This window comes from Pararge aegeria, chromosome 27 (assembly GCF_905163445.1).
Source record: "Pararge aegeria chromosome 27, ilParAegt1.1, whole genome shotgun sequence".
Classification (NCBI taxonomy): domain Eukaryota; kingdom Metazoa; phylum Arthropoda; class Insecta; order Lepidoptera; family Nymphalidae; genus Pararge; species Pararge aegeria.
Window position 1 is genome coordinate 3,017,860 of NC_053206.1, and position 55,189 is coordinate 3,073,048.

The window sequence follows — 55,189 nt, forward strand, 5'->3', positions numbered from 1 at the left end:
TTATGTATATTATTCATAAAAATATTCATCAGTCATCTTAGTACCCATAACACAAGCTACGCTTACTTTGGGGCTAGATGGCGATGAGTGTATTGTCGTAGTATATTTATTTATTTATTTATATTATATCTATGTCGTATGATGGTGTCCTAATAATTCAAAAAAACAAATATGCCGGAAATAAACTAAATTGGAAGTAAACTTTTGTATGATTTTAAAAACCAGATTGCTCCTATTTTTTTTTTCCTAAGACATGCTATGTCCAAAACAGGCTAGCTTGTTACCATCTTAGACTGCATCTCTTACCATTTATATGCATAAGTATATTTCATAAGGAATCGCCCTGTAAAAATATTAAATCAAAATATAGAGATAAGTATATTTATTTTTCCATACAAACTACCAGTAGAGTAGAGGTACCCTCTCTCACCTAAGTTTAAGGCGCACTATTTAAAAAATTTACTTTGCAAAATATGTTTTGTACCTATTTTTTATACTTCTTCCACAAGTCTATAACTATACATAGGTACTAATATATAAAGCGGAAGAGTTTGTTTACTTAAACGCGATGATCGCAGGAACTGGTCCGATTTTGTTGGATTTTTTTTTTAAATATATTTTGCAATTTTTTCAATGAAACCTTTTATTTCTGCAAAGAAAATATATTTTTTGGATATATTAGATAGGTACTTCCGAACATCATAGGGCAGTTTTCCAAAATAAGTCATCATGCTTTATTACTCCAGGTTACATGTATAGACTTCCACATTCTTAATTGGGTAACCTTATTAACAGAAATCGAGTTATCTTCGTTTTTTCGTAAAGATGTATAATTCAGAAAGCCAATGCTGTTTTCAAAATCTTGAATGATAGAATTCATTTTTATTGTAAACAACATGAATATGTAAAAAACGCAAATACAATAGAAGGTATGATAGAATAAAATTTGGCGGCCTTATCGCTAAATAACAATCTCTTCCAGGCAACCAAAGGTAACAAGTAGAAGAAACCCCTTATTCATGTCTTAGTGTTTAATTTTCCTTACTCTTTGATCTGGGTTCCTGTCATTTTGAATTACCACTTAAAATTCCACACCAACTTATATCAACCAAAGATTATGGATAGTTTGGCCAGTCTGAATGAGGATAACTTTCTTTTTATAAACTTACAGGCTGAAGCAGTTTTGCTAGCAAAAGTAAATGCTATAAGTAGATGCAAGGCTGGTGGTGCAATATTTAATATACATACACATAATATAATTTAAAATATAAAATATTTTATCATATTATATGTACATATAAATACATTACTAAATTAGAAATAAACTAACATCAGCTAGGGAGCAATTAATCAATCAAAAATACTTTATTGGACAAAAGAACAAAACAAATAAATAAAAAGGAACAAAGTTAAAAGTAATTTAAATTTGTGTAACAAAGACTAATAGTGAGCAATGTTCGCGGATCTTACATAACATAAATAAAAACCCTTTTTATTCTCTCCTTTCATATAGAAAGTTATTACACAATTATATCCTTAAAACTACGTTGTTAGTTTGGTCAGTTAGTAATTTTTGTTTCAATTATCATAGGAAATATGAGCCCCTTCTCAGGTAAAGGCCTCTCCCAACCTTTTCCGTGTTTCTCTTTCCTTGCCTTGGTTCATCCAATCGTTCCCAGCAGCTTGTTTGATGACATCATCCCACCATTTGCTCGGTCCCTTTTACCATTGGGTCCTTTCCACCGTGTGGTGTCTACGTATATTACTAAATATAGGTAGACAATTTTACACATTTTCTAGATAAAAGTTTAACCTTCTTGTAGTTAAGTACGTAGGCGAGATATGACGTACCGAAAGGTAAATAAAAGAGCCAGCCCGGTTACGGCGTAAAGAATTATGGGTATTTTTGATTTTCGGTATTCCCGAGGTTCACGATTAATATATATATCACTATCATAATCATAAGAACTTTCTATCATATCATCATAACTATAACAAAGTATTAATTTCTCACAATGGCGCCTTCCACGTATATGCTCTTGTATACAATACTCACTATTTGGTACATTTACATTACAGATATTGCAGTAATAGAGATTTATCTTATCACCAACCCTGGTGTGTCTTAAATTCTCATTATGACGCCGTCCATTTACGTGCTGTTGTATACAATTCTCATTGTTTGGTATATCTACATCACACATGTCGCAGTAATAGTGTGATATCTTATATCTTATATCTTCAACATTATCACCATTATAATCACCACCAGCACTCTTTAAATTTATACCATGACGCCTACCGTTTAAGTGCTGTTGTATACTAATTATGTAATTTGGTACAATAACATCACAAATATCACAGTAAAAATACATCACAATTCATAAAAAATACAGTGTGACATGTTAAGTTATAGGTAACAATTTAAAAAACAAACAATATGCCAAGGTTATGCCAAGGTTATGGCAAGGTATGAAGCGATTAGTCACAACAACAACAGATGAAAAAATTTATGTTTCTGTTATGGAGGGTAGAGGTAAGGAGGATCATCTGTGTATATGAAAAAGTGTCGTCAAAATGTATTAAATTAGGATGGCGCCACATTTGCATCAAGGTAACTCTTAAAAGAAGCGCCAAATATAAATATTGTTAAAGTAGGCTTGAAAAATAAACAAGGAAGTAAGGTTATATTTACCACAATATTTTGTACAACGTAAGTTGTTGAAATTCTCAATAATTAACTACTTTAGTCGATAATGACATTAAATTTTTTAACTCGGCATACTTCAATTCATCTACGATTGCTACATTCATACCATACCCTGTGCTTCCACCAGCGCCATTGTGGAGGATTTTTGAACTGTTATTTAGCGCATAAACTGGACACTTTTTCAACTTTTCTCCCATATAAGATGACTCTCCTTACCTCTACCCTCCATAGTTTCTGTCTGTGATTTCGGAATAACTGACTCCGTCAACTTATATCAAAGATAATAAATAACACACGTATTTTAAAATGTTGTCAGTCTTCCTGTTTATTGCCAAGCGCCGGCCACAAGGTTTTTACCAGGGAATACATAATGTAGCAAGATAGCACGAAATGGAAGAACCCTGTACATAATGGAATTAAATCAAAAAAATAAGGTAAGCAGTGTGTTTGTAGTTGAATGAATTGCACGCTATTGGTTGAACTGGTTGCGACGCAAGCAGGTGGAAAATTAAACAGAACTGACAATCTTGGAGTTATTGTAGAAAATATTACGGTTAAAATTTAATGAATTTAGTTCTATTTTTCAAAGATCGATCGGCAACAGAAATACATTATCTGTAATAATTGCAACTGTCAACTATCACGGTTCATGACATACAGCCTGGTGACAGACGGACAGACAGACAGAACGATGGTCCCGGTTTATCCTTTGAGTACGGAAACCTAAAAACCGTGCGAGTAGAATGGCCCAGTTAAATTTTCAATTAGTTGCCTCTATCTTTGCAATAACTTGCGAGAGTAAGGAAGGCCAGTTTCGCATGTAAACGCTGTAGGAATAACGCGGTAGGAGTTATGAGAGAAAAATCCTATTATAATGTTAAGGATTACTTAAACGATAAAAAAGCTTGGGTGTGAATTGCTCTCACTTCATAGCTTAATATAAGTTAACTTTGAGATGGTGATAACAAAAATAAAATTAACCCGACTAAGTTTGTTGTGGGCTCTTCTTAGATCAGGGCGCGTTTGGAACCCTCGTAGCTTTAGTTTTAAGTTGGATAACGAAGTTACCACCATCCCCTTACTATTATGTAAACATATATGTATGAACGCTTCATAAGCGCCTGTGATAGGCTTACATGAATAAAGAAATTTTGAATTTGTTCGCCTAGTGCTAAAAGCTTCGGCATCCCTTTCGGAAAGACAGAGTTTGTTCCTCGCCACGCACCTCCAACTATTCGGAGTTTCGTTTTTCACTTGTTTTAACAGTGAAGGAAAACGTCATGGGTTCTCCATAATGTATTCAAAGGTCTGGGTTCGGCGGGAAACTTCGTACATGGCGGACGCGGTTTTTTCAAATTTTTCTTTGATTTTATTGTAAACTCGTCTTGAAAAGGATTTGGTGTTGTTTATATTGAACTGTAACTTGGCCTGTCAATTTGTGCACACGTGTTAGTGAGATTCCGGTGTAATTTCGGTGTTTTATGTGAATTTACACAGCAGCAGAAATAGTTGTCATTGGTGATATTCGTATAAATCTAACCGTATTTAGTGTTGGTTAAATATTTATTATGTGTCTGTAGTTATAGTGTTTCCAGTAAAATGGATCTAGATACACCTCCTGAGCCGCCCGACCCGGGGGCATCAGCCTCGTCTCGCAAACGACAAGGAGAGGATACCAACGTATATGCGGCCAAAAAAACTATAACTGATCCTACTCAGGTAAACCCATCCGTTCAAAGCCTTTACATACATCCTTCCTTCACCGAAGGCGCCAAGTCATACTCTGACGATGATAATGGGCCTTTTATTGTCCAAGTCTCACGGGAAGTGGAGGACCCATCCTCTGGAGCGTCATTACAGGCTATAAATTTCGGTCAATTCTTGCACAAACACAAAATTGGTTCAATTATCCACGACGGCGTCAAAAATATAGGCCGCAACAAAATTACTGTAGAGTTTACTTCTGCCCAAGCTGCCAACAACTTTCTGGTTAGTCCAGTTTTGAAGTTATGCAAATATAGAGCTATAATTCCCACATACAACATAACCAGAATGGGGCTGGTGAAAGGAGTTCCCGTGGACTGGTCGATGGACGAGCTTGTTGATTCGCTAGAGCTCCCGCCTGGCTGTGGTGAGGTTCTGAAATCAAGGCGACTGAACAGAAAATCTGTCACAGAGGGTGTCATCACTTGGGTGCCTACCCAATCTGTTGTCCTAACCTTCAGGGGGCAAATGCTTCCTGCTAAGGTATATTCATACCACACCTCACTGCCAGTTGAAACATATAAACTTCCAACAATACAGTGCCAGAACTGCTGCCGTTTTGGCCACATTAAAACAATCTGCAGATCTAAGCCCAGATGCTACAGATGTGCTCAGCCCCATACAGGTGACTCATGTTTGGTCATCAAGGAATTATCTACATGTTTACACTGCTCTGGTAGTCATTTTGCTACTGATAAAGACTGCCCAGAATTCTCCAGGCAGCAATCTATTAAAATGGTCATGTCTCAGAATAATAAATCTTACATTGAAGCATCATCTCAGTTTCCTCCTGTCCGCAGGTCCTATGCTGAGATAACAAAAGAAATGTTTACTCCTACTAATGTAACTTCCACCAAAACCTCTTACCGGCAAACAGTTTTCCGCTCTCCTCGTCCCCGAGCTCCTCTAGCAAAGGGCTACGATAAAAAAGCTGTTCAGACTATTGTCGGTGATTACTCCTCATCCCTTCCTAATGGATGCGCTCTCAACAACAATGTTGAGAACCCTCCCTCCCAAGGTAAAATGCTTGAGTTTATCTCCGAATTTCTACTTAGTATTGTCGCTCCATGTAGTGAAATTCCCTTACCGCCCAACGTTGCCAAAAACTTAAGCCAACTTTTTAAACTACTCCAAAATGGGCCCAATAACCCTGCTACAGTGGAACTGTAAAAGTTTACGTCCCAAGAAACATGAGTTAATCTCTCTGATTAACCTTCATAATCCCACCATTCTTGCCATCTCGGAGACATGGTTGAGGCCTGGTTCACGATTACGGGTGCCGGGCTTCTCCTGTTTGAGGGATGACAGGAGTGATGGGTATGCAGGCAGTGCTGTATTTCTACGGCACTCCCTCCCCTACACCCAAATCGCTCTTCCTTCCCACAGTCAACAGATCAATGCTGTTGCTGTCCGTACCCTAGACATATCTTTTGTATCTCTGTATATTCCTCATCCCTCATCTTCTATTATTCCCGAATTACAAGCAATCTTGTCGTCCCTTCCCAGCCCTATCATAGCCATGGGTGATTTTAACACCCACCACACGATGTGGGGGTGCCATGCTAGTGACGGGTTTTCTCCATTGCTGATTGATTTACTTGATGATGTCAGTCTTTGCATCCTCAATGACGGTTCTCCTACTCGAAGGGTATACCCCAATCAGAACCCTAAATCAGCGGTTGATCTCACCCTATGTTCGGCTAACCTAGCATCGCGCCTGACTTGGAACGTGCTACAGTCAACCTGTGGCAGTGATCATTTTCCTATAATTGTTACATTAAATAATAAATCCTTACCTACCCCTAACTATGATCCCCTTTTAAAGTATAAACTTAAAAAAGCAAATTGGGAAGATTATGCCCTATCCGTTGATTGCATTGTAGACACTCTGCCCGATTTGGAAAGTGATGGAAACATTCTGGTATGCTATGATCTCTTTTTAAAAAAATCTCTTATATCTTCGGCCGATTCCCATATTCCAAAAAAACACCCTGTGAAAAATCCGCTGCTTTCCTCTCCTTGGTGGGATGATGAATGCAGCGATTTATTTGGTAAAAGATCTGCTGCAGAAGAATTATACTCAGCCTGCATGACTCAGGATAACTTTAATAGTTACCAAAAACTAGATGCTAAAATTAAAAGATTAGTCTTCAAAAAGAAAAGAGCAAGTTGGACGCAGTTCTGTGAATCGCTTAGCCCTCGTTCACCCTCCACCATTGTGTGGGAAAATATGAGGAGATTCCGTCGCTCCCTGAGCCACGTTGATCCTTCCTCAAATAATCCTTCTGACTGGCTTAACAACTTTGCAGACAAATTAGCTCCACCTTATGTTCCCTATGTGGACTCATTTCTAACTACTACGCCAGCTCCAGCTACGGATGAAATGGATGCCCCCTTTTCCTTTTCTGAGCTTCAAATTGCTCTCAATGGTCTAAAAGATACAGCTCCAGGGGAAGATGGCGTTCCATATTCTTTCCTGGCTAACTTAAATGACAAAGCTAAAATTTATTACCTTAAAATAATCAATAAATGTTTGGAAACTGGTTCTATCCCAAACTCCTGGAAATCTCAAATTGTTATTCCTATCCTTAAACCTTATAAAAATCCCCTTAATTCAAATTCATATAGACCCATAGCTTTGTCATCTACTTTAGCTAAAGTTACAGAACATCTCCTTAAAAACCGACTGGAATGGTTAATGGAAAGTAGAAATATTCTCCCCTCCTCCCAATTTGGGTTTCGGAAGGGTATGAGTACAACAGACAGTCTCAGTGTATTAACAACAGATATTAGATTAGCCTTTACAAAAGGAGAGTACCTTGTGGGTGCTTTTCTTGATATTGCTTCTGCATATGATAATGTCCTACTTCCGGTGCTCAGGCAGAAACTACTTAAGCTGAGTGTTCCCTCGAGGATGGTTCATTTCATATGTAATCTGCTGTTTTGCAGATATGTTCTGGTAAAGCATAAGAATAATTCTCTTCCCCCCAGATTAATCTGGAAAGGCCTCCCTCAAGGCTCTGTTCTCAGTCCTCTGCTCTATAGCATATATACCCACGACCTCGAATTGTCTGTTTCTAGTTTTTGTACCATTTTACAATATGCTGATGATATTGTCCTCTATCACAGCTCAGGCAGTATAGAGGAAGTATCCTGTCGTATCAATTCTGCTTTGTATTATCTAGGCCAGTGGCTGTCTGACCATGGCTTGTCCCTATCAGTGGGCAAATGTCAGGCAGTGGTATTTACAAGGAAGAGATAACTCCCGAACCTCAACATCTCATTTGAAGGTCAAGCAATCAATCTTGCAGTTAAAGCTAAATTTTTAGGTGTTTATTTAGACACACGACTGAATGGAATTGCTCATTCTGAACACATTATCAAAAAATGTGAAAAAGGCATCAATGTACTACGAGCAATAGCGGGAGTTTGGTGGGGTGCTCACCCCTATACTTTAAAATTATTATATAATGCCTTAGTACGTAGCCACATGGATTACTGTATGTTTGTTTTAGAGCCTTTTAATAAATCAGCTGCTGAAAAGTTAAATAAAATTCAGTATAGATGCCTTAGAATTATTCTAGGTGCAATGAAATCCTCCCCCACTAATGCTTTGCAGGTAGAATGCGTTGACCCTCCTCTATCCATCCGTCGACAATATCTATGTGACCGCTTTATCAGCAAGATGTTACAGCTGTCATCCCATCCTCTTTGGCACCGACTAAGCCAACTATCACACGCACCTTGCTCCCGTAACTCGTCTTCCTACTTGCTAGATAGTTTCCTAAAGTATACCAGCCTTCCTAATCCCCTGACATCTTTCACAATCAACCCACTATATTCAACCCCATTTAAAGCATTAATATACAACCCTTCCATCATCACAGATCTAGGTCTGAGTAAAGGATCCCCAGATACCAATATCAAACTACAAAAGCATATTAGTCAAAATTGGTCAAATCATCTTATTATATATACTGATGCTTCAAAGCTGTCTCCAGAAGGTTGTGTTGGTGCTGCATGTTGGGTTCCTGTTTACAGAATTGTTTTAAAATTTAAATGCCCTCCCGAGTCTTCTGTGTTTACCGGAGAGGCCATTGCTCTTTTGGAAGCAATCCTGTTTGCACTGTCCCATAACGTACAACAGATGGTTATTCTGACTGACTCTTTAAGCTGTTTAATGTGTATTAAAGAAAACCCCTTTCGCAGCAAATCACGATTTCCCATTATCTTAAAAATCCGGAAGGCTCTGCTCTCTTGCAATCAAAAAGGACTATTCATCTTACTGGTTTGGATTCCAAGCCACTCAGGTATTCCAGGAAACGAGACTGCTGACTCATGTGCCAAAACAGCTGTTGAGTCAGGTTCTCTAGATCATTTTAAAAATTCATCGCAGGACCTATGTACTCTTGCCAAAACATATATGGAAACAGCCTGGAATTTTTTTTGGAATGATTCCAAATTGGTTAAGGGTAAGTTTTACGCTACCATCCAACAAAACATACCAAGACAACCCTGGTTTTGTCACTCTCGGAGTACAAATCGCTGTACTTCATCCACAATTTCCCGATTGCGTCTTGGTCATGCTAGCACACCTGTACATCTGGCCAAACTCCGGATAAGGGACAACTCCATCTGTGAGTGTGGCTTGGATGAGGGCACTATAACTCATATTATTTTTAACTGTCCCAAACTTACCTATCCCCTCTATGACGTTCTTCCTCCCAAAGTCCCCCGTCCTTTGAGTGTTAAATGTTTTTTAATGTTTGTTTTCAGTCCTTATTGTAGATTTTTATGTAAATATATAGTAAGTAATATAATTAAAGTATAATGTACAAAAAATATCCGTGTTAGATATATATGCATGTGTTGTCTGTGCTGCCTTAGGTTAAAGAGCTAACTAGCTAATAACAACTATTTCTTGGTACAAATTCAAAATTAACTTTTCATTAGTTTCACCGATCAATCTCCTTCGTGCCTTCTTCATCTACAAGACATTGGCGAAGTACCTTGTGCCCAGTTGGCACAGACAAAAGCCATAAACAAGAATTGAATTGAATTCAAAGGTCTGTCAAGACTACCCCTTGTCCTGTAGTGGGCCGGAAATGAGTTGTCAATGATGATAGGAATAACTGCACGAGTTCGCACGACACAAACGTGTGTGAGCGATCGTTGCATTTCCACCTGCAAGATGGAGACACGACATATTGTATGATTTGGGTCGATAAACATACAGTTATATCTCGAAAATTAAATTTTAAATTTACTACGACAATACACACATCGCCATCCAGCCCCAAAGTAAGCGTAGCTTGTCTTATGGGTACCAAGATGACTGATGAATATTTTATAATGATGAATATACATATAAACACCCAGACACTGAAAAACATGAATGCTCATCGCACAAACATTTTCCAGTATTCGGGACCCACGGGCTTGGGCTCAGAAAGCAGGGTCGCTGCAAACTGCGCCAATCGGCCGTCGTCGAATTGGGACCTATAAACATCTGCTAGGATGTTTTACTAAATGTAACCTACGCAGGTGAAGCCGCGAGAAAACCTAGTTAACTATATTATCTACAGTTAGAGTTTAAATACTTTGATATTATTAGAATTTTTGATAATGATAAGATATCGAGTAGATAAAAGCTCTTTGGCAGTGGTGACGCTATCTCCTTACTAATAAGCGCATCAAAATCGTGTTCTAGGTATTAGGTACTTCAAATTAAGTAGGAGATCTAGGATTTGGTTCCCGGCCAGAGCCTATTTCCCGAATTATAATACTCAAACCAGCTCTTTATGCATAACATTGACTTAATACTGATGTGTAAAGTTTGGACCTAGGTATTATTATGTGTCTATATATATAAAAGGCAAAGGTGACAGACTGACTGACTGATCTATCAACTCAAAACTCTAACCACACGGGCACGGATCGGGCTGAAATTTTGCACACAGATTACACAGTTATTACAACGATGGCATACGCTAAGAAAGGTTTTTTGAAAATTCCAACCCTCAGATGGTAAAATGGTGGATGAAAGTTTGTATAAAATCTATTTATTTTTCAAGTTAAATCCATGAAACTTTGTTTTTAGGTTTTCGAATAAAAATAAAGAACGATATACGAGTATCACAAACTTTAAAAATTCCACCTCTAAATAGTGGATCAAAATTTATATGAAAGTATCCTTCAATGAAGTACAACCACTGGACACAGCAAAACTCTGCCAGCATAGTAAAAATCATTAACTTTTGGCACTGAGTACTCTATATCTTTTTGCGCTACTTCTTTAGCTATCTAGTTTTATAAGACCGGAGCTCGGAGACCGGGGGACGATCGGCAGCTCGCGTCCGTAGGAGCCACCACCTCATCCTGAGGCCCACCCTACACGTGTCCCCTGGGTGGTGCTAAACGAGCAGCCAAGCTACGGGCCTCGCCTGTAGGAGGAGTAAACCTCAACGCTCAAAAATCCCTGCCCAGTGATCACTCCCAACACTGGCCAGGATCCAAAACCTTGCTCCCATGATCCACTCTATTTCCCAAACACCTAAAACCTTATTCCTCGTACCACTCTATCCCCATCACAAGCAAACACTCACTCAACACAATCACACACAAACACCTCACAAACAACACAAATCGTAGAAAACCATGGAAGCGGATCCGAAAGATACACTACCCCAGGAGGGTACCGGACCCAGAGATGGGACCGGAGAATCCCTCTCTGCAACTCGAGCTCCTGTCGCGGACGGAACTCGGGCTGCAGGCTGCCCCTCGTATTCTGGGGGGGGCACAGACCCGCCCTGTGCTATGCACAACATCAAACGACCAAACGCTTTCCCATTACGGACAACGACCCCACACGACACAAGACAGACCCCCAGCCATGTCAACCGGACCCCGATACCCGCGCCCACCCGAACCACCCAACCGACCGCTTCCAAAGAGATCAATATGGCCTCTCTTGCTGCTGCGATACCTCATCCACCTGCTCCCGAGAGCGTTTGGACAGAGGTAGTCCGCAGACAAAAGCGAAAGAGGCCTAAGAAAAAGAAAACAGACAGACGGACTGACACACCCCAAACCCAAACCACGCAGACTGACGAGCAGACGATGGAACCCGGTAGGAACACGCACGCGGAAGTCCATCACCAGACTAGAGGCTTGTACGGACAAAGTGGGGAAGGGAGACAGCCACATCAAGGCCGTCAACCACCCGCGGCGACTGTCGTCTCTGGACAGGGCACGGACGCATCTGCGGGCGTGTCCCGACCGGAATCCAATCGTGACTTGCCCCAAAAACCAACATCGACCAACACTCCTGCTCAACGCCGGACACACCCTGTCGCCCACCGGTCGAATGCGTACTGGAGAGGGCGGAGCAGTGGTGAGACCGGTGACATGAGTGGGAACCCCGGAACGTCAACAAGCCAGTCCCTGAAAAGGGATAGGCTTGACGACACCATCTCGCCCCGGGGAGAATACAAAAGACCACGGACAGACAGACAAACGCGCACAAGGGACTCTTACGCGAGAGTGACCCAACCACACCTAAGTGTGGCCGTCACCCTAGTGCCCAGAAGCGACATGACCCAACCAGAGGCAAATAGCGTCCAGGGTCAAATCCAAAAAGAGATCCTCGCTATCTGCCTCAGAAAACCAGCGCCAGGAACGACACCATATGCCCCATCCTTTGTAGGGAAAGCTTTTCTCAACGAAGGAGTGCTGAAACTGTGGTGTTACGACGACAAAGCCCTCTCTTGGCTCCAAGAAATCGTACCTCGATTGAAGTCGCCAAGGGAGGGCACGGGGCTCACGCTCATAAGGCAGGCCGACATACCAGTGCGGATTAGGTCAGCACTATACGTGCCTGACTTCACGGAGGAGATAGCAATACTCCAACAAATGCTGTCCCTCCAAAACCCCTGGTACAAGGTCTCGTCGTGGACCCTGTACACATATAAAAGAACAAACAGCAACCCTCCGGGAGTGTTTCTAGTCCTAGGAATACCCACGGAGCAGGTCGAAGACATCCTGGCCAAGGGAAGGAGAGTCTCTTACTCCACCGGATCTATCTATATCCGGTTCTTCGACGGCGAAGGACTCAGCGACGTACCGCCTAAGAAGACCCCGGAGCCAGAAACGAAAAATGACACAGCGACAACAAACCTCAAAGCCACTGCGCCCGGACCCTCCGTTGAAAACGCCTCCGAGGATATCGACGCGATAGAAATGGAGACCGGGACAAACCACCCATCAAACATGACACCATGGGAGGGGGTGGCCGAGACTGAGACTGACGATGACGAGAACGCAAACGAGGCGAGGATACAAGAGTTGCTAAAAGGATGGGCCCCTGAGGCCGACCTTTAAACAACAACTCCAATCCATTATAATACACCACGTACGACAACATAAAGATAATACAAACCAACCTCCAGCACAAACAACTAGCAACGGCCACACTACGAGGACAGCTGGAGGTTGAGACCGATACCATCGCCCTAATCCAAGAGCCGTGGGTAAGGGCCCAAAACATATGCGGTTTCGGCAGCTGTAATGGTAAGTTGTACTACAACAGCCCGCAGGAACAACCTAGAACATGTATATACATACCTCGCTGTTTAACAGCGACACTACTAACACATTACTGTTACAGAGATCTAACGGCAGTAAGAATACAGAACGGAACAAAACAAGGGACAGTTGCAGCGGCCAGACCACTTGTCCTGGCTTCGCTGTACCTACCCATAGAAGGCGAAATACCTACAAAAGAGGTGATGGACCTTATAAAACAATGTGAAGAAGACGACACCGATCTGATTATCTCGGTCGACAGCAACGCACACCACATCCTATGGGGAAGTAAAACAAACAACAAAAGAGGTGAGCAACTAGTTTCATACTTGCTAACCACTAACCTAAACATTCTTAACAAAGGTTCAGAACCGACTTTTGTTTCAAGTAGATACCAGACGATTATTGATCTTACTCTAGCGTCAAACAACATATCAGACCAAATAAAAAACTGGCACGTGTGCGAAGAGCTCACACTCTCCGACCATAGGCGAATAAGTTTTGAACTGGATCTGATTAAACCGCAAGAAACTCCTGGAAGAAATCCCAGAAAAACAAACAGAGAGAAATACAAAACTCTTATAAAAGGAGACACAATGTACAACAACAAACCCAAAATAAAGGGAACGATGCAAATAGACCAAAATGTAGAACAAATAACAAAACACATAACAACATGCTACGAAAAAGCATGCCCACTAAGAATACAAAAAACAAAACATGCACCAAAACACAGTTGGTGGGGCCCCGACCTGGAGAGAAAAAGACAAAGGTTAAGGCACCTTTTCAACAGAGCAAAGAACACCAGGAAAGACGCAGATTGGGACAAGTTCAAAGAGGCTCAATCTCAATACAAAAAACTTGTGCAACAGAAAACTGTCAAATCCTGGCAACATTTCTGCACGAGCATAGAAAACTACGATAATGCAAACCGCATAAGGAAAATCCTGTCAAGGGACAATATCCGCACCATCGGATCTTTAAAGAAACAAGACGGGAACTACACTAAAAACGACAAAGAAGTGAGTGAGACACTTATCGAAACCCACTTCCCAGGCTGTAAGATTGTCGACAAACCAGTGTGGGAAGAAAACAACACGACACCAACAAAAGCAGACTGGGAAATAGCAAACAACATTGTGACATATGAAAGGGTCCGTTGGGCTATCGAATCCTTTCACCCTTTCAAATCTGCAGGTACAGATCACATTTTCCCCGCCCTCCTACAATGGGGCAAAGAACAACTCATACCATGGCTAGCAGAAATCTTTAGAGCATGCTTAGCACATAGATACATACCGCTAACATGGAGGGAGGTAAAAGTAGTATTCTTACCCAAACCAGGTAAAAGCGACTACACACAACCCAAATCATTCAGACCTATTAGCCTAACATCTTTTCTACTAAAAACCCTAGAAAGACTCGGAGATAGATACCTCCGGGACGGAACCCTGAAGCACATACCTATAAACCAAAATCAACACGCTTACTGCACGGGTAAATCAACAGAAACAGCTCTGCACTCTGTTGTAAGCAAAATAGAACACGACCTGGAAAACAAACTCTCGACTCTCGGGGCTTTTATAGACATAGAAGGAGCTTTCGACAAAACAACATTCAAGAGCATAGACTTAGCTCTTGCGAGACATAAAGTACCGGACACACTAAGAGCTTGGATTAGAGCCCTACTAGAATTTAGGGTCATCCAACTGGACTTTAATGGAACAACCAAGGGTATTGTAGCTAAAGGGTGCCCACAAGGAGGGGTCCTTTCCCCCATCCTATGGAACCTGGTAGTTGACGACCTAATAACAAAAATGAACAAAAACGGTTTCCTCACCATAGGATATGCCGATGACATCACCATCCTCATAAGTGGAAAGCAAGAAAACACCCTGAATTCAATAATGCAAAACGCACTGAAACTGCTAGAACAGTGGTGCAGGGAAAATGAACTTACGGTTAACCCGAAAAAGACAGAACTCGTATTATTTACCAACAAAAGGAAACCACAATTTCCAAAAACACCAACACTGTTTAAAACAAGCCTAAAACTATCAACCGAGGTAAAGTACCTCGGAGTAACGATGGACTCCAAACTAAGCTGGAAGACACATATAGATACAAAAATCCAAAAATCAACGATCATCCTCAGCCAATGCAAACGCATGGCAGGAAAAACCTGGGGGCTTAAACCATACATCATGAAATGGTTGTACTTAGCAGTCGTCAGGAGCTCACTAAACTACGCCTCACTGATATGGTGGCCGAGAACACTCCTTGCGACAACCCAACTAGAACTACAAAAATTCCAACGTCAAGCGTGCCTAGCTATCACAGGCTGCATGAGCACAACACCAACCACTGCGCTGGAAGCTATATTATGCATACCACCACTACACCTACACATCAAAGAGGAAGCCACACTTGCAGCCCTTAGACTGAGGGCTTACGGGCTGTGGAAGGATACAAACATAGGACATACAAGGATACTATCAAAAGAAATTAATAAATGCCCACAACTAGACTGGATATGTGACAAGACGCGGAAACACTATGTGCTAGACAGGCACTATAAAGTAGCCGCTGAAGGAGGAAAAACAGACAAAGCTGACACCGTCGTAATAGAGGTCTACACCGACGGATCAAAGACAAACTCAGGCACTGGAGCGGGGATATACTGCCCGGAGCTTAACATAAACATTGCCCAGCCGCTTGGTAAGAACAACTCCGTCTTCCAAGCGGAGTGCGTGGGCATAACAACAGCAGTCATAGCCATGCTAAACAGAAAGGTAAAAGGCTTCAGCATCAACATAAACAGTGACAGTCAAGCTGTACTAAAAGCCTTAACCAAACACACAACAACATCAAAACTCATACTTGACTGTCACAAGAACCTACAAGCCCTATCAAAATCCAACAGAGTAACCCTAAAATGGATACGAGGTCACAACGGAAACAGAGGAAACGACGCAGCCGACGAATTAGCGCGTCAGGCAGCATCACTAAGGGTAGCTGGACCGGAACCCATCATACCCATACCCTTCACTGAATACAAAACATGGCTCCACAACCAGACGCAAGCATCACACTCGGTACTATGGTCTAAAACAAAAGAGTGCAAACACACGAAGGAGGCCGTACCAGTTCTCAACCCACGACTAACAACAAAATTACTGCAACTGAATCGACCTAAACTAAGGACAGTTGTAGGTATGATAACAGGGCACTGCCCACTAAACAAACACCTTTCCATTTTAGGTATAACTGACAGCCCTCTCTGCAGAGCATGCATGGAGGCGGAGGAAACACCGATACACGTAATACTCCAATGCAACGGAGTAGCAGAACAACGCGCAGCACACATTGGCTCCTCAGCAACACTCCATGAAGCACTCGGCGACCTGGGCGGCCTGCTAAGCTTTTGGAGCGAGCTCGGCTGGCTGGAGTGATCCAGCGGGGAGCCGCATCAGTGGCCATACGTACAACGGACGGTCCCAGACCAACCAAGTGCGGAAAAGGCCCAGGAACAGAAGAAGAAGAAGAAGAAGAAGACCGGAGCTGACAACTTAAGCGGAGTTTTTTTTTCATGGAATACAAGCTCCCGCGGTTACACACGCAACAACACACGTTAACAACGCAATAATTATTTAGAGTTGACTATACAAACACTATAAATACTGTGGTCTGTGTTTGGTAAGAATCGGTGCAGTCCATTGTCTATAAATGATGATATGGTCTGTGACTAATGACTATAATATGCAGTCTGTGGCTGAGACTGTGTTTATTTTCAGAAAATGTATATAGTAATGTCAGAAATCTAGGAAAAACGATTTATTTTCCAAACAAATTATAATGAGCTCGCTTCAGGAGCGTTTACAATTGAAACGCTCGCCACTGGACACTTGGAACATTCGAGAACAGCTATGTTTAGCATCCGCCGTGGTGAGGAGTGGCGACCAGAACTGGATGTCGGTTTCGCGAGCCCTGAAGACTATTGGGGAAGCTAACAGGCCTCCTGACTGGTACTCTCAGAAGAGGTTTGTTAACTTGTCTAAAAAGAAGGTTATTAATACGAATTCAAATTCATTTGATGTGAAGTAGGCTTACTGAAACAGTACTTTATAAACCTTTATCATTTGGCCCTTCCTGGTGACTACCAACTCAGACTGGTTCACAGTATCCACATTCCACGAAGGCACCCGTGGGCCGAACTGGGCAGATGATATATGGAAGAAATGTCTAGTTTTTTTTTTTTTTTAAAAACTTAAGGTTAGTCATTGTAAGAGTTATTAAAAGCCTACCCTTTAGTTTAATAACTTGTAAAAGTGGTAATAGCCCAGTAGGTAGGAGGTCGACTTCACTTTCGGGGGCGAGATTGAATCCTAGCATGCACTGCTACTTTTCTAAGTTATGCACATTTTTTTAAACAATTAAACACTTGCTTCAACAGTGAAGGAAAACATCGTGAGGAAATATGCATGCCTCAGAGTTCTACATAATGTTCTCAAAGGTGTGTGGGGTCCACCAATCCGCACTGGGCCAGCAAGAGACCAGTGCCCTGAAGTGTGCCAGTAATGTGTTGATATGATATACATCTCACTTTTTTTTTTGTTTGATGGAAAAGCTTTGTTGTTACCGGCCATTGGGCAGGATGGAAGTTATGTGGGACTCCCTCCTCTAAAGGGGTATACCCAAACTAAAAACCACCACTGCATGTCCCTCTTGTTGGCCTTACTAGACGCCCGGGGAACCTGTTGTAAACCTCCGGACGTTCAACCACCCCAAACGATTGTTGGGTCTCCCCAGCTATCGAGGAGGGGATCAGGACAGCTTGAACCCCTGGACACCAAAAAAGGATACCCTAAAAGACCAAAATTCTAATTAGCATCATTAAAACCACAGGGAAAAATTTGTTGTTTAATGTTCTTGAAATGCTGTGTTTCACCCAACTTCTCGGTAGAATCTAAGCTTCTTTTATTTTAACCACTAAAAGTGATTATGAAAATTCAGCTTAATTTGCTGTACTCTGCGAAAAGCAGCAGAATCTGTATGGTTTAATTGATATTTCTTCAATCCTTATACTCCACAAAAACCAGGTCTTCAGCTGTGCATTTTCATAATATATCATGGAAGTCCGTAAAGGAAAGCCTGCTTCTATTCAATACACTACAAGTGAGGCCTTGATTGCATTCTCGACTGATGTTAAGTTATGATGCAGTCTAAGATGGTAATGGATGGTCAAACGGTTTTACATTGAATTACAATGGAAATGTCATCACCAAAAAGAGTACAATTATTAGAAGTTGTACAGTCATTGATGTAAATTATGAATAAAAGTGGACCTAGTACACTTCCTTGTGATACACCCTTAGTATTAAGTCTAATATAAGAACAATTAGATTACCTCTTGTTTGTTATTTAAGTTAGTAACTTCAACATATTGGGTCCGGTTAAAAAGATAATTCTTAAGCCATTCGTTTGCTAGCCTTCGAGTACCATATTTATAGCATTTGTTTAAAAGCTTCTCGTGACAGACATAATCAAAGTACCTTACTCATGTCAAAAACACAGCTATTATGCACTCAGCTATTTGCTTAACTAACGAGAAACATGCTAGAGTTGTGGATTTACCTTTTTGGAAACCATGTTGTTCCTTTCAAATTATTTTTCAACAAAAAAGAAATAAGTCTCTTGTGCATTGTCTTTTCAAAAATTTTTGAGATAATATGAATCTTGAATTTGAATTTTTTAATCAGTCCCCAACACGGCTCTCGGCAATAGTATTTAACTCATATAATTAATTTGTAATAAGTTTTATTTTAAATTAATTTTTGATAATCATTTAAAATCTTACTTTTTAAAAACGCCTTTTTAAAATACACTCTCGAAATTTGACTATTTATTCATTCTAATTTACCAAAAAAATTTCAATCCTCACAAACTACTAAATTCATAAGCTAGTGGTAGTATGTTATGTATATATGTGTCCTTATGTTAGATGGATCCCATAGGATGGGTGAACAACAAGTTCAAAGTTTGCATTATACTTAGCTTATAGAAAAGTCCTATTATAGTATAAAGGTCTAGGTTATCGATAAAAAAGCTTGGGTGTAAATTATTGCTCTAACCAGGTTTCTCTCCTAATAATTTGAAATGACATTGTGAGATGGTGATAACCAAAAAAAAAACACCCGGCTAAGTTTGTTGTGGGCTTCTTCTTAGACCAGGACGCGTTTTGAACCCTCGTAGCTTTAGTTTTGAGTTTACGAATGTGGTTATCGCCATCATCTCACTACCGTGTAATTCTTATGTACGTATCAAAAGTGCCACCTATTTGACCACCTACTTGAATAAAGATATTTTTGACTTTGACTTTGACTTTGACAACAGACAGCATTTATAATGTTAATATAAAAAAGAATTGTTTTTTAGCTGCGCAGCCCAATATGGGGCTCTGCTCGAGCATGTTGAAACGCCGAAGCGCAAAAAACGCAACTCCGAGGGGGGTGTTGAGACTCCTCAGGAGAGCATCCTCAAGAGTCTCACTCAGCAACGCATCCAGGAGATACAGAACAATTTAACTGAAATGAACGCACAGTATGAACAAATAAAGGTAATCTTACGAAGGATTCTAACGAGCGTGCAAGTTGTCACTATTGACGCTTTTACAATACAGAGAGAGTAGTTAGAAGTAAAGTATCTATATAAAATAGTGTCCTTTTAATATTTGACCAATGGCGCCGTGGGCAGCGACCCTGCTTTCTGAGTCCAAGGCCGTGGGTTCGATTCCCACAACTGGAAAATGTTTGTGTGATTAATATGAATGTTTTTCAGTGTCTGTGTTTTTAAATTGTATATTATAAGTATTTATGTATAATATTTATCAATTTTAGTATCACAAGCTTCGCTTAATTTGGGGCTAGATGGCGACGTGTGTATTGTCGTAGTATGTTTATTTATTTTACACAAAGAATTGAGTTAAAAAAAATGTTTTAGAACAAAAGATGTTAGCTTTAATATGAACAACTACAGGTTGTGAGCTATGTTGAATTTTTTTATGTTACTCTGTATATTATATTGCATTCTATATAAGTTATATATTTCTTAAAAATTACCAAGCTCCTTATAACAATAAATAAATACAATCATGTGTGTGTGTGTGTGCGTATGTTTGGATGTGTAAACCGATTTCGATCGTGTTATTTGTTCGAAACGTGTGAAACTGTTTCACACACATAAAATCGGTCCAAGATGGCCGCCGCTACAAATTAGCGGATTAGATATTTTTTCACAACACCCTCGATATGGTTATCAAATTAAAGGTCTTGATTATTGAAGAAGGTTTTTAAACTTTCCCACTTTGTTTAACAACTTAAAAAACCTTGACATTGACATTTTTCATGACACTTTAATTAGAGTAATATTTTTTAAATTGTTTTAGTTTTTTTTTTATTAATTTGAATCATTTTCATTTGTTTAATATAAATTCTTTTATTCTTACTATTTTTGGTTTTAACGTAATTTAATTATTTTTAACCGGACTTACTTAAATTTTGTATATACCTGTAAGTGATAACTGTAGTCGGAAAATAAACGATTATCTAAAATGATTAATGATAATACAGTAGTATCGTTGGTATATCTAATGGAATAAATAAATAGAAATAAATTAATTTTCAATTTTATAGAACGAAATCCTCGAGGTTCGTAATCCGGCAACTCCGGACGAAAAGATCCAGGAGTTCTGGGCTAATATCGAGGCGGGTAAACGCGCGAAGGAGAGAGAGAGCGCTAGGCGGGCCGCCTGGTTGAAAGAGAGAGAGGAGAGACGCTCGCGGACTGAGAGGACGTGGCGACCGACGCAGACACCGCCTCCCTCCACAGGTAGAAGTAATAATAGGGCTCTTTGTGACATAGCTCGACCGGGGAAGTACACCGCCATGCTTGTTACTGCCGCTTAGAAGCACCATGAAGCATCATGCTTATTACTGCCGCTAAGAAGCATCATGCTTATTACTGCCGCTAAGAAGCACCATGAAGCATCATGCTTATTACTGCCGCTAAGAAGCATCATGCTTATTACTGCCGCTAAGAAGCACCATGAAGCATCATGCTTATTACTGCCGCTAAGAAGCATTATGCTGATTACTGCCGCTAAGAAGCATCATGCTTATTACTGCCGCTAAGAAGCACCATGAAGCATCATGCTTATTACTGCCGCTAAGAAGCATCATGCTTATTACTGCCGCTAAGAAGCATCATGCTTATTACTGCCGCTAAGAAGCATCGTGCTTATTACTGCCGTTAAGAAGCATTACTGTGTTGTGACAGTCGTGTCATAATTCGTTTAAAGAAAATTGCATACAATTCTACAATAAACTTACCATTGAAATCTTGGAGATGTCTCTTAAAAAGTTCAAAGTTCGTATTAAACGTAAGCTTATAGAAGTCCTATTATAGTATAAAGGCGACCGTTACGAATGATTGCTCGACCGGGTGCGAATGATTGCTCTGAACAGGTTGCTCTTCTAATTATTTTGAATGACAATGTGAGATGGTGATAACAAAAAAAAACACCCGGCTAAGTTTGTTGTGGGCTTCTTCTTAGGCCAGGACGCGTTTGGAACTCTCGTAGCTTTGGTTTTAAGTTTACGAATGTGGTTATCGCCATCATCTCACTACCGCGTAATTCTCATGTAATGTACGCATCAAAAGCCACCTATGGGCCAGGCCTATTTAGAATAAAGATATTTTTAAATTTGACTTTCGACTTTTTGTAATTATAATTGTGTAATACATGACTAACTTAAATTTTTCTAAAGTTAAAAATTAAAGTTAAAAGTTTTAACTTTAGAAAAATAGAAGTTAAAAGTATTTAACTTAAATTTTCAACTTTAAATTAAAAATCTAAGTAGTAACTTAATTTTTTATCTGTAGACCAACATTTTCATAACTTTCATCAAAGCTACGAAGCTGATTATTTTATGCATAAAAAAGTACAACTCATGAGAATTCGGTTGCAAAAAAAAACAACTCTAAAAAAAGTATTTTGCTTTTTTTAGAAATTTCTTAAGACGCTCATGTCGAAATTCCTCAAAACATCGAAAAAAAAATCATAACTCCAAAACTATAAAAAATCGCGGAAAATACATGGGTTCGATTCGGGTACCCCACAACATACCGGACCTAAATTTTTTTTTTATGACGTCAACTGACCGTGTATATATCAATTTTAGAGTAGGCAGTGCCTTTGTGAATGTATGGAGTGCACGCAACTGACTGTTAGCACACGTAGAGGAGGCCCGTGCTTTGTAGTGGGCCTGTAATGTGTTGTTACTGATGTTTTATTGTTGTAGGTGCACCGACGACGCCGTCTTCTCCACTGCTGACGTCACTGTTGAAGTCCTCACCGGTCGTCACCACACCACAGCACATTCCACACCCTGCGTCCATAGTTGGTGAGTTATCATGGATGGATGAATGATTGATTGAATGGATGAATGATTGAATGGATGAATGTTTGAATGAATGTATGATTGAATGAATGAATGAATGAATATACTTTTATTGTATACCACAAAAATTACATAATAAAGGCGAAGATAAAAAATACAGAAAATAGTTAAATAAATAAATATACTACGACAATACACACATCGCCATCTAGCCCCAAAGAAAGCGTAGCTTGTTTTATGGGTACTAAGATGACTGATGAATATTTTTATGAATGATATACATTAATACTTATAATATACATATAAACACCCAGAAACTGAAAAACATTCATGTTCATCACACAAACATGTTCCAGTTGTGGGAATCGAACCCACGGCCATGGACAGAAAGCAGGGTCGCTGCCCACTGCGCCAGTCGGCCGACAACTGTATCGAAACTTTAAACGATTGCGCAGCGCACGTAGCGGAAGCTCAAAAAAACAAGTAACGGAGTAACAAAAAATCCCCGATTTTGAAACATTCTTCATGATTTTAATAAATAATATAACTGAAGTCGTTAATAGATGTTTTCTTTTCCCAGACGCTGTCTCACCGTCGGCAACCGCGCCTACCCTCTCCCTCCTGCTCGAGCAGACGGGACATGCTCAAGAGAGCAAGCACGCCGCGATAGAGCACATAAAGAGCCAACTCGTCCAAATCGAGCACCAACTCAAAGGTATCATATCAATAGCCTATAACATTCCAACGCTGGACTAAAACCTCCCAAAACAGGAGGGTTTGGGAGGTTTAGAAAAATCCTGTGCACGCCACTTTGTATAGCCTAAGCCAAACTCTTCAGATTTATTAATATAGACAAACTGATATACATTGTTGCGTTAAGACAGCCGATTGGCTCAGTGGACAGCGACCCTGCTTCTGGGCCAAAGGCCGTGGGTTCGACTCCTGATAAATGTTTGTCAGTGTCTGGGTGTTTATATGTTAATATTTATTTATATCATTAATAAAAATATTCGTCGGTCATCGCAGTACCCATAACACAGTCTACGCTCACTTGCTTTAAACGCCCTACGAGTTCAGTATAACGATGGTTTCAAAATTCTGTTGGGCTTACCCCGTTATTGTAGTGCAATCAGAAATGTTCGCGATGGCTCATACTGATGACTTTATTGCCATGAGAAGAAAACGAATAGCAAAGAACGTGGGTAAGCAGTAACGGCATTCTGAAAGCACTTATAAATCGATACGACTCTCCGATTTACAAGTGGTATATTAAACTCCACGTTGGGCTGCCTGGACGCGGAAATTATAATTTGTAACTTTTTTTTTTTAATATTGCATATTTATATTTAATGTAAGTTTTTTTTTTGATTTAGTTAGTTTTTAATTATTCTATTTATGTTATAGTGTTGTGCGTAGTGATGGGTCATAGATACCAAATAAATAAATAAAATAAATAAATTTTGGGCTAGATGGCGATGTGTGTATTGTCGTAGTATGTTTATTTATTTAATTTTGTAAATTTTTCAGCGAACTCCCAAACGCAGCCGTCTGTGGACATCGACGATATAGAGATAAAGGCGGAGGACGTGTACGCGTTCCGCGACGTCGACATCCACATCCCGCCCGTCACTGCGATGCACAAGACCCCTGTGCGGTGAGCTTTACAATGAAAGAACGAATGAGTGAACGTAAGAAGGACGAACGAACACATGTACACTTTTATTATACGCCCGTCGCCGCCACGAATAAGATCCCAGACGTGAGAAAGAAGAGTCGCTGGCCACTGCGCCATTCGCAAACAAATTTCAATTTGTCATTAAAAAATGCATTAATAAAATATCCTTTCTTCAACAATAAATCAAACATGTACATTCTAAATGATGATACTATGACAATACACACACCGCTATCTAGCCTCAAAGTAAGCGTTGCTTGTGTTATGGGTACTAAGATGACTGATGAATATTTTTTTATGAATAATATACATAAATACCTAATATACACCCAGACATTGAAAACATTCATGTTCATCACACAAAATTTTTCCAGTTGTGGGAATCGAACCCTTGGACTATGAAAGCAGGGTCGCTGCCCACTGCGCCACTCGGCCGTTATATAAGCGTACAGTGTGTTTTAGAGACAATTTTTCGGACAAAGTCCTCTAGAACGTGAGATAAATTTACAGTATTACTAGCTTACTAGCGTCTGCCCGCGACTTCGTCTGCGCGGACTTCAGAATTTAGTTTTTTTTTTTTTACTAATATGCTACGACAATACACACATCGCCATCTAGCCCCAAAGTAAGCGTAGCTTGTGTTATGGGTACTGAGATAGCTGATGAATATTTTTATCAATAACTAGCTGTACCCTGCCACGCTTCGCTGTGGCACATTGTGATTGAATGATTGAGAAAAATAGATAAAAACAATCCTCGATGCGTACTATATATCATGCTAAAATTTCAGCCCGATCTGTGCAAAACTTTTTGAGTTTTTGAAGTGTACACAAACCAACATAACATTTTTATATCTATAAATATACATAATTACTTAGAATATACATATAAACACTCAGACACTGAGAAATATTCATTTTCATCACACAAACATTTTCCAGTTGTGGTAATCGAACCCACGGCCTTGGACTCGGAAAGCAGGGTCGCTGCCCACTGCGCCAGTCGGCCGTTAATAAAAATGATGGTGACAATTATATAACTATCACTCCTCTCTCTCTTACCTTCACAGTGTCACGGAGAAACCGGCGCAGAAGAAAGAGATGGAAATAAGCATTCCAGAAACCGAAGTATCCGAGATTCCATTAGATGCTATAAAGGTAGGTAGAATAATTTCATTGCGACAAAACATTTTTCTTGAACGCCTCACTGAAGCTGTGGTCTCATAACTGGGATGTCCCATGTTCGAATACCGGTGGGGTTCATTTGGATTTTTATAGTTGTCGAATTTGCTCTGGTCTGGTGGGAGGCTTCCGCCGCTCCTAGTTACCACCCCATCGACAAAGACGTGCCGCCAAGCGATGTAGCGTTTCGATACGATGTCGCCTAGAAACTCCCATACCCGCTAACAGTCGCTAACAGTTTGCAGTCTAGGGCTAACTTGTAGCGGAATAAAAACAAAGACCGTCAGTACAGAGGTTACCTGCACGCATTCGATTTCTCCATAATGATCTCAAAGGCGTGTTAAGTCCGCCAATCCGAACTACGGCTGGTTGGTGGACTACGGATTATACCTTTTCTTTCAAATTCAAAATTTCTGTATTCATGTAGGCCTATCACAGGCACTTATGGAGCGTTCATACATATTTGTTTACATAATTGTAACGGGATGGTGATAACTTCGTTCGCCAACTTAAACCTAAAGCTACGAGGGTTCCAAACGCGCCCTGGTCTAAGAACAGCTCACAACAAGCTTAACCGTGTATTTTTTTTGCTATCACCATCTCACAGTAAATTTATATTGAGCTATGAAGTTCGAGCAATTCACACCCAAGCTTTTTTATTGTTTAAGTAATCCTTAACATTGTAGTAGGAGTTTTACGCTACGCTTACTTTACGGTTAGCCCTTGACTGCAATCTCACCAGGTGGTAAGTGATGATGCAGTCTAAGATGGTACCGGGCTAACCTGTATGGGAGTATGGTAGTCATACCACTAATAGGTTTCTACGCGACATCGCACCGGAACACTAAATCGCTTAGCGGCACGCCTTTGTCGGTCGGGTGGTAACTAGCCACGGCGGAAGCCTCCCACCAGACCAGACAAGTGAAAATTCAGAAATTATTAATTCAGGAATCGAACTCGGGACCTCCTTTAAATTCACAGCGCTCACCGCTGCGCCCTGGAGGTTGTCAAACGTTGATGATGATGAATGAATAAATACACTTATTGACGGCCGACTGGCGCAGTGGGCAGCGACCCTGCTTTCCGAGTCCAAGGCCGTGGGTTCGATTCCCACGACTGGAAAATGTTTGTGCGATGAACATGAATGTTTTCCAGTGTCTGGGTGTTTATATGTATATTATAAGTATTTACGTATATTATTTATCAAATTATTCATCAGTCATCTTAGTACTCATAACACAAGCTACGCTTAATTTTTGGCTAGATGGCGATGTGTGAATTGTCGTAGTATATTTATATTTATTTATTTATATAAAATGCTATGTACACATTTTGTATATAATAACGCATCAAAAGCCATCTATGTGCCTATTTGAATAAAGAAATATTTTACTTTGACTTTAACTAACTGAAACGTGTAATAATGTTACAGGAAGAACCAGTCTCTGAAGAACCAATCAACGAAGAGTTGCACCACGTGGCGAGTGATGAAATGGAGGTGGTAAGATATAGAAAACTTCTAAAAACACTCGTAAAATTCAAATTAAAAAAAAAAATCTATACTCATTCATAATACATCACTGTTACTTGTGTAGAAGCTCGACTTGACTTTCGGGGGGCCGGGTTCGAAACCTAACAGACACCTTAAGTTATGTGCGTTATTGAGAAATCTCAGGCGTGCAGGTTTCCTCACGATGTTTTCCAAAAGCATTCAAGCAAAGCGTTGAAGCAAGTGATATTTGAATTGCTTAAAACGCACATAACTCAGAAAAGTTGGAGGTGCGTGCTGGGATTCGAACTCGGCCCCCCGAAAGTGAAGTCGAGCTCCTTCCCACTGGGCTATCAGCAAAATTCAAAATTCATTTATTTCAAGTAGGCCCAATATAAGCACTTTTGCAACGTCAAGTCTGTCTGTGTGTAGTGACTCCACCACCGGTTCGGAAGGCAGATTCTACCGAGAAGAAGCCGGCAAGACACTCAGCAGTTGCTCTTTTCCAACATCAACAATTTACATTTTACATTTTTACATAACAGCGCTTCACTTAAGACATAAAAACTAAATAAAATCTTATTTTTTTTTAAGGTCCGACCGCAGAAGGAGCCGGAAGTCAAAATCAGTTTCCCGGAAGTCAAATTCCCGACGCCGGAAATCAAAATCATACATCCTGAGGAGCCGAAGGTATAAAAATCATAATTATTAAAGCCCTTAATAATTCAATAGAATTTTATAAATTTAAAATGCATATAAAAAAATTCGGAACCGACAGGATTTGAACCTGCGACTCTCTGGCAATCGCGGCCTGAGCGCTTTCTCCAATTAAGCTACGGCTCTCCTACCGTATTTAAAATTAGTATATGCCTTTCACATCAGTCTTATAGCGACTGTAGCGTCATCTAGTAGGAAACGTTGCAGTTTCGATCTACTCTTTCAAAACACACACTAATAAAAAAAAATATAAAATATTATAAAAACCAATATAAGCGGACTGTTATAGACTATTATATTGGTTCGCTGGTGGACTAAAGGCCTCTCCCAACGGAAGGGGGGGAGGTAACATGGGATACTTTTTATAACATTATGGGATATGAAAAAAACCAAACGAAGTCGCAGTCAACAGCTAGTCTATAAATAAATAATAAATAAATATACTACGACATTGCACACATCGCAATCTAGTCCCAAAGTTAAGATGACTGTTGAATATTTTTATGAATAATATACATAAATACTTATAATATACTAGCTGTTGCCCGCGACTTCGTCTGCTTTTGATTTTGTTTTTTGATGTGGCATAAAATTTAGTTGTAGTTTAAAAATAATTAAAGTATTCTGTATCGCTAAGCCTTAAATGAGGGGTTTGCTGCTGCCCGCTGAGGAGTTCTGTCCTCTATCTCCAACCACAGTTTGGACAAAATAAACACATATTATAACCTCTATAGTACAAAAATAATTGTTTAAATCGGTTATAATTTGTCAAAGTTATGGTGTAAAATCGTCAAACACTTTCATCCCATCTCCCAAAGGAACCGAGCTTAATGTTGGGATAAAAAGTATCCTTTATTACTTCTAACACTTCCTAAAATATGTGTACAAAGTTTCATGAGGATCGGTTAAGAAGTTTTTGCGGAAAGCGTAACAAACAAACATACATTGACATTTATAATATTAGTAGAGCTTAGTAGGGATATATACAAATACTTATAATATATAGATAAACACCCAGACACTGAAAACAATTGTCCAGTAGTGGGAATCGATCCCACGGCCTTTGACTCAGAGAGCAGGGTCGCTGCCCACTGCGCCAGTCGGCCGGTTGCCGGCAGAGATCGCTACTAAGCGATAAGGCCGACTTTTGTATACTACTTCCGTCTTTGTATTTCTATTGTTCTTTTATTTTCCTAACTTCATAGTGGTGTACAGATAAAGAGTTAGATAATAATAATAACTTAATAATATCCGTAGAATCTAAATTGAATGCCACACATCTCTCAAATAAACTGTTCCTACTGGATGATTCGAAAACAAAAATAAACGCGGACGAAGTCGCTTCCAACAATTAGTGTGATATAAACTCAAGCGAAATGTTCACTTCAGATGCAGATAAAAGAAGAAATAAAAGAACCAGATGTGGCGAGAGTCGAAGAGGAGAATGTCGTACAGAAAGAAGTACACGAGGAAGAGAAGCTAGAAGAAACTCCCATACCTCCGAAAGATGACAATGCGCCCGAGGAAACGTATGTATTCCTTTAACTTGATTTCCATTGGGCGTAACAAATCGTGAATCAAAGTCCAAAGTCTAAAGCCGTTTCTTTAAAGTGTTTTTCTGATTTTATCATCTGTTATCTGTGTTCCTATGTACATAGATATGTAATCTAACATAGTAGCGGGTATAGTAGTAACCTGTTAGGTGCTATGGCAGTTATAATAAACCTATGCCCATAAGCGGTTCCTACGCAGCCTCGTACCGGAACAATCCATCCAAATCCATCCATCCATCCAAATAATTCCATCCATGTATCCAAATCCATCAAAACCTATCCATTTATTAAAATCCATCCATCCATCTAAATTAATCCATCCATCTATCCAAATCCATCAAGTCCCATCCATTCATCCATCCAAATAAATTCATCCATCTATCCAAATGCATCAAAACCCATCCATCCATCCAAATAAATCCACCCATCTATCCAAATCAATCAAAACCGATTAATTTATCCGAATCCATCCATCCATCCAAATAAATCTATCCATCTATCCAAATCCATAAAATCCCATCCATTTATCCAAATCCATCCATCCATCTAAATAAATCCATCCATCTATCCAAATCCATCAAGTCCCATCCATTCATCCATCCAAATAAATTCATCCATCTGTCCAAATGTATAAAAACCCATCCATTCATCTCAATCCATCCATCCACCCAAATAAATCCATCCATCTAACCAAACTCATCAAAACCCATCCTTTCATCCAAATCCATCTATCCATCCATTCATCCATCCATTCAAATCCATCTATCCAAATCCATCAAAATCTAACTTCCTATCTAAAAAAAAACATCCGTCCATCTATCTATCTATATGAAAAAATTATCATGATTAAAATCATACCATTAGGATACCAGTGGAAGAGCAGCCGAAAATCGAAGAGGAAACCGTGGAGAGCGCCGAACAACCGCAACCGCAGGCGCCCCAGCCGCAACCGCAACCGCAACCGCAAATAGAAACGCAACCCGAACCGGAAGAGACAAGCATCACTACCGAGATTCCAGACCCCCAGGATATACCCCTCCCACCGGATATAGAGCCAACACTGAAAGAATTAGTCGGTAAGTTAAAACTTGGCCATCCCTGGAGTCGGTGTCAGTGACGTAGCAGTGATCCGACCAGATCAAGGATAAAGATTTCCCATATAATAGGCATAAATGCTTGCATTGAATTAGAATAAATATTTATTGACTAGCTTCTGGGCGCGGCTTCGCACACGTTAAATTCAATTTTTTTTTTATGTTTCGGTAAATTTTAACTACGAAGGTTTAGAAAAAAAATCTTGCTAGCTAATAGAAATATATGAACGTAAATTACTTAGAAAATCTTTGAAAAACTTTCATATAAGTTTTCATCCCTTTTATATTTTGATGTCTTTGGGGGTGGAATTTTTAAAATTTGTGAAACGCGTATTTCTTTATTTTCAATCAAAACCTAAAATGTTTGTGTGATGAACGTGAATGTTTTTCAGTGTCTGGGTGTTTATCTATATATTTTAAGTATTTATGTATATTATTCATATAATTATTCATCAGTCATCTTAGTACCCATAACACAAGCTATGCTTACTTTGGGACTAGATGGCGATGTGTGTATTGTCGTAGTATATTTATTAAAAAAAAAATCAAAGTTTCATGGATGTAACTTGAAAAATAAATTGATAAATGAAGGATTTTATACAAACTTTCATCCCCTTTTTAACCCTCTTAGGGTTGCAATTTCCAAAAATCCTTTCTGAGCGGATAACTACGTTGTAATAACTATCTGTGTGCAAAATTTCAGCCCGATCCGCCAAGTGGTTAGAGCTGTGCGTTGATAGATCAGTTATTCAGTCACCTTTGCCTTTTATATATATAGATTAGTGTATTGTATTCATCAAAATATCCAACAGCTATCTTAGTACCCATAACACAAGCTACGCTTACTTTGGGACTAGATGGCGATGTGTGTGTTAACGTAGTATATTTATTTATTTTAAAAAAAAAAGAAGGTGTCTGGAGTCCATCAATCAGCACTGGGCCAGCGTGGTGGACTTTGGCCTCAAACCCTTCTCATTGTGGGAGGAGACCAGTGCCTTGTCCACTACATAATATAATATGATGATAAAATGTCCGATTGTTCTAGTTCTAGAAGAGATACAACTTCCGCCGAATCCAGAAGAGCCTGCCACCAAAGAGGTCGACGTTTCAGAAGATAAGATCGAAGAACCAATCACACAAGAGAATAAAGAATTAGAGAAAATAGAGGAAAGCACAGAAGAGAAAGTATTAGAAGTAATCAAGAAGGAAGATGATGCTGAGGTATGTTAATACCATTGTCATTCTACCGATTGTCGTATATATCTGGACATAGGTCTTTTGTATCATCTGCATATCGTCTGCGAAAGGTACAGAAGTCATTTGTGGGATTGAGTATACGCTTTTATAATATGATTCCTAAGGTGATTTTGGACTTACCAATGCATAAATTTAAAGAATATGTTAAAACACATTTATTACAGCGAGGTTACTATACAATTGATGAATTTCTTAATGACAAGGTTGCTTGGAAGCATCCGGCTCCGCTTTCAGCTCTAACAAGATAGACAAATGAATGTTAAAGTGTAAATTGTTGATGTTGGAAAAGAGCAACTGCTGAGTTTCTTGACGGCTTCTTCTCGGTAGAATCTGCCTTCCGAACCGGTGGTAGAGTCACTACAAACGGACAGACTTGACGTTTCAAAAGTGCTTATATTGGGCCTACTTGAATGTAATAAATTTTGAATTCTTTGAATGAGAAGATCCGTTTGTATTTAGAAAAATCCGGTACGAAATACCAATTTTGTTTATGTCCACTTTTCGTTTATAAAGAGCAATTAATATTGTCTTACAAATATATTTTTATGAATACATTGTGGAGATGCAGTGAGTATACATATTTATTTAAATTTTTCCAGCGGAGGGGTTCACGTGATTTTATTTTATACAACGTGTAAAGAATTACGAAAAAATGTTTAAGGGTGCATAAGTATTTCATAAGGAATAACCCAGTAAAAATGTTAAATCAAAAGAAGGATTAGGTTAGGTACTACCTAAGAAGGAAAGTTTCTTCGCATTTTTCAAGAAAGTTCAAAACATTTTTTTGATATAGTTTATTTACATTTAACTAGAGTATGTAGGTACCATTTTGTTCGATAACTTTTTGCCATCTTGTATGTAGGGACATAATCGCATTGCCATAGAAATTTTGGGGATTCTGATCAAAAAACCGCGACAAGTAGTTTTGGCAGTCCTCTCGTGATTTTAACCTGACACTGCCTTAAGATTTCTGAAGAGACCGAAGCAGGTGGAAATCTGAAGGTGCAAGGTCAGGACTATACGGCGGATGCATTAACACTTCCCAGCCAAAATATTTTTCTCGGCTTACATTGCATTTTTACCTTTTTTGTGGTAAAATTTAAAATATATCGAATTTCTTCATTAGATTAACTCATCTTCACAGTACGAAAAACAAAAAAAAATCTCACATCTTCCTAATTTGAATTTGGAATTATCTTCTTTAAAATTTGAACTTTTAATGATACCAAAACCAGCCACATACAAATAGTATAGCCAAAGAGATTTTATTACAAGTTCATATCCCTACTTCCCTATCCCTGCTAATATTATAAATGTCAATGTAAGTTTGTTTGTTACGCTTTCACGCAAAAACTACTAAACCGATCCTCATGAAACTTTGTACACATATTCTTGGAAGTGTTAGAACTTTAGAAGTAATATAGGATACTTTTTACCCCGACATTAAGCTCGGTTCTTTTGGGAGAGGGGATGAAAGTGTTTGACGATTTTACACCATAACTCCGACAAATTAACCGATTTAAATAATTATTTTTGTACTATAGAGGTATATAAGTTTAATTTAGCCCAATCTGTGGTTGGAGATGGAGGACAGCAGCAAACCCCTCATTTAAGGCTTAGTGATACTGAATACTTATTTTTTTTTTTAGAACTACAACTAAATTTAATGTCACATCAAAAAACAAACGCAGACGAAGTCGCGGGCAATAGCTAGTATACTATAAATATAATGCGAAAAGACTTTTTTTTTTTCATTTATTTTTCCATACAAACGATTTCCAATATGACAACCCCCATTGAAGATAAAACACCAGCTTGGACTAAATAAAACTAAATTAATAAAACGATGATCTCCGTATCGGGCCAATGAATAGTATCGGGGTTTTCTATCAAGAAACTCTTAGGACTCGCTCGGGAGTTAGGAAAGTGGCGGTGACTCACCCCCGTGCCTCGGTGAGCACGTTAAGCTACCTGTCCTACGTCGTATCTCTTAACTACTTACTTAACAATGTAAATTTTATTTTTTATTTTTATTGTGAATTACTCTATTAGCTGTAACAGGTAGTGTAGCTTTCAACGATCTATATATTTCTCAGGATTCGATCCCACTAAAGGAGATGATAAAAGAAGAGAGCCAAGAGGAAGTCAAGGTTGAGAGGGAGGGAGTCGAAGAAGATACACACACGGAAACGGATGACGATACGCCAATGGAGGTGAGTGTGTGTGTGTGAATGTGCGACCAAGGTTTTTTTCGCGTCTACATGTTAGCCTTCGACTACAATCTCACCTGCTGGTAAATTCCGGTGCAGTCTTAAGATGCCAGCGGGCTAACCTGTTAGGGAGTATGGTAGTCATACCACCAATAGGTTTTTACGCGACGTCGTACCGGTACGCTGAACCGCTTAGCAGCACGTCTTTGGTATTGTGGTAACTAGCAAGGATCGAATCCTCCCGCCAGATCAGACCGGAGAAAATTCAGAATTAATAAATGCCCAAATTTTCTCTGCCGGGAATCGAACCTAACCTCCAATTTAAAACCACAGCGCTTAATGATGCGCCACTGGGGTCGACAAAGCTTGGCAGATGGAAATAAAATAAAATTGAATAATATTTTTTTTTTTTTTTAATCTGTATGCTAGCACTTCACGCTCGGACGAGGCGCCCGGGCGTTCATTTCTGTTTACATAACATATACAACGTGTAAATGAGAACCGGAATAAAACTTCATAGGGTTTAGAAGTAAATTAAAGTCAAAGTCAAAAATATCTTTATTCAAGTGGGCCCACAGGTGGCACTTTGATGCGTACATAAGTACATAATTATGTACTGTCTCTAAGACTTATCTGCGAAACCGTAAACCACACCGGTTTTTGAGTTAACCACTGCTATATTTTTTTATTGAAAGAAACCAGAGGGCTATCTCTGATTTCAATTTATAAAAATTACTAATTAAAAAAAAAAAAAAATTTAATTAATTTTTTTTTTTTTCACTTCACTGCACTTCATGCTCGGACGAGGCGCCTGGGCGTACATTTTATTTTTAATATTATATACAACGTGTAAATGATAACCGAAAATAAATATTCATAGTCTTTAGAAGTAAATTATGTACTGTCTCTAACACTTATATGTGAAACTGAAACGCAAATAGTTTTTGACCAAACCAGTGCCATAGTTTTGACTAAAAGAAATCAGGGACAGCCCTTCTTCTTCTTCTTCTGGGCAGTTTCCGCACGTAAGCGCTTCGCTTGTTGTACGTGAAATTTCCGATTGTTGCTCGCTACTCCAGCCATCCAAGCTCGTTCTAGAATCCCAGCATACCGCCCAGGTTGCTGAGGACTTCTGGGATAGTGGCTGGTGATCCCAGATAGATCTCGCGTTGCTCTGTCACGCCCGTGCACTCCAGCATCACGTGCGTAGGTGTTTCATTCTTCTCCATGCATGCTCTGCAAAGAGGGCTGTCGGTGACACCTATAATGGAAAGATGTCTGTTTGAGTAGCTATGTCCTGTTATGAGTCCCACCACCTTCCTAAGTTTGCTTCTATCCAGGCGGAGTAGTTTGTTAGTTAGATGTTGGTTTAGGTTAGGGAAAGCTATTTTGGTTTGTTTACAATCTTTTGCATTGGCCCAAAGTTGGGAATGCTCCCTTTGTGTTTGTTCATGTAGCCATGTTTTGTACTCACTGAACGGAATCGGTACAGGGACAGCCCTAACACACATGCTAAAGTTGAAATCATGTGACTCCTGTCACTTTATTACGCGTCGCGTAGGTACTATGCGCGTGTCCGTCTTTTATCTTCAATAGGGTTGTCAATTCGTTTGTATGGAAAAATAAATATGCTTCTTTCAATTTCATATTTTTACTGGGTGATTCCTTATGAAATATACATATGCAGCCTATGTATTTCGTAATTCGATTACACGTTGTATGGAAGGTTTTTCGGGTCCAGAATTGCTTGTTCACTTTGGTAACAGTCAAAAAAGTTGTTAAATACCAATATGAGCATTCTGAAAAACGAAAAGACAAAAGTCAGACGTAAAATATGACAACCTTTGGCAAGGATTCATAGACAAGATAGGCAGCACATAGCTTAAGAGTTACCTAATAAACAGTGGCGTGCACAGGGTTTTTGAACAGGGTATGCATAAAGAAGGAAGGTGTCATAAAATGGAAAAATCCTTCGCATTTATGAGTCATACAAAAATTTTAGGGTATGCAGTGCTTTTGTGCATGTATGAAGTGCACGCCACTGCTAATAAAAACGGGTTGGTGAAACATAAATGATTGTTAGGCGTTAATTACCAAGGCATTGTTTTATTGGACGTTAGTGTAAACGGGCATTAGAGTACTGGTGAAGTACTACCAATGAAAAAAACTTTTTACTTACTTTTTATTTCTTTACTAGTTTACAGGAAAGTTTAAAACTAATTATGACTGTTCGCAGTTGAGTCGAGAAGAAGATAAAGAAGGAAAAAAAAGAAGAGACTATTCGCGGAAGAAGAAATCCGATTCGCGAAGTAAGTTTATATTATCATATTTAAAACTAAATGGGGTTAGGACACGGTGCGGTTACCCTTACAATGGAATAGAAGCCACTTTACCACTGGGAATTTCAAAGTCAAAGTCAAAGTTTAGAAAACTCAAAGTCAAAGTCAAATATTTCTTTATTCAAATAGGCACATAGATGGCACTTTTGATACTTACATTATATATAAAATGGCATGTAATTAGGGCCAAATGGGGTAATAACTGAGTAGAAGCAACCTTTACTTTTAGAAAAGCAATTGTGATGAAAAATTACGCGGTGTCAACCTTAACATCAGCTCCTGTGTAAATGTATTAAGGTCAAATGGTTAAGGCCACGGGGTAATAATTGAATAGAGGCATCCTTTACTCTCAGAAAACTAACTGTACAAAGTTGGCTTATAAAAAAAAACTCATACTTAAAATGTCATTTACATGCGTATATGTGTGCGTATGAGCGTGTGTGAACAAAGTCTTAACGAATTCTCTAAAGAATTTTCAGGTTGCATCTAGTTCATATATTTATTTATTCATAAGACACGCCAGCAATTAATTGTAATCAAATTCATAAAACAAAATTTGTACAAAAGAATTTACAAATTCTGTCTAGTGCCATTACATAAAGTTAAGTATAAAGTTTTACTCAAGATTTATCTAGTGTAGTACTGGATAAGTGTAATTCAAAATTCAAATTCAAAAATGTTTTATTCATGTAGACCTTATCACAGGCACTTATGAAGCGTTCGTACATTTAACATGTTAACACTAATGTTAGTGATGGTGATAACTGCATTCGTTAACTTAAAGCTAAAGCTAGGAGGGTTCCAAATGCGCCCTAGTCTAAGAAGAGCCCACAACAAACTTAGCCAGGTTTTTTTGTTATCACCATCTCACATTGTCATTTAAAATTATTATTAGATGAGAAACCTAGTTAGAGCAGTCAAGGGCTAGCTTGTAGAGGGATAAAAAAAAGTACCGACTAGTCTGTGAACTCGACTATCCGGCCACTAGCCTAGTCGCCGACTATCCGGCTTCTTACTTTGTATGTATTTCTCAATTTAACTTAGCCAGTTTTTTTTTTTGTTATCACCATCTCACATACGAATTACTATTTAGCTATGAAGTTAGAGTAATTCATACTCAAGCTTATTTATCATACATGTAATCCTTAATATTATAATAGGATATTTCTATAAGCTTACGAAGGCTTGTAAAAAATATCATGCAGTTTATTGTACCCATCGAGCAATGGATTAGTAGTTTTCCCATTAAACTCACCATATCAAATATTAAAATAAAAAAAATAGAAATGTTCGCTTAGAAATGCCTCATTTTTCATGCAATTAATGACATTTTTCTTTTTGAAGTTATACTTCTTTTGGCGCGTTATGGAAAAATTATGGGAGTAAATTTTTACGATGCGCACGCACACCGTCACGACAAACCGACACCCTGAAGTTAGCTATAACATATTAGTGTTTCAAAAAAAGGTTTGACAGTATGTATGTACACTTTCAATTTTCTCATTCCGGTGATTTAACTGTGAAAAATTCTCAAATTTTAAACTAGATAATGCGTTATAAAAGAAACTTTCGATGTATTAAGTACCTTTTTCTACAAACGTTGATAATTTTTTTCTATAAGCCGAATGCTAAATAAGTATAACTTCTAACGCGTGTATATAAAGTACACGCACGTTTTTTTTTTTGAAGTTATACTTCTTTTGGCGCGTTAGGGAAAAATGATGAGAGTAAATTTTTACGATGCGCGCGTCACGAAAAACCGACACCCTGAAGTTACCTATAAGGTTTGACAGTGTACACTTTCAATTGTCAAAGTCTGCGGGCGCATTCCGTTGATTTCATTGAATCAATTGTACAAAAATCTCAAATTTTAATTTAGAGTAAAAATTGGTTGTCGGATAATGAGTCTATTAGTATTCCAAATTTAATTATGTTTATTACGTCCGTTTCTTTAATAATGTAGATTTTTTTATTTATAATACTTAAATAAACTTTATTTAACTAAATAATGCGTTAAAATAAAACTTTTAATGTATAATAACTTTTTTCTATTGTTAGTGTCGTTTTATCTACAACCGTAGAATAAGGCGGACAGTTTCTTATCTTGTAACGCAAAAGAAGTATAACTTCTTACGCGTGTACATAAGTTCACACACGTTTTATTGTTTTATTTGCATCCAGCTTGCTCCGGATCTGAGAGCGCGCCCGAGTCGCCGAGCGCGAGCGACGCCGAAAGACAGCACAGGTTGTGGAGAAAGAGTGTGATGCTTGTATACAGCAGGTATGGCATTTTTTAAGTTGCGTGCGTTTTTTTTAATTAAAATATCACTTGCTTGAACGGCGAAGGAAAACACCGTGAGGAAACCTCCATTGCCTGAGAGTTCTGAATAATGCTCTGAAAGGTGTGTGGAGTCCACCAATCCGCACTGGGCCAGCGTGGTGGGCTACGGCCTTAACCCCTTCTCACTGTGGGAGGAGACCCGTACCCTGTAGTGGGCCGGTGATGGGTTATAATGATGATATTGTTTTAACTTAGAAGAAGAAGAAACATTTTAATGCACGTATAACATACGGGAAAAGAAACAGTAAGGAGTTACTACACAATGTAGACATGCAAAGCCGGCCTTATTGCTGCAAGCAATCTCTTACAGGCAACCTTTGTATATAGGACTTGCAGCAAGGAAACGGGATAGTGCCAAGAGTGTTGATATATATATACATAAATACCCAACTATCCCAATATTACCCAATTCCCTTCTTTTTAAGTCACTTATTAGTCACTGGCAATAATGTTCTGTGGTTAACGTACCTAGACTTAATTCTCTGTTAGCATATATTACAAACCTGCGTGGTTTTCTGATGCTAGCTATAAGATTTTTTTTTATTAAACTTTATGTAAATAAATAAATAACTGTTGATGAAAATTAAAAAAGGTAAATGTAGATAAAATATTACCTTTGGTATCATGTTCTAAAAGCATATACCCATTCCCACAAAGTACTTTTCTCAGACGTATCGCTAATTATGTCCATTTCCAGTAAGTCGATTGTTTATGTCGACTTTTTGGTTTTTTTTTTTCGACTTTTTGTTTTTAATTACTATCTGATATCTGCATATCGTAAAAGTTGTTTGTAGTATTGATACCATAATTGAATAGAGGCGTCCTTCACTTTCAGAAAACTAATTGTACAAAGTTGGCTTATAAAAAAAAACTCATACTTTAAATGTCATTTGCATGTGTATATGTGTGCGTATGAGCGTGTGTGTGAACCGAGTCTTAACGAATTCTCTAAAGAATTTTCAGGTTGCACTTAGTTCATATGTATCATAGGTATCGCAAATTTATGTCAATTTCTAGTTAGTCGATTGTTTATGTCGACTTTTTGGTTTTTTTTTTTTGACTTTTTTTTTAATTACTATCTGATATCTGCATATCGTAAAAGTTGTTTGTAGAATTGATACCATAATTGAATAGAGGCGTCCTTCACTTTCAGAAAACTAATTGTACAAAGTTGGCTTATAAAAAAAAACTCATACTTTAAATGTCATTTGCATGTGTATATGTGTGCGTATGAGCGTGTGTGTGAACCGAGTCTTAACGAATTCTCTAAAGAATTTTCAGGTTGCACTTAGTTCATATGTATCATAGGTATCGCAAATTTATGTCAATTTCTAGTTAGTCGATTGTTTATGTCGACTTTTTGGTTTTTTTTTTTTGACTTTTTTTTTAATTACTATCTGATATCTGCATATCGTAAAAGTTGTTTGTAGAATTGATACCATAATTGAATAGAGGCGTCCTTCACTTTCAAAAAACTAACTGTACAAAGTTGGCTTATAAAAAAAAAACTCATACTTTAAATGTCATTTGCATGTGTATATGTGTGCGTATGAGCGTGTGTGTGAACCGAGTCTTAACGAATTCTCTAAAGAATTTTCAGGTCGCACCTAGTTCATATGTATCATAGGTATCGCAAATGTATGTCAATTTCTAGTTAGTCGATTGTTTATGTCGACTTTTTGGTTTTTTTTTTCTTGGATTTTTTATTTATAAATACTAAAAACAGACAAGCGCACTTTCGCATTTATAATATAAGCAAGGAAGGCAGGTGAACTATTTTTTTTGTTTATTTAATGTACTGTTTGTTACACAGGCTGTGCGCACACAAGTACGCGTCGTTATTCCTCAGGCCGATCACTGATGAGGAAGCCCCCGGCTACAGCGTGGTGGTGAAGAGGCCAATGGATTTGACCACCATACGTAGGAACATCGATGCTGGGAACATTAGGTATTATAATGAACTAGCTCCTGTCCGCGACTTCGTCTGCGTGGACTTCAGAACTGGGTCTAAAGCTTCGCTCGTTTTATATTTTTAATCTTACCACAGAAACTATGTGAGAGATCGGTATAGAGAGTACATGTCTGGTGTCATGTGCGGTGATTTAATTGATTCAATTGTACAAAAATCTAAATTTTTTATGTAGAATGAAACTTAGTTGTCCTATAATGAGTCTATTAGCTATTCCAAATTTGTTTATGTTACTTATGCCCTTTTTTTTAATTATGTAGTTTTTTTTTTGTTATATTTATATAAACTTTATTTAACTAGATAATGCGTTATAATTAAAAAAAGCAATGTGTTACATAACGTTTTTCAATTGTTAGTGTCGTTTTCTCTACAAACGTAGAATAAGGCGTAAGATGAAATTTTTGAAAAGATTTTTATCTTGTTACGCCAAAGAAGTATAACTTCTGACGCGTGTACATAAGTACTCACACTTTTTTTTATGCTGTACAATAAAAGTGTATTCATTCATGAATGAACGAATATACTTTTATTGCACAAAAAGTGCATAAAAAAAGAAAAGTATATCAAAACAACGTATACGATTTAGGCAACCAATGGCGAAGATGAAGATTTTTTGGATTTCTCTTAGACCGGAATTCTCTTAACAAGTATTAAAATAACATTCTTGAAAAAAAAAAAAGACCCACGATACGAAGTTCGCCGGGACAGCTGGTATAATATATATACACAAAATATTTATAACTAAAGACAGATAAATCAGTAATTGTGTGCGTGTGTATGTCACTGAACACCTCCTAGACGGCTGGACCGATTTGAATGATTTTTCGGTATACGTTTGGGTGGCACCCTGGATGGTTTAGATTCACAAATCAGTCCGACAGATGGCGCTGGGGTCCGCTAGTATAATATAAAAAATGATATTTACTTAAAAATAATATAATTTTTTTATTTGAAACAATAAATTCATTCATTCATTCATTCATTCATCCACGTAATATTGATTGTTAATGTTGTAGAACGACGGCGGAATTCCAGCGGGACGTGCTCCTAATGCTGTCCAACGCGCTGTTATACAACTCCAGCTCACACAGCGTGTACTCCATGGCGCGAGAGATGCACGAAGAGGTACTTCGCGTTTTAAGCTTATACCCCAAAGCTTAGGTAGCTTGAAAGAGTATAAGGAAACTAGCAAAGAAGTGCCGTCGCGTGGAAACCGATTAGGGGTATGACTACCATACTCCCTAACAGGTTAGCCCGCTACCATCCTAGACTGCATCATCACTTTTTACCCGGCTAAGTTTGTGGTGGGCTTTTCTTAGAGCAGGGCGCGTTTGGAACCCTCGTAGCTTTAGGTTTAAGTTGGCCAACGAAGTTATCACCATCCCCTTACAATTATGTAAACATTTATGTATGAACGCTTCATAAGTGCCTGTGATAGGCCTACATGAATAAAGAAATTTAGAATTTTTGAATTTCTTACCACCAGGTGAGATTGCAGTCAAGGGCAAAATTTTAGTGTTATTAAAAAAAAAGGTTCCAAAGCTTTGACATCTCGTTTAAACTTATGCATTTCTAGTTCTGAGATCAACTTCAGAATCAGGTAAAATGAACTTCGTAATAATGTCATACTGAGGCATTTTAAAGAATACCAAACCAAAGTGTGAAAGCAAAAGTGTTTATGTGATAAACGTGATACTAAAGCAAATTTTTAACCGACTTTGGGCTAAGGTAATATTTCCTTATTGTGTAAAGTAAAACAAAAAATAATATACAACGTGTAGCAAATTATATTATTATATATAATAATATTAATAATAAAAAATATAATAAATATACTACGACAATACACACATCGCCACCTAGCCCCAAAGTAAGCGTAGCTTGTGTTATGGGTAACTTAGATGACTGATGAATATTTTTATGAATTAGATATACATAAATACTTAGAAAATACATATAAACACCCAGACACTGAAAAACACTTATGCTCATCACGCAAACATTTTCCAGTTGTGGGAATCGAACCCACGGCCTTGGACTCAGAAAGCAGGGTCGCTGCCCACTGCGCCAGTCGGCCGCCATATTAAAGGATACATAAGTATATTTCACAAGGAATCACCGTGTAAAAATATTAAATCAAAACAAGCATATTTATTTTTCAATACCAACGAATTCAAAGCATTCTAAGTGTTTACTTGTGACAACCCTATTGAAGATGAAAGACCGACACGCGCATAGTACCTACGCTACGCGACGCGTACCTAATAAAGTGAAAGGAGTCACATGATTATAGTTTTGCATGTAATATTAGGGATGTGTCTGATTTCTTCCAGTAAAAACTATGGCAGAGGTTTACTCAAAAACTATTATGTTTTCGGTTTCACAGATAAGTCTCAGAGACATAACATAATGTACCTCTGAAGCCTGTGAAGTATTATTTCGGTTTTCATTTAACCGTTGTTTACTTTATACACCCTTTGCTGATCCACAATTAAAACAGCTGTTCGTTACAACCGCGCCTCCACTCCGCAGGCGCAACTGGCTTTGGGCATGCTGCTGGCTGCGCAGGCGCACGCGGGGCTGTGCTCTGCGCCGCCGCGCCGGAAGCGCCGCCTCGAACCCCATGCGCACGCGCACAAACAACGACACACCTGAGGCTTTCCGCCGTGCGAGACTAACTAGTAGATTATAATAAATATTTTTTAAGGAACTATGTTTTTTATTTTCAAAACATTTTTTTTTCGTTGCTTTTTTCGTAATAAATGACCAAGCAGGTGGCCATGGCGTGCATAGAGGGTATGCAGATGATATAAAAACGTAAGAGGGTAGGCTTTTTGTAACTCTTACAATGCCTACCTTAAGTTTTTTATAACTGGTATTGGAGATTTTTATCACTTTATACTATCTTGGAGATGTCCCTTAAAAAGTTCAAAGTTTGTATTAAACGTAAGCTTATAGAAAAGTCCTATTATAGTATAAAGGACTACGTAATCGATAAAAAAGCTTGGGTGTGAATGATTGCTCTAACCAGCAGGGCTAGCACGGGCAGGAGATATAAATTATATCCCCCGATTATATCCTCTATCAAGGGATATAATTATCTTTTCCCCTTGCCAGAGCACGGCAACAGGGGAGAGGATAAATTTATCCCCGTTTGACATTTCTCGTGGATATATATCCCCCGCCCATAGCATGGGAAGAAATGAAAGGGGAAAGACTATCCTTTTTTGACATTTGAAAGAGACAATTTTATCCCCGTCCTTAGACGTGGGTTTAAAATCCTGTTAACGAATTAAAGTCGAAAAAAACATGTCTCGTGCTTTCTGGGGCTCTTATTATTCAAGTGAAATGGAGAAATCTGAACGAAAATTACACCGGCGATCTATACGTGACGCCAGTAATCCGTTCGAATTTCCCGATGCAGAGTTCCAACACTTGTTTCGGATGGGTAAAAATTGTGTGCTGTACTCGTGCGAGGACCTTAAAGAGGCACTAACCACTAAATGCTGTCGATGGACTACCAGTGCACATAAAAGTAAGTTGTTATTAAGTACCTAAAATCACCTTGTGCAAAGACATCATCTATATATGAACGTAGGTTTAAAAAAAAGCATGGCTAATCACTTTTTGTCTAGGTTCTCACATCTTTAAGGCTATTAGCGGACGGTAGTTATCAGCGGGGACAGGTCAAGACCATGGCTGTTGCTCAAACCACAGTCAGCAAATAACTGACCCAAATTACTGGAGCTATTGTCAGTATGTGAGTATATATAGGTACTTACTTCCTAATAATTCTCATTAGTAAATATAAATCCCATCCTGTTCAAAGTGCAGTGATGTGATAACTAGTTTTCACTTTATAGCAGAGTGCCCCTTGTACGTGTTGGTAAGATGGGAACTACAAGGTAAGGATAGAATAAGTGAAGAAGACCTAGCAAACCTCACCTTAGGGGATATTGTTAGGTTCACCACAGAGACTGGTAGGTTTCAGGGGGGACCCTGCCGGGACACCAGTAAAACCTGTGTCTCAAACATGGGGAATAGGGTGGAATGGTCCTTACATAGGACTGATCACCCGTCTGGCAATGGCAGACATCCCCTCATCAAATATAGATATACTTACTTTAATAATAAAATTATTAGTCAGTACTTAGTACTTCAGTATAAGTACATAGCAAAGATATTCAATGCTAGGTACTTTAATTATTTTTCATTTCATTTTAGACTAATGCCAAAGTAGATATTATTCCCGGGAACAGACTCTGGAGATCCACGATAGATGTTCAACTGGTAAAGACAAATTATTTAGATCTAGAGTTTATCAAAAACTTAAACAATCAAGTAAGTTAATAATTTTAAAATATGTTTTACAGATTGTGGTGTGTGTCCATGACCAATTCATATTTATTAACTCTAAAGTAAAATATGAAAAGATACAGCTGTATGAAAGTAGAATCGGACAGTACTACATCTTATGTATGTTTTAAATAAAATGTGCAAACTTTCAAAACTTTACTTATTGTTGCCATTTACTAGTATAAAAGGGAAACAATGCAAATCAAAAAAAGTTACACACCTACCTATATCATTATATTATACTCCTCATAATTACCTAGAAATTACATGCCTAGGATTCTGCTGCATATGTTGTATACGACTAGTCTGGTAAATTATTTATATGAATATACAAAAAACAATGTCTCATTATAATAAAATTGTTTATTTGAGGAATTAGTACAAAAACTTGGCAGTAGATACTGTATTTAGTAATGAAATATAAGAAAATACAAAAAAAAATGTCTGATAAATTATTTAACATGGGCATGGGTTAATCATCACGTCGAAATTACAATGTAGGATTTTGCATATATTTCTATTCAACATTTTATTAAAATCTTGGAGAAAATCTGAAAAAGCAAAACAAGTAGGAATTAATTTACATGTTTAAATAACAAAGTAGAATTTTATTGGGGACTCAGGCTATGCTCTAGGGCCTTGGATGATGACTCCGGATTTAGAAGCTGCACCAAATAGTTCTGCAGAGAAGTACACAAACTGGCACTGCCAAGTAAGAAACTGTGTGAAAAGGGCCAATAGGTACCTCAAAGACACATTCGCAGCTTGGGGATTGACTGGGTGCTTCATTACAGTCCCGAAAAAGCATCTCCACTTATATATGCCTACATAACACTTTATAATATTATGCATCATTATAGGCGTGTATTGTAAATATATACTTTAATGTTTGGTAATATTATAAAATTATATCTTATAATAATGGTTCCTTATAAATCATTGATCCTGCATTTTCACATACAATTTGCCCTACTAATTTGGGTCAACAGTATTGAGCATAATATAATTTGTATATTTCAGAACTCTAATGGAGCAAATGACAGTAAATTTTGTAAATACGAGCGAAGAACGACATCAGACATCAAATATGGATCAAACAAGATTGTTCACAGTTGCTCGACAAAAAAGAGAAAGATTTATAAATACATATTTTAATTAATAAAATTTCTAAATTAACCTTTTCATCCTTTTTAATTTATTTTTGTGTGATAAATGAGCATCCTGCATTCTTCCATCTATACCTACTCTGGAAAATAAATAAATTCATCACTTGGTTGACTTTACAGCAACATGTATACTATGTATATGTTGCCTGTGGTGCTGCGTCCCCGTGCTGTTGCAGCTTTTTTAATGTCCTGCCACGTCTGCAAATAAAAGAAAAATTATGCAAGACTTGTTTGATGCCAACAACACTAATAAATAATTTAAATTTTTTGCACTTGCTTACTTTACCGCAAAATTGACTTAACTGTTTCCACTGATTGACCGTCCCGTCTGGCCCATGCTCCTTCAGTAATGACTAAGATTTGCCACTGGGAGTCTGCCCTTTTGGCTCCTAAGAGTTCCTGTGAATTCCCCAGTGGCAAGGTGGTTGTGGGTTGGCATGAAATCTACCAACATTTGCAATTGTATTTTATTACTTCTTGATCTGAATAAACACAAATTTGTCAACTAATGGGCCATAGAAAAAGGCAAGCACAACTTTAAATAAAATAGTACAAGATCAATAATTTGATATGTAAACAGGATTGGATCTTGATGATTAACGTCTCTTTTTACTTTCACTGTAAAACATTCGTTCATTAGGTACGCTTCTAAATCAATAGGTAGTCACTTTTTCAAACATTTTATAATAGAAGACTTACTTATTAGCACTCATTTTATTTTCTCGAAAGGTAGGTTTTATACCACTTTGAAAAATCCAGAATAAATAATATAAACAAACAGCCGCAGACGAGGAACATTTATAGATAAAAAAAACAATAAAAAACTTAGACAACTAAAACAAAACAGAAAACGAAAAATTTATTTGTCAAAACCATGAGCACAGATTAGAATAATTAATTTGTGACATTTACCGGGGGTTCGTCTTTCCCCTATTATATCCACCGGGTTCGGCGGGAAACTTCGTACATGGCGGACGCGGTTTTTTCAAATTTTTCTTTGATTTTATTGTAAACTCGTCTTGAAAAGGATTTGGTGTTGTTTATATTGAACTGTAACTTGGCCTGTCAATTTGTGCACACGTGTTAGTGAGATTCCGGTGTAATTTCGGTGTTTTATGTGAATTTACACAGCAGCAGAAATAGTTGTCATTGGTGATATTCGTATAAATCTAACCGTATTTGGTGTTGGTTAAATATTTATTATGTGTCTGTAGTTATAGTGTTTCCAGTAAAATGGATCTAGATACACCTCCTGAGCCGCCCGACCCGGGGGCATCAGCCTCGTCTCGCAAACGACAAGGAGAGGATACCAACGTATATGCGGCCAAAAAAACTATAACTGATCCTACTCAGGTAAACCCATCCGTTCAAAGCCTTTACATACATCCTTCCTTCACCGAAGGCGCCAAGTCATACTCTGACGATGATAATGGGCCTTTTATCGTCCAAGTCTCACGGGAAGTGGAGGACCCATCCTCTGGAGCGTCATTACGGGCTATAAATTTCGGTCAATTCTTGCACAAACACAAAATTGGTTCAATTATCCACGACGGCGTCAAAAATATAGGCCGCAACAAAATTACTGTAGAGTTTACTTCTGCCCAAGCTGCCAACAACTTTCTGGTTAGTCAAGTTTTGAAGTTATGCAAATATAGAGCTATAATTCCCACATACAACATAACCAGAATGGGGCTGGTGAAAGGAGTTCCCGTGGACTGGTCGATGGACGAGCTTGTTGATTCGCTAGAGCTCCCGCCTGGCTGTGGTGAGGTTCTGAAATCAAGGCGACTGAACAGAAAATCTGTCACAGAGGGTGTCATCACTTGGGTGCCTACCCAATCTGTTGTCCTAACCTTCAGGGGGCAAATGCTTCCTGCTAAGGTATATTCATACCACACCTCACTGCCAGTTGAAACATATAAACTTCCAACAATACAGTGCCAGAACTGCTGCCGTTTTGGCCACATTAAAACAATCTGCAGATCTAAGCCCAGATGCTACAGATGTGCTCAGCCCCATACAGGTGACTCATGTTTGGTCATCAAGGAATTATCTACATGTTTACACTGCTCTGGTAGTCATTTTGCTACTGATAAAGACTGCCCAGAATTCTCCAGGCAGCAATCTATTAAAATGGTCATGTCTCAGAATAATAAATCTTACATTGAAGCATCATCTCAGTTTCCTCCTGTCCGCAGGTCCTATGCTGAGATAACAAAAGAAATGTTTACTCCTACTAATGTAACTTCCACCAAAACCTCCTACCGGCAAACAGTTTTCCGCTCTCCTCGTCCCCGAGCTCCTCTAGCAAAGGGCTACGATAAAAAAGCTGTTCAGACTATTGTCGGTGATTACTCCTCATCCCTTCCTAATGGATGCGCTCTCAACAACAATGTTGAGAACCCTCCCTCCCAAGGTAAAATGCTTGAGTTTATCTCCGAATTTCTACTTAGTATTGTCGCTCCATGTAGTGAAATTCCCTTACCGCCCAACGTTGCCAAAAACTTAAGCCAACTTTTTAAACTACTCCAAAATGGGCCCAATAACCCTGCTACAGTGGAACTGTAAAAGTTTACGTCCCAAGAAACATGAGTTAATCTCTCTGATTAACCTTCATAATCCCACCATTCTTGCCATCTCGGAGACATGGCTGAGGCCTGGTTCACGATTACGGGTGCCGGGCTTCTCCTGTTTGAGGGATGACAGGAGTGATGGGTATGCAGGCAGTGCTGTATTTCTACGGCACTCCCTCCCCTACACCCAAATCGCTCTTCCTTCCCACAGCCAACAGATCAATGCTGTTGCTGTCCGTACCCTAGACATATCTTTTGTATCTCTGTATATTCCTCATCCCTCATCTTCTATTATTCCCGAATTACAAGCAATCTTGTCGTCCCTTCCCAGCCCTATCATAGCCATGGGTGATTTTAACACCCACCACACGATGTGGGGGTGCCATGCTAGTGACGGGTTTTCTTCATTGCTGATTGATTTACTTGATGATGTCAGTCTTTGCATCCTCAATGACGGTTCTCCTACTCGAAGGGTATACCCCAATCAGAACCCTAAATCAGCGGTTGATCTCACCCTATGTTCGGCTAACCTAGCATCGCGCCTGACTTGGAACGTGCTACAGTCAACCTGTGGCAGTGATCATTTTCCTATAATTGTTACATTAAATAATAAATCCTTACCTACCCCTAACTATGATCCCCTTTTAAAGTATAAACTTAAAAAAGCAAATTGGGAAGATTATGCCCTATCCGTTGATTGCATTGTAGACACTCTGCCCGATTTGGAAAGTGATGGAAACATTCTGGTATGCTATGATCTCTTTTTAAAATCTCTTATATCTTCGGCCGATTCCCATATTCCAAAAAAACACCCTGTGAAAAATCCGCTGCTTTCCTCTCCTTGGTGGGATGATGAATGCAGCGATTTATTTGGTAAAAGATCTGCTGCAGAAGAATTATACTCAGCCTGCATGACTCAGGATAACTTTAATAGTTACCAAAAACTAGATGCTAAAATTAAAAGATTAGTCTTCAAAAAGAAAAGAGCAAGTTGGACGCAGTTCTGTGAATCGCTTAGCCCTCGTTCACCCTCCACCATTGTGTGGGAAAATATGAGGAGATTCCGTCGCTCCCTGAGCCACGTTGATCCTTCCTCAAATAATCCTTCTGACTGGCTTAACAACTTTGCAGACAAATTAGCTCCACCTTATGTTCCCTATGTGGACTCATTTCTAACTACTACGCCAGCTCCAGCTACGGATGAAATGGATGCCCCCTTTTCCTTTTCTGAGCTTCAAATTGCTCTCAATGGTCTAAAAGATACAGCTCCAGGGGAAGATGGCGTTCCATATTCTTTCCTGGCTAACTTAAATGACAAAGCTAAAATTTATTACCTTAAAATAATCAATAAATGTTTGGAAACTGGTTCTATCCCAAACTCATGGAAATCTCAAATTGTTATTCCTATCCTTAAACCTTATAAAAATCCCCTTAATTCAAATTCATATAGACCCATAGCTTTGTCATCTACTTTAGCTAAAGTTACAGAACATCTCCTTAAAAACCGACTGGAATGGTTAATGGAAAGTAGAAATATTCTCCCCTCCTCCCAATTTGGGTTTCGGAAGGGTATGAGTACAACAGACAGTCTCAGTGTATTAACAACAGATATTAGATTAGCCTTTACAAAAGGAGAGTATAAAGTGTATCAAGTCATTCGTGAATTTATTTTCGGCGGCAGCAGGAAAATAATATGTAGGTAAATAAATAAATAAAAATAAATAAACTACCACGAAACACACAGCGCCATCTAGCCCCAAAGTAAGCGTAGCTTGTGTTATGGGTACTAAGATACCCGAAGAATATTTTTATGAATAACAAGCTGCCTCGGCGAACTTCGTGCCGCGGATATTTTTTTTTACGAAATTATTACTATTACGACAGCCGTTTCAAGGATGAATAAAGATTTAAGTGTTATCCTGGAATGGAGTAGATCCTATGGCCTCACTGTAAATCCTAAAAAATCTCAGGTGATTATTATCGGTAGTCGGAACCTAATCTCAAGAATTGACTGGTTTTCCTTGCCGTCCATAGAATTCAATAGGTTCATAGTTCCGTACTCTGACAGCGTTAGAAATCTGGGTGTTACTATGGATTCCACTCTAAGTTGGACTAATCACTTAAAGGAAGTCAGCAGGAAAACTTTTGCATCTCTAGGCTCTCTGCGTCATTTCTAACTACTACGCCAGCTCCAGCTACGGATGAAATGGATGCCCCCTTTTCCTTTTCTGAGCTTCAAATTGCTCTCAATGGTCTAAAAGATACAGCTCCAGGGGAAGATGGCGTTCCATATTCTTTCCTGGCTAACTTAAATGACAAAGCTAAAATTTATTACCTTAAAATAATCAATAAATGTTTGGAAACTGGTTCTATCCCAAACTCATGGAAATCTCAAATTGTTATTCCTATCCTTAAACCTTATAAAAATCCCCTTAATTCAAATTCATATAGACCCATAGCTTTGTCATCTACTTTAGCTAAAGTTACAGAACATCTCCTTAAAAACCGACTGGAATGGTTAATGGAAAGTAGAAATATTCTCCCCTCCTCCCAATTTGGGTTTCGGAAGGGTATGAGTACAACAGACAGTCTCAGTGTATTAACAACAGATATTAGATTAGCCTTTACAAAAGGAGAGTACCTTGTGGGTGCTTTTCTTGATATTGCTTCTGCATATGATAATGTCCTACTTCCGGTGCTCAGGCAGAAACTACTTAAGCTGAGTGTTCCCTCGAGGATGGTTCATTTCATATGTAATCTGCTGTTTTGCAGATATGTTCTGGTAAAGCATCAGAATAATTCTCTTCCCCCCAGATTAATCTGGAAAGGCCTCCCTCAAGGCTCTGTTCTCAGTCCTCTGCTCTATAGCATATATACCCACGACCTCGAATTGTCTGTTTCTAGTTTTTGTACCATTTTACAATATGCTGATGATATTGTCCTCTATCACAGCTCAGGCAGGATAGAGGAAGTATCCTGTCGTATCAATTCTGCTTTGTATTATCTAGGCCAGTGGCTGTCTGACCATGGCTTGTCCCTATCAGTGGGAAAATGTCAGGCAGTGGTATTTACAAGGAAGAGATACCTCCCGAACCTCAACATCTCATTTGAAGGTCAAGCAATCAACCTTGCAGTTAAAGCTAAATTTTTAGGTGTTTATTTAGACACACGACTGAATGGAATTGCTCATTCTGAACACATTATCAAAAAATGTGAAAAAGGCATCAATGTACTACGAGCAATAGCGGGAGTTTGGTGGGGTGCTCACCCCTATACTTTAAAATTATTATATAATGCCTTAGTACGTAGCCACATGGATTACTGTATGTTTGTTTTAGAGCCTTTTAATAAATCAGCTGCTGAAAAGTTAAACAAAATTCAGTATAGATGCCTTAGAATTATTCTAGGTGCAATGAAATCCTCCCCCACTAATGCTTTGCAGGTAGAATGCGTTGACCCTCCTCTATCCATCCGTCGACAATATCTATGTGACCGCTTTATCAGCAAGATGTTACAGCTGTCATCCCATCCTCTTTGGCACCGACTAAGCCAACTATCACACGCACCTTGCTCCCGTAACTCGTCTTCCTACTTGCTAGATAGTTTCCTAAAGTATACCAGCCTTCCTAATCCCCTGACATCTTTCACAATCAACCCACTATATTCAACCCCATTTAAAGCATTAATATACAACCCTTCCATCATCACAGATCTAGGTCTGAGTAAAGGATCCCCAGATACCAATATCAAACTACAAAAGCATATTAGTCAAAATTGGTCAAATCATCTTATTATATATACTGATGCTTCAAAGCTGTCTCCAGAAGGTTGTGTTGGTGCTGCATGTTGGGTTCCTGTTTACAGAATTGTTTTAAAATTTAAATGCCCTCCCGAGTCTTCTGTGTTTACCGGAGAGGCCATTGCTCTTTTGGAAGCAATCCTGTTTGCACTGTCCCATAACGTACAACAGACGGTTATTCTGACTGACTCTTTAAGCTGTTTAATGTCTATTAAAGAAAACCCCTTTCGCAGCAAATCACGATTTCCCATTATCTTAAAAATCCGGAAGGCTCTGCTCTCTTGCAATCAAAAAGGACTATTCATCTTACTGGTTTGGATTCCAAGCCACTCAGGTATTCCAGGAAACGAGACTGCTGACTCATGTGCCAAAACAGCTGTTGAGTCAGGTTCTCTAGATCATTTTAAAAATTCATCGCAGGACCTATGTACTCTTGCCAAAACATATATGGAAACAGCCTGGAAAAATTTTTGGAATGATTCCAAATTGGTTAAGGGTAAGTTTTACGCTACCATCCAACAAAACATACCAAGACAACCCTGGTTTTGTCACTCTCGGAGTACAAATCGCTGGACTTCATCCACAATTTCCCGATTGCGTCTTGGTCATGCTAGCACACCTGTACATCTGGCCAAACTCCGGATAAGGGACAACTCCATCTGTGAGTGTGGCTTGGATGAGGGCACTATAACTCATATTATTTTTAACTGTCCCAAACTTACCTATCCCCTCTATGACGTTCTTCCTCCCAAAGTCCCCCGTCCTTTGAGTGTTAAATGTTTTTTAATGTTTGTTTTCAGTCCTTATTGTAGATTTTTATGTAAATATATAGTAAGTAATAAAATTAAAGTATAATGTACAAAAAATATCCGTGTTAGATATATATGCATGTGTTGTCTGTGCTGCCTTAGGTTAAAGAGCTAACTAGCTAATAACAACTATTTCTTGGTCATATTCAAAATTAACTTTTCATTAGTTTCACCGATCAATCTCCTTCGTGCCTTCTTCATCTACAAGACATTGGCGAAGTACCTTGTGCCCAGTTGGCACAGACAAAAGCCATAAACAAGAATTGAATTGAATTATATCCACCGTGGATATATTGTCCACCCGTGTGCCCATGCTCGGGGGGTGGATATAAATGCGTGAGGGGATAAACGTTATATCCTTTCCCCGTGGAGAAGTGTCCCCCGCCCATGCTAGCCCTGCAGGACGCGTTTGTAACCCTCGTAGCTTTAGTTTTAAGTTTACGAATATGGTTATCGCCTTCATCTCACTACTGTGTAATTCTCATGTAATGTACGCATCAAAAGTGCCATCTATCGGCCTACTTGAATAAAGATATTTTTGACTTTGACTTTGACTTTAACTACCCGCTTAGTGCATACCCTGGCAAATCGCAGTATGGACGCCACGGGCAGGTGGCCTTCAGAGAACAGAACAGATAAAGACTTCGCAGGGCATGCAAGGAAGTCGTCCTGCAACGTGCCGCCCGTGTAAATATAAAGTGTATCAAGTCATTCGTGAATTTATTTTCGGCGGCAGCAGGAAAATAATATGTAGGTAAATAAATAAATAAAAATAAATAAACTACCACGAAACACACAGCGCCATCTAGCCCCAAAGTAAGCGTAGCTTGTGTTATGGGTACTAAGATACCCGAAGAATATTTTTATGAATAACAAGCTGCCTCGGCGAACTTCGTGCCGCGGATATTTTTTTTTACGAAATTATTACTATTACGACAGCCGTTTCAAGGATGAATAAAGATTTAAGTGTTATCCTGGAATGGAGTAGATCCTATGGCCTCACTGTAAATCCTAAAAAATCTCAGGTGATTATTATCGGTAGTCGGAACCTAATCTCAAGAATTGACTGGTTTTCCTTGCCGTCCATAGAATTCAATAGGTTCATAGTTCCGTACTCTGACAGCGTTAGAAATCTGGGTGTTACTATGGATTCCACTCTAAGTTGGACTAATCACTTAAAGGAAGTCAGCAGGAAAACTTTTGCATCTCTAGGCTCTCTGCGTCGCCTTCAATTTTTCCTTCCGATTCCTACCAAGATTATGTTAGCACAGACTCTCCTTCTTCCTATTCTGGATTACGCTGACGCAAGCTTTGTTAACCCAACTGACGATCAGTTAAATAAACTTGAGAGACTTCAAAACATTAGCATTCGGTTCATATTTGGGTTACGTAAATATGACCATATATCACAATTTCGCTCTCGTCTCAAGTGGTTACCTATTCGACTTCGCCGGAATTTGCACATTCTTTCTATTCTCTACTGTGTGTTGTTTTTTCCTTCTTCTCCACCTTATTTAAGGAAAAATTTGAATTCGTTGCTCGCCCTGGTGAAGTTCTCCGTACTGCAAGGAAATTGATCTTAAGGGTGCCTTCACATAATTCATCTTTCTTCCACCGATCTTTCACTGTTCAGGCTGTTAAGCTTTGGAATGCCTTGCCTCTTGAAATCCGAGAGGCACAGTCTATTACCATTTTTAAAAAACTTGTCAAAGATCATTTTTTGTCTGCATCTGCGGATCTTTAACTTGCCTATTCCCTTCTGTTTTATTTGTGGTTTGACAATATTGTATATATTTATTTATTATTGATATTAATTATATAGGTATATATTAATTATTATCACTATCTATATATTTTATTGTAAGTTTGTTATATGTACATATTATATTTGTATATATAGGTTTATGCATGTTTATTTGCAACACAGTACAGTTAAATGCACCACCTACCTCTCTTCTTGAGCTGTTTTTAACGCCTTTGGTTGCCTGGAAGAGATCGCTATGTAGCGATAAGGCCGCCAAATTGTATACCTTTTGTTAAATTTTTACTGTTAATTTGTTATGTTTATGTGGTGTACAATAAAAGTGTATTCATTCATTCATTCATACTACAACGAATACTTATTATCCTATTCCGGTCTAAGAGA

General features: G+C 38.7%; 1 protein-coding gene across 1 annotated transcript; it reads left to right on the forward strand.

Moving 5' to 3' along the window:
* Positions 1-16,824: 16,824 nt before the first annotated feature.
* On the forward strand, positions 16,825-43,044 carry LOC120635543 (bromodomain-containing protein 8-like). The gene is made up of 18 exons (XM_039906560.1): positions 16,825-17,097; positions 19,493-19,673; positions 20,749-20,944; positions 22,417-22,518; positions 23,096-23,230; positions 24,043-24,169; positions 25,260-25,347; positions 26,804-26,872; positions 27,455-27,550; positions 28,967-29,106; positions 29,995-30,206; positions 31,270-31,445; positions 33,578-33,694; positions 35,928-36,000; positions 38,212-38,311; positions 40,185-40,319; positions 41,357-41,465; positions 42,873-43,044. The coding sequence occupies exons 1-18, from the start codon at positions 16,913-16,915 to the stop codon at positions 42,993-42,995; spliced, it is 2,364 nt and encodes a 787-aa protein (XP_039762494.1). The 5' UTR covers positions 16,825-16,912; the 3' UTR covers positions 42,996-43,044.
* Positions 43,045-55,189: the final 12,145 nt, after the last annotated feature.

Excerpts from the sequence above, each read along its gene's own strand:
- LOC120635543 (XM_039906560.1), top strand. The coding sequence starts at position 16,913 with ATGAGCTCGCTTCAGGAGCGTTTACAATTGAAACGCTCGCCACTGGAC. Across the intron at positions 31,446-33,577 it reads AGAAGGAAGATGATGCTGAG|GATTCGATCCCACTAAAGGA; the intron begins GTATGTTAATAC and ends TATATTTCTCAG. Across the intron at positions 36,001-38,211 it reads GAAGAAATCCGATTCGCGAA|CTTGCTCCGGATCTGAGAGC; the intron begins GTAAGTTTATAT and ends ATTTGCATCCAG.